The sequence below is a fragment of the Schistocerca piceifrons genome, chromosome 5 (genome assembly GCF_021461385.2).
Source record: "Schistocerca piceifrons isolate TAMUIC-IGC-003096 chromosome 5, iqSchPice1.1, whole genome shotgun sequence".
Lineage (NCBI taxonomy): Eukaryota > Metazoa > Arthropoda > Insecta > Orthoptera > Acrididae > Schistocerca > Schistocerca piceifrons.
This window is the reverse complement of record NC_060142.1, coordinates 504,612,241-504,673,487: the sequence shown is the minus strand read 5'-3', so window position 1 is coordinate 504,673,487 and position 61,247 is coordinate 504,612,241. Positions and strand designations below refer to the sequence as shown.

The following is a 61,247-nucleotide window of genomic DNA, read 5'->3' as shown; positions in this document are numbered from 1 at the left end:
AAGCAGTTACTACCATAATATATCTAGGATATACATACCGAGCAACTTGAAGTGGAACGACCACATAAAATTAGTAGCGTTAAGGCAGATACCAGGCTAAGATCCATTGGAAGACTCCCCAGGAAACGTACTCCATCAACAAAGGAAGTAGCTTACAAAAAACACGTTGAACCAATACTTAAATGTTGCTCGTCAGTCTGTGAAACGTACCAGATAGGCCTCATTGAGGAAACAGAAAAGACCCAAAGAACTGCTGCACGTTTCGTTACATGTTCATTTTGTAAGCGTGGAATCGTCATGGAGATGCTCAGCCAAATCCAGTGGCAGCCGCCGCAAGAGAGACCTTCTGCATCAAGGTACCGTCTACCGCTAAAATTCCGAGAGTGTGTGTTCCTAGGACGGTGAACCATATGGTTTCCTCCTAGGTATATCTCGCGAAAAGACCATGAAGATAAAATTAGAAAGATTTGAGCCCACACGGAGGCTTACCAGCAATCGTTCTTTCTCCGAACCATGCGCAACTGGATTGGTTCAAATGGCTCTGAGCACTATGGGACTTAACATCTGAGGTCATCAGTCCCCTAGACTTAGAACTATTTAAACCTAACTAACCTAAGGACATAATAAACATCCATGCCCGAGGCAGGATTCGAACCTGCTACTGTAGCAGTCGCGTGGTTCCGGACTGAAGCGCCTAGAACCGCTCGCCCACCGTGGCCGAATATGTAAAGATATAAACACTGCGACTAAATTTTTTTGGGGGGGAGGGGTCAAATCTCCCACGCCCCTCAACTAGAATCCTTACCCTTCTCCAGGATTGTTAGCACCCGTTCTAGTACTTTCAGGGCGAGGCAGGTAAGATAGGCCACCCCAGATATATACTTAACGAGTAAACATATGGAGGTGCAGTCTTCGCCAAGTTGTAGTGGACAATGTATCCACTTTCTTGACATGGGCTGATTTATAACACATTGTTTTTTAATGGAAGTGCACACCATTTCCTGTGGCAGGACTTCTACGATATAATATGAGTGGAACTGGGTTATCTTGATAACAGCGCCACAAACCACTGTACTGCATGCATCAGCTCTACTGTACCAAGTGAAAGCAGACACGCAACTCAGGTACAGTTTGCATATTTATTGTTATCACTGCCTCATCAAGTACTCGAAATGTTAGCCACGAGCACTGATACACTTTATAGAGTAATTCAGGACTGCACTTTCACCTCGACCTATCGCAGCACAGAGTCTGGGGTCGCCTGCGACCACTGGAACCACATCGAATCGATTGCTTCAGAAGAACACTAGGGTAGGTGGAAGTAAAGCCCCGTATGCAGTAATAACGTGCACAGAGTACTTTAATTGACTGCCATCGGCTTAGGAGATGACCACCAGGTGGTAGGTTTGTCTTATTGTAACTTATTGTCCCAAGAAAGTTCGTCGAGGCAGGGCGCTTCAGAGTTGAGATAATGAGGTAAACCCGTTTTTTACTACTTACATTTAACTTTTCTGGCGTTTTACTTGAATGTTGTGTAATGTAGAGTTTGAGAAGAAGAATAAAAGAATTACTCGTTGTTAATGCTATATTTAAACTTCACTTGCTCGTGGACATAATTGTTCCAGTTGGTCACTAAAATCATTGGTGTCACATTTGTCAGAAAGTGGTGGAAATCTCCGCAGGTATTTTGGAGTAAATCCCCGCAGCTCCTGGAATGTGTCTATAATTCTTCAGTGATAACCCAGCAAAAGACGACATTCAACACACACTGCGTGAGCTTATCTGATCTGAAGATATAACTTCGCTGTCTAAAATAAACTTTTAAGGGAAACTTTTTTGGCAGAGAATTGAATCTGTGCTTTTGATGTCGACACGCAATAAAGAACGAATGGAAGAATGATGAATGGGAGAAGAAAATGTTGCTACTGAGAATGAAATACATGCCAAAGAAAGAAGAGAGAATGCTTTAGAAACAAAACGATGTAATTTAGATTTCATTACATAAATGTCAAGAGAGATGAGAAAACGGATGAAGCAGGCAGCTGATTATTCTTCTCAGTGAGATTCAGACTTTTCACATTATGACAGTGGCTCAGATATAGATGCGGACCCACTATTTAGCGAAGGAGCATGTGAATAGGAAGGAGGAGAAGAAGAAGAAGAAGACTTCAAGGAAGAATCAAAGGACCTAACAAAGGGCACTATTTGCAAGGTACCTAGATAGCTTGAACTCTTCCAGGTTACGCTACTATTCTTCATTTCATTCAGAAAGAAGTACTATTTTTTAATCATTATGTTTAAATATACGAGATATTTCAGTTCAGTATTGTATTGAGTAACTTGGCTTCAACACAACAATATTATAAAGGGTTGCTTTAAGTGTTTTTATTGTACGGTCCCTAAGAGCAGCACTGAGGGGCTTTACCACATTTTGTGAGGTAAAACCCCGTAATTTTTGTTTTAGTTAAATTGTATATTTTTTGTAATTAATAATCAGATAAAGTTGGAATTTGGAAGGGTTATAGGTAACAACCCAACCTTTGATTTCAATTGAAGTTTAAAGTTTACTTCTCATTGAACACAATGTTAGAAAAATTGAAAATTGCGGGGCTTTATTTCCACCTACCCTACTTTGTACACTATAGCCTAAAAGTTTATGTAATAAAATTTGATTCTGATGCAAAGGTTACTGCAAATTAAAGTCAAAGTAGCACCCTATGTAGGGAATGTCCGGGGGGGAGGGGGGGGGGGGGCGGGGAGGAGGCGGAGTTGTAGATGCAGTAATGCTGCGTCACCATTCTAGGCAAAGTCGTAGTGGAGATGGTTTGCCACTGCCTTCCTCCGTCCTTTTATGAACTGTCAAGTGTGTATTTGTGTGGATGACTTTGATGAGCGCTTGTGCACTATAGTGTACTTGTCGACTACGACAATACTGCACTTGGCCTCTCGTGGCCGTTATGGGAAACACACGATGACCTTACAGTAAACACGTACAATGGTGAGTAAGGAAAACTAATCGCACTGTGAACCCTGACAGGACAGTTGTGGATATGCTATGAAATGGTTCACGATAAGCCGACCGATGCATCCTCACTCCCAAGTACAATAGTATTGTGGTCGACTAATATAGTGTTGAGTCTGTGTTGTTATGGATGAAGGGAAGGGAGAGACTGAAACCCAGTGCAGCCACACAGACTACTCCTCTGGAATTGCACAAAAGGGGTCGACGGGTTTAATTTCCCATCCGGACAGATCACCATCAGCAGTATCACATAACTTCACTTCGTGAGACAATGCGGGTAAGTTCTGAATTTAATCCATGACATTGGTGCAAACACTGACGATCAGGAAATTCACGTCACCACCTCTTCTCTTCTTTCCGCCCAAATACTGGCTGCTGCTGCAGAGCAAGTGTGTAACGAGACCAAGCAGAGAAAGTCATCAGTCTCTTCTTCACCACCCTCACTTCCCCCATACTCCTCCAGAACAGAAGCATTGTACCCAATCTGTCTGTATATAGAGTAAATTCTGTGTGCAAGCACGAGAGAGTGTTCTAAAGGTTTGCGTTGCGTGTATCTGAGGCGGAACATGGGAACCAGCCTAGTATACTCCTAGTGGGATTTGAGAAACCGCCTAACAACCACATCCACACTGACCAGTACGCCAACCCCTCGTCATTAACCTAGCGGGAGAATTCGATCCAGGACCGTATAACATTCTATGTCGTTGGCCAAAGAGAAGTTAGCAATGGTTTTATCGAAAAGTAAAGATTCAGCAGTACTGACAGTAGCAAATGTGTAGTAACACAAAGTATGGAAGTTATAGCAGAAAGTAAGAGTGGGGACTGAATAAAATTATCTACGTCTTTCTTTGATGCAGCCACCGGTAAACAATCTATGTCTAGACTGTTGAAACCAGTATAGCCACTATCAACACGTAGTCAGAAAGTCTGAAAACTTGTAAGGGCGTCGCAGGGTAGGTTGCGCTGAGAAATAATTGTTGAGAAAAAGATACGATGCGCTGCGCCGTTTCCGAGCTAATTAGCAATGAAGTTAACAAATTAGGCTGCTGCGTGCGCAGATCCAAGCGGCCACTCCAGATACGATTAGCGTCAGTTGTTTTGATAGCGTGGGTCAGGGCTAGTCAATCTTTTGTACCCACGGCTCACTTTTATATCTCTGTTAGTAGCAATTTTTAACTGCCCTCCGGTGCCACAGTAATGGTGATTTATGAAGTCAGGAAGTGAATTAACTTTATCAAAATTGTAAATCAGAGTTACAGCAAGTTAAAGCAAAAAACAATGATCACTTACCAAATACTTTGTGTCCAAATTGAAACATGGGACTTAGGGAATGCAGGAAAAAGTGTGGACAGAGCCTAATCAGTTACCGTTGGTTGCACAATAAACACGTACACTTTCTTTAAGGAAATAATTTTTTTAAAACAATCATTTAAAAAAATGACTATAACACAACCTTCACTGACGGCCTTATTCAGAAAGAATTCAAATTATTTGTCGGCTGAAGGCCACAAGCAATAGGAATAATTTAAACAAAATATTATTTTTAAACAATTGATACAATCAGACCAAATAAAGAATGGAGTGATCCACAGACTGTGCTCCAGGGATCAACCTGAGAAAAAGTCCCTACAGCTGCGTAAGTGGCGTGACAGGTAGCTAAGAGCTATGCTCGTTTAACAGGATGCCAACTCAAACTAGAGACAGCTTAAACGCCGACCAGCAGCCTCGCAAAATCCACCTAAGATGCGATAACCAATACCACGCCAGAATAACATTTAACATCGTCAAATGACAAGCATTTAATTACACAAGTTGCCTCCACCAAATCCTAGTACGCAGACAGGGTTAAGACGAAACTGTCTATTCAAATGGTTCAAATGGCTCTGAGCACTATGGTACTTAACATCTGAGGTCATCAGTCCCCTAGAACTTAGAACTACTTAAACCTAACTAACCTAAGGACATCACCAACATCCATGCCCGAGGCAGGATTCGAACCTGCGACCGTAACGGTCGCGCGGTTCCAGACTGTAGCGCCTAGAACCGCTCGGCTTGATTTTAGTGTCTTCTCTTTTTGAGATAAACTTTTCATTCTCCCTGAGTTCTTTTCGCAGCGGTTATCACTCTTACATCGCCAATTCTCTTACAATCACCAAACATGCATGTCAGTTCCAGTGATTTTTGTGTATTGCAGTCACTAACTACATGTGTTTGTGCCATGCCGTGCTGTTGGTAAAGTCAAAAGAAAGAGGACCTGCTAGACAGTTATTATATGAATCAAATGGCTTCAAGCACTATGGGACATAACATCCAAGGTCATCAGTCCCGTAGCAGTCGCGCGGTTCCAGACTGAAGCTCCTAGAACCGCTCGGCCACACCGGCCGGCTCGCTCCAAAGACAGTAGCACAGTACTCGCTATCGATAAACACCGCTGCTGCCACTCACGGACAGACAAAGCGAGCAGACCTAGTGGCGTCAGTGAACGGACTAAGAAGCGAAAGGTCACAATCCGAATACACGACGCCAGCCCGTCAACGGCACAAACACGAGCCGGAGCACGGCTCACAAATATTACGAAAACCTAGTGAAAATGTTATTAAAAATCCCCACGTCTTACCACTCATCATGTGAGTTAGAATGCCAGTTAGTGGGCTGTAGAGACCAGGTTGACTACCACCAGTGTAGATGATAGGGCATGAGACTGTTCAATCTTCGGCTCGATTTTGATCCTTACTAGCGTCCCATGTCCTATTTTTGTATCGCTCTCTCGTGTAGTTTAAGGAAATCAATCGAAGTACACGTTTGCCAACACCATCCTTGGCGGGCCACATGAATTTGCGCTCGCAACGGCCTGACTGACCAACTTCGATCCTAATTAACTCGGAAACGGCGCAACGTATTGATTTTTTCTTAACAATTATTTGTCAGCACAACCTATCCTGCAACACCCTTGCATGCTCTTCAGACTGTTTCTGTCCACCCAGATTATGTGAGCAATGACCAAAACAAACTTCAGGGTGAAAAATAATGTGATCACCGCTGCTCTTACCCAGTAACATGGGAAATGTAAGTATCGTAAGAATACGTCGATCACCATCAAACACAGGCTCAAATTTGAGAAGGAAATCACATCGCCTATGCGCCTTCTATTAATTCGGTTGCAGAATTTCCAGCTACATGTACCTAATTTAGAACCCTTACATTAGTGCCGTAATTACTTGTTACTTTCCTCTCCGACTAAGGGTTCATTCTGGTGGCGGGAGTGCCTGGGCTGACGTAATGGCATAGTCGGCCACAGCGACCAAGGTTGCTGACGAGACGGGTTGCCTTGTTGTGTATCTCCGTCTCTCTATTGCCGTCAGTGACTTGCGCTGTTTGAGGAACGTCCTCTTCAGCTGCTTTCCTCTTACAGCCGCGTCATCCACGCAGTATTGCATATATTGGACACAATATGTACCTATAGCGATTTTCTAGTATGTTTAAAAAAGTAGGTTAAGTTCAACCCATTTACTCAGAATGCATGTGTCCTATAAATGAAATTAGTTTCTCAGTACCAAAAGTAAACAGTTTCCATTATGTGTTCTCTTGTTGCAGTCTTCAGTCCGAAGAATGGTTTTCTGCAACTCTCTGCACCTCTTTACATCTGCATAACTAATACAACCTACATCCAACTGAACGTGCTTACTGTATTCAAGTTTTTTTTCTGCCTCTACAGCTGCCTCTCTACACTTCCTTCCTTTATCAAATTGACGATTCCTTGATGTTTGAAGATATGTCCTACCGACAAATCTCTTCTTTTAGTCAAGTTGCGCCACAGTTTTCCTTCGTCCCCAATTCGCTTTAGTACCTCTTCATTTGTTATTCCATCTACCTACCTATTTTTCAGCATTCTACGGTCGCACCACGTTTCAAACTCTTCTGCTCTCATTTTGTCTGAACTACTTGTCGTCCACGTCTCATTTTCGTACAAGGCAACACGTATTACAAATAACTTCAGAAAAGACTTCGCAACAATTAAATTTGTATTTGATTTTAGTTCAAAAATGGTTCACATGGCTCTGGCCACTATGGGACTTAACTTCTGAGGTCATCAGTCCCCTAGAACTTAGAACTACTCAAATCTAACTAACCTAAGGACATCACCAACATCCATGCCCGAGGCAGGATTCGAACCTGTGACCGTAACGGTCGCGCGATTCCAGACTGTAGCGCCTAGAACCGCTCGGCTTGATTTTAGTGTCTTCTCTTTTTGAGAAAAACTTTTCATTCTCCCTGAGTTCTGTTCGCAGCGGTTATCACTCTTACATCGCCAATTCTCTTACAATCACCAAACATGCATGTCAGTTCCAGTGATTTTTGTGTATTGCAGTCACTAACTACATGTGTTTGTGCCATGCCGTGCTGTTGGTAAAGTCAAACGAAAAAGGACCTGCTAGACAGTTATTATATGGATCAAATGGCTTCAAGCACTATGGGACATAACATCCAAGGTCATCAGTCCCCTAGATTTAGACCTACTTAAACCTAACTTAACCTAAGGACATCACACACATCCATGCCCGAGGCAGGATTCGAACCTGCGACAGTAGCAGCAGTGCAGTTCCCGACTGAAGCGCCTAGAACCGCTCGACCACAGCGGCCGACAGCTATTATATGTATATCCTTTGAATGATTTTCAGTGAAATCATGCGAAACGACACATTGTGAAAGTTAAGAACACAGTATATGATTTGTTGTAAATAGGGCTAGTCACTTGCCATTTACGGTTTATTAAAAAGCAATTTAAAAACGAATATAGTTAGTCTTTAACGTTACTCATATAGCTTACACAAATTTAGCATTTTTTTTTTTTTACTATCGATGTCACCAGTGTTTATACAAAAATAGAGCGAACTCAGCCATGCTTCGCAGTTGCTAAATATGAATGGAACTTGGATATACTCACAATCTCCCTCTCCCTCTGTCCATCACCCGCCCTGTGCCTATATTCTTCCCCCCCCCCCATCTCTCGCCATCTCCTCCTCCCCCCTCTCTCCGTTCATCTGCTCCTTCCCACTGTATAGTCAGTTTCCTCCCCTCACCCTCTCTGTCCATCTGATCTATCCCTCAGCTACTCCGTCCTTCAGCCTTGTTTATTATTTTTTCCAAAGAAACCCTCATGGAAGTTGCAGTCGCTTAACAACCGGTTTTTGTCATTGGTTATGGGAGACCTCACCCGCTGCTGGATGCGTGTGGACAGTAGCGTAAACGACACTATTTTACATAATTTTAATCTACCCTGCACTCGTAATCAAAACTTACTGTGAGAAATAAACGAAGCCACTCATTTTCACAATACAGACTTTTCTTTCTCGTAGTCGACTGAAATAGAAAATCTGAACATTATTGCTTAAAAAAGTAAAATGGCCCCTGTCAGTTTGAAAGCTGAATCGGTCAAGAACTTTTCGAGATTTTTGCTGACATAGTTCCCCCTTCATAGAGTACACACATATTTATGTGTCACTTGTGTTTTTAAAAAATGCTACATACGTCTGTACCAACGTTTATTAGAGTATCGTCTAAAATTATGAAATAAATAGCGTAAGTTCGTCTAAGTGTTTATTATGTGTTGTGCAAAAGTTTAAAGTAACCTGTTCAAGAATTTTTGAGACTGTTTATATATCAATGGACTAGCTCCAGTGGTAACATCGATACCCGTCAAATCACCGCACTTAAGCACTGTCCGGCTTGGCTAGCGCTTGGGTGGGTGACCGCCCGGGTATTCCTAGCGCTGTTGGCGAGCGGGCTGCACTCAGCCCGTGTGAGGCCAATTCAAGACCTACTGGGTGGCTATAATCAAACTTTCTCTAATTAACACGTTCTAACACGGAATCTAATTACCGTACCAGGACCAAACTTGGTAACATTAATGTCATGGACATGGGGAAGAGAAATATTGTAGCGTCAATTTTAATGAAACACTTTTACTGTGCTGGTACGGTACATCATCAAATTACATACCGGTACCATTACTGCTACGAGAGGGGCTCAATATGGCGCCAATCAGTGTCCAGAAGAGTCTGGAAGCGCAGTATTGCATTCTACACAGCAGAACGAAGCATGTCCGAAGGTATGCTGGCTACCTCTCTTGATGTGCTGCGATTCAGATGAGCACATGTGTGAATGCTCCCCTGGTAAATCCTGTCCTTCAGGTAGCCCCACAACCGGAAATCACAGGGAGTGAGATCAGATGAGCGTGACGGTCATCACTTGGAAACGACCGACTGACAACTCTGTCGTTTCCAAATGTGTTTAGAAGCAGGTGAACTTCACGAGTGATGTACGGTGAGATCCCGTCTTGCATGAGAATTGTTGGGTTCAATGCATCTCTCTCCTGTAGGGTGGGTATGGCATGCTGGCGAAGCATATAGCAGTAACGCGGGCCAATCACACTGCACATCTTTGGTCACTGAGTGCCAACCTGTTCAAAAAGGAATGGGCCAATGATGAACGTATCCGTGAAGCCATATCATACAGTGACACTTTCACCATGCACAGGCACTTCATGTGCAGAGACTGGAGGTGAAGATCCCCACACTCGGCTTGTGTTCACCTCACCTATCAGAGAAAAATGAGCTTCATCTGTCCATGGGATGATCGTCAACTTCAATCCTTGCGAAATAGTGGTGAGCGAAGTCAACATCTAGTCGAACGTCCTGCGGTGCAAGCTGCTGTACGATATGGTGCTTGTACGGATATCATATGAGAATGGTTCGAAACACCTTCCATACAGTGGACAAAGGGATGTTCAGTTGTTGTGACACAGCACGCGGACTGCCTGACGATCGGGAATTGCGAGCAGCGTTGTCTGCCACAGCAACAGCGACTTCATCAACCACCTGTTGTGCAACCATCTTCGGCCTCTTCCCGGAGTGACGCCCAGTTCTCCAGTTGACTCGAACTTCTTCATCATGCTCCGCACAGCAGACGGAGAAAGAGGACCCTTCCATAATCTTTTCAACCGGCGATATACTCGAAGTGCAGCTGCAGCATTACTGTTGTTTTGGTAATAGAGCTTCACCAACAATGTCCTGCTCCTTTTGTCCAAGCTCATGTTGACACGTCAACAACTGCACAGCGACTGTTCAGGTGTGTGAGACTATGAATCACGATGACTGGTCACGGCATCTAATGGCCACAGTTCGAACTAGTCAGTGGCGCTGTGACGCGTGGAAATCATGCACCCCATACTCTGAACATTAATGCTACCAATTTTGATACTCGTACAGTAATCAGCTTCCATGCTATAACGTGTTAAGTAGGGGAAGTTTAATTATAACCACCCGGTACTTGACTGAGAAGTGGCGGCTCCGTTCGCTAGAACTGCTTACTGCCGGGAGAGCAGTGTGCTGACCACATAACCCTCCACATCCGCATCCAAGTGACGTCTATCGGCTGTCGATACCATTGGACCCTCCAAGGTCGGTTCAGACGGAGTTTATGTAGGTTTATTTACCATATACATTTAAAAATATATAGTCTTTATCTGTCCTACGGTTTATTAGACAATCGTGTAAAATTTTGACGTAAGTAAGTCAAGAGCTTTCCGAGATTTTTGGTAACAACTTCAAACACCGACTTGTCTTTATATAGTAGTATAGATTTATATGGAAGGAGAGTTGTTAAAAAGGATGTCAGGACTGATTTAAAATTTTGTGTCATTGGGAAAATGATTAAAGATTATTGTGGTTCCCTTTGGAACTCCATTCTGAGCCACTGACAGCTTTAGGCAGGCTAATGTAGATAATTTCTCTTTCTGCTGTTGTAGCTATGAACATAACTGGTTTTCTCATAGTGAGGAATTTCGTAGGTAATGCACATACTGAGATTGACAAAATTCCTATCTGAAGACGTGGCTTAAAGAAGATCGTGAATGAACGCCAAATTATCCTAACTAATCGCTTTTGTGCAATCAGAACTATCTTTATAAATGATGAGTTACCCCAGAAACTATGGAAAAGATATTAATGAGTGGATACATAAAGAAGGTTTAGATATTGATTTGTTTGTTTCCACTATAATGGCATACAGCGATGACTCAGAACAATAATTCTTCTGAGAATGCAAATGTGAAATGAGTGGTTTCCATGGTATGTCGAAACGGAAACCTTCATCTCGGTTTAGCAGGTTGCTTGTTAATATTATTTCCACAGCTTGACCACTGAATCGCAATACAATGAGGCTATGACCAGTATCTTTACCGTAGTTCGTGGACTGTAGAGTGGAAATACAGTGTTCCGCTAGTGCAGATTAGTTGGACTAGAAGGCGGGTTTAGCGCTGGTGTGCGATGCACCGCTTTGTACGGTGCTTATTTTTTGTCCTGTGTAGCTTTTGTCACACTGACGACGATTTTAATCTGTATTGACCCTTCTTAAACGCAGGTAATCTTTCATATATCCAACTGGCTAAGACAGCAGTTTATCTGGGATCTGTGAACGATGATCTTCTTTTGCGAAAGGTGAGTATAGATGAAATTCTTTGTCAGTGCGGCAAAAGGTGCATAGGGCAAACAATATGCACTGTTTATTACATCAATTTTTTTAACGTCTAGAGCGCAATTTTCCTATTACAATTAAAGTACGATGACCAGGTGTATTTGCTACGTACAACCATCTGCAGATCGTTCAGAATGTGAAAAAGCGGTGGATGCATTGGAAAGCATCATTAGTTTTAATCATGCATTGACATGCATTAGTAAATACCAAGACTATCAAGACCAATGGATGTCATTGCATTGCTGCAGGTAATTATACTTTCCAAAGCATATTGACCCTTTTTTTGCTTTTTGAGTGACTGAAAATGATATTGATAGCAACAGAAACTAGTTACCGTACTTCAGTTGTAATAGGAAAGTTGCGGTGTAGCAATTAAAATTTTTGCTTAAAATTTTTTTATTTAATATACCATATACAGACCATCGTCCCCTCCCTGAGAATGTCAAGCTTCACTAATATCCGCTATACAAGAACGGTGCACCTAACATCGGCGACAAACTCGCCTTGTACAGCCCAACAGATCTGCGTTGGTTGAACTGTGTATTTCCACTCGCCATTCCTTGGATTACGGGACCATATCCTCATCGTACTGAATTACAAATAGTAGAAAACCTGTTCAATCGAAGCGAGGATTTCCACATCGACAATCATGGAAAACACACATTTCACCTCAGCACTCTCAGAGGAATTATTCTTCTGAGTCTTCGCTACCTGGCATTCCAACACATACCAGCCATTTGAATAAACAACCGAGTAATTCATAAGCACTGTGGATATGCTGACTTCGAACTTACTTTCCTTTACTCTTAGACACACAAAGTTTTCTGTATGGCTGAGACACTTGTTGTTATCTCTGGTGCTGTTTCTGTCCGCCGAGGAAAACTCGAGAAACACAGCCCTGTAGCGTTTGAAACGTCCCCTTTGAACAATTATACAAGACTGTGCTTAAACTGACAGATTTGAAAAAATTTTCATAATTACAGTAAGAAAGATATCAAATGCACACACTATACAATGTTGGTCAAAAGTTAAAATTTTCTCACAGTCCATAAAGACAGTCCTGATCATTCATCACAGTAAAACTGCCGTTTCTTTTCTCAAAGTCTGAGCAGTAAAAGACAATGCACAAGGAAGTAGTGGATTTCCATGCAGTCTTGAAGAATTAGTGTTGTCCTTCCAACGGAAAGACAGTGCTGACTCTCGACATGCAGACAGGTAATGGGCCACAACAGAGCAAACCCACAGCAGAGTCAGTCGAAGTTTTGAAGAATATTGGTAAGTAAGTCATCACAGAGCAGACCCACTGTAGTCCTGGTAGAGATTACGGTATTGGTGGGTCATCAAAGATGCAGACCCACTGTAGTCCTTGTAGAAATAATGGTACTGGTGGATCATCAAAGATGCAGACCCACTGTAGTCCTTGTAGAGATGGCCAGCAGCCATCTGTTGCAACTGTGCAGGTGCACAATCACCATCGAAGAGTCTTGCGGATAATATAGCAAGTCCATAACCACCACTTGTGCACTCACAAAGTTTTTTGAAATTGTCCTTAGAACCAGAAATGCTGTAATTCAGTCCCTTGCTGAATTATTAACACACGTGCAAACACTAACAGTCCCTACTTCTCACATATTGTGCATATACTATGACCAACACACACAATATTTTTAGCGCAACGCAGTCTGACTTTCAAAAATCCCTACAAATGAATGGCCCTGACTAACATTAACCTATACCTTTCACAAATCACTTACTTCACAAAAATCTTCGCTACTCGAACTACTGCAATACAGCGAGCGCCACTACTGCCAGCTAAATAAAAGATTCAAACTACGGAAGGCACTAACTACTGATAGGCATAGTTAGCAAATGAAAGATTTTAATAGAGAACAAACAATGTATTTACCTTAATAGTGTTGAAAAATCATAATATACATAGCAGTTCATGACATCCAGCCTTACAAATTTCAAAACTCCGCCATTTCTCTCCCCACATCTACCACTGCTGGCGGCTCACCTCCAACTGCGCAACGCTACGCGCTATTCACATCCAGCTGCCCAACACTACAATGGCAGACAACAATGCAAACTAGTCACAGACTGCACACAGCACAGCCAGTGATTTTCATACAGAGCGCTACGTAACGTTGCCAATAAAAAAACATCAACAGCCAACTTACATAGCCCCCATGCTCCCCACAAAAAATGTTACAAATTGTTTTGGGCACTGGCCAATACAGATTTGAAAAAATTTTTCATAATTACAGTAAGAAAGATATCAAATGCACACACTTATTAATACAATGTTGGTCAAAAGCTAAAATTTTCTCACAGTCCATAAAGACAGTCCTGATCATTCATCACAGTAAAACTGCCGTTTCTTTTCTCAAAGTCTGAGCAGAAGAAGACAATGCACAAGGAAGTAGTGGATTTCCATGCAGTCTTGAAGAAGTAGTGTTGTCCTTCCAACGGAAAGACAGTGCTGGCTCTCGACATGCAGACAGGTAATGGGCCACAACAGAGCAAACCCACAGCAGAGTCAGTCGAAGTTTTGAAGAATATTGGTAAGTAAGTCATCACAGAGCAGACCCACTGTAGTCCTGGTAGAGATTACGGTATTGGTGGGTCATCGAAGATGCAGACCCACTGTAGTCCTTGTAGAAATAATGGTATTGGTGGGTCATCAAAGATGCAGACCCACTGTAGTCCTTGTAGAGATGGCCAGCAGCCATCTGTTGCAACTGTGCAGGTGCACAATCACCATCGAAGAGTCTTGCGGACAATATAGCAAGTCCATAACCACCACTTGTGCACTCACAAAGTTTTTTGGAATTGTCCTTAGAACCAGCAATGCTGTTATCCAGTCCCTTGCTGAATTATTAACACACGTGCAAACACTAACAGTCCCTACTTCTCACATATTGTGCATATACTATGACCAACACACACAATATTTTTAGCGCAACGCAATCTGACTTTCAAAAATCCCTGCAAATGAATGGCCCTGACTAACATTAACCTATACCTTTCACAAATCACTTACAAAAATCTTCGTTACTCGAACTACTGCAATACAGTGAGCGCCACTACTGCCAGCTAAAGAAAAGATTCAAACTACGGAAGGCACTAACTACTGATAGGCATAGATAGCAAATGAAAGATTTTAATAGAGAACAAACAATGTATTTACCTTAATAGTGTTGAAAAATCATAATATACATAGCAGTTCATGACATCCAGTCTTACAAATTTCAAAACTCCGCCATTTCTCTCCCCACATCCACCACTGCTGGCGGCTCACCTCCAACTGCGCAACGCTACGCGCTGTTCACATCCAGCTGCCCAACACTACAATGGCAGACAACAATGCAAACTAGCCACAGACTGCACACAGCACAGCCAGTGATTTTCATACAGAGCGCTACGTAACGTTGCCAGTAAGAAAACATAAACAGCGTACTTACACGTTCAGTACAACGTTACTGGTGTTCTGCTTGACACAGACACATGGGTTAAATAGGCGTAGCGTTGTAAAGCGACATGAAATGGAACGAGCACGTAATGCGGGTTGAATAGAAGGCGAACGGTCGACTTCGGCTATTGGGAGAACTGTAGGAAACTGTAGCTTATCTGTAAAGGAAACTGCATGTAGATCACTAGTGCGAGCCGTTCTTGAGTGCTTCTCAAATATTTGTAGCCCCCATCTGGTCGGATCACGGGAAGACATCGAAGTAATTCAGACACGTGCTACAGGGTTTGTAACTAGTAGATTCGATGAATACATGAGTATTGCGGAAATGCTTTGTAAACTGAAATGGGAATCGCTAGAGAAGACCTTTCCGCGAAATACTAATGCGGAACGATTCTACTGCCACAAATGTAAGTCTCACGTAAGCACACTAACACAAGATAAGAAAATCGCGGCTCGAGCGGAAGCTTATAGTCGTTTTCCCTTCGCTCCATTTGCGGGTGGAACAGGAAAGGGAATGACTAGTATTGGTACAAGGTACCTTCCACCATGCACCATATAATAACACATAGACAATATATGTAGACGTAGATGTGGCGTAGAAGCAGGAACAAGCGCCCGTTGTTTTGCTTCCGCTGGAAAGCAGCAGTTGTCGGGTGGGAGTAAGCCAGGCCTTGCTTATCGCAGTACGAATGACGCAGTGATTTCTGGCCGGCTAGCAGCACGGGTGAAGAGCGCCGCGCGCAGCGTTCTCGCAGTGACTGGCCGACAGCAGCACTAGTGTTGGGTGACACAGCAGGGAGCGCGGCAGATATAAGCAGCGGCCGCAGCCTTCCCAAGCCAGTCTGCACACCACCGGCCACCAGAACAGAGGCACAGAGGCAGGCAGCATGAAGCTCGAGAGCATCGTACCCAACTTCAAGGCGCCCTCCACGCAGGGGCCCCTGGACTTCTACAAGTGGAAAGGCGACTCGTGAGTACCCCAGCTGCAATACTCACATTTCTGTTTGTTTCACCTTTCTACGGAATACCGCTATTTTTGTTTCCCACGACGTCATGCGTCTATAAAACAATTAGTTAATACACCAATATGTCACTGCCTTGTTGTACAGCAACTAGTCCACCTACCTGTGCGTTCCACTTCGTAAAAGTAAATGAGGTTGCAATCTAATTCCCTAATTTTAATTTCGTGGCCTTCGAAGCGGAAACTGGTTCATGTTCCTCTCCACACTAAGCTAATCTTTTTGTCTCTGTAAAACTACCTCTGTTACTAAATGAAAGATTTTGTTATGCCTGAGGCTTTCTTCTATCAACCAACGCGTTCTTTTAACCAAGTTGTGCCATGAATGTGTTTTTCCTCCTTGTTTCAGTATCTCTTCATTAGCATTCCGATCTAGTCATCCAAGCTTCAGCGTTCTTCCGTTCCACCAAAGCTTGTATTTACATCTTGTCTGTACAGTTAATTGTTCGTACTTCTCTTCCATATCTGGCTAAGCTCCGCTGAAATACTTTCAGAAACAATTTATATTAAATGTTCAAAATGGTTCAAATGGCCCTGAGCACTATGCGACTTAACTTCTGAGGTCATCAGTCACCTAGAACTTAAAACTAATTAAACCTAACTAACCTAAGGATATCACACACATCCATACCCGAGGCAGGATTCGAACCTGCGACCGTAGCGGTCGCTCGGCTCCAGACTGTAGCGCCTAGAACCGCACGGCTTCTCCGGACGGCTATTAAATGTTAACGTAGTTCTCTTTTTCATAACAGCTTTTTTTCCTAATGTCAACCAGCACCTGTATGATACATCCTCCTCAGTTCTGCCATTTCCAGTTATTGTGCTTGGCAAACAACAAAACTCTTCTACCTTCAAGCTCTCTTTACATAAGCTAATTTTCACGGAACCACTTGCTTTAATTATACTAAGATCCATTACCTATGCTATTCTTTTGTCGCTATACGCCATATTTTTTCGGAAATATGCCGACTACATTTTCCTTCAATTTTTTCTTTGTTCGTGTAAATGTCTACCTGCGAGTTCAATGCCACTTCCTAATGTGAAGTTTTCGTTTGTCGTCTGACTACCGAAATTTCTTTTTCAAAAAGCTATGCTCCCAAGAACTATCTTCCTCAACCAGTCACGACTCCCGAAGTGCAAACATTTTTAACCTCCGCTGTCTGGGTTTCCATCTGCCTTTTTCTCCATTTTCTGTTTGACACAGTCGTAACTTTCGTTTTCGCCTCCTCAGTTACATACCATGTAGAATCAAATATAATTTAATTTTGTTCACAGGGTCGCATTGCTATGGCTAATTATAATTTCACTATTAAAGCTCCTGAAATAAGTTTATGGAGCATTAGTAGTTACCGTATTTTGACTCTGGGAAATGGTATTTCTATCAGTAGTTCCTATAGAGAATCTACCAGAACCGCCACCATTTTATGAGAACATACTAGACCTTAGCGCAATAACTGATGTTTCTGTCTGTCGCATTAAATTTCGTGCACTCTACCTGCCGCGTCATAATTAGAGAGAAAAACGATAAAATCAATTTTTTTATTGACCACCCACTAGCAGTAACAGTGTCGTAATTTGATAACATGAATCGTACTGTTATTTTTACTGCCATTATACTTTTACACTGATTTCATTCGCAAATTACCAAACCCATTTCCTGTCCTCAGCCACACTGATTTTGCACAAATAAAAAACAAATCACATATTTTATTTCATTGTAATTCTGCGACGTTTTGCAGGTTGTTTCGGTAAATGTAAATCTTATCTGTTATAAAGTATAAAACTCCATCGCACCTGTGGATGATTTATAAACTTCAAACGTGGACTACCAGTCGCTCTCCAGTCATTAATAATGTGGTTAACAGAAGATTCCTAGTTTCAGCTAGTGTAATTAGTGCTAATAAATGGTTCAAATGGCTCTGAGCACTATGGGACTAAACTTCTGAGGTCATCAGTCAACTAGAACTCAGAACTACTTAAACCTAACTAACCTAAGGACACCACACACATCCATGCCCGTGGCAGGATTCGAACCTGCGACCTAGTGGTCGCGCGGTTCCAGACTGATGCGCCTAGAACCGCTTGGCCACACCGGCTGCTAAAAAATGGACAGTCTTCTAAGTTTAGTACTACGAAAGCAGTGAAATTCCTTCTTCCTTATAGAGTAGTTCATGGTTTGATCTTATGTCAGGAATACACATTTTTGTCCTGGATATCCAGTTTATGATAACGTGAAATATACTATTTAAGAGCTCTTTTTCTACACGTCAGACAGTGTGGCCACATTAACTTTTTTTCGCAGTTGTAACTTTCTGAAGCAGTCATGTTTATGGGAAAATCTATATCATTCACAAATATCCATTACCCATTTCTTGCGTCTGTTACTCTAAACCAACGCTGAATAATTCGCCTCATAAAAAATCATTCATGAATGCGCATTTTAACGAGAACTAATTGTTTTTAAGCGGTTAAAATGTTTATAATGGGTTTCTAGAGGATAAATACTTTTTCTTTTTTTTGTTTCCAAATGTTTTGTATTGGAGACGGGAATAAGATTTTAAAAAACCTGAAATGGAATATTATAAATATTTGATGCATTACCTAGTAACATCTGTAGAACATTTTCCTATGATTACGTTTAAAAAATAACGATTAATTGGCAATGGTGGCCATTTGTTTTTCAAACAAAATCTACAAAACTTCAGCGATCAAATTTCTGATCGTACAGTAGAAAAAAGAACACCCCAAAATATAAATTCTGTTTACGTTATCAAATAATAATTAGGAATTCAGCTCATAAGGACAATTTCAAACTGACAATAGAGCTGTGGATTAGAATGGTACTTAAGTTTAATCTGTGTATTTGTACCTTTGCTCCACAGGTGGTGTGTTCTGTTCTCACACCCGGCAGACTTCACGCCGGTGTGTACCACAGAGCTGGGCCGCATCGCCGTCCACAACCCGGAGTTCCAGAAGCGAGGAGTCAAGCTGCTGGCGCTCTCTTGTGACAAGCTCAAGGACCACGTCGACTGGGTCAACGTGAGTGTTCCACACTACTGGCTAACTCTGACTGAATTGAGAGCGAGATGAGATCCATAACACCTCCATATCACACTAGAGCTCATGGCTATCACCCCTGTGTTGTCTACAGGACATCAAGTCGTACTGTAAGGACATTCCCGGCGACTTCCCGTACCCCATCGTGTCCGACGAGACGCGCGAGCTGGCCGTCAAGCTGGACATGATCGACGAGCGCGACAAGGACAACGTGGAGAAGGCGATGACGGTGAGGGCCATGTACGTCATCGGGCCGGACAACCGGCTGCGCCTCTCCATGGTGTACCCAGCGTCCTGCGGCCGGAACGTCGAGTGAGTACCGCTGCCACACCCTCCACACACACACGCACACACACACACACACACACATGTACACTACACTCTGTGCATAGTTGATGAGACGCGTGTCTGCTGGTGTTGCAGTGAGCTGCTGCGCGTGATCGACTCCCTGCAGCTGACGGACCGGCTGAAGGTGGTGGCCACTCCCGCCAACTGGACGCCCGGCACCAAGGTGATGATCCTGCCGCACGTGCCCGACCAAGACCTGCCCAAACTCTTCCCTGGTGGAGTCGAGCGCGTCTCCATGCCCTCCGGCAACAACTACGTGCGCACCACCACCGACTACTGAGATATTAATGCTATCTCACAACTCATTTGTACATAACTTCATATCAGTTTTGTAAATCATTTATATTTTTTAAAGAAAATAAACTGTCTTGTGTCATGACCCTAATCATGAGTAATTTATCACTAAGTTCGTCTGACGAAATCTGAAATGAATTAACGCCTATCATTTGCATGTACCATAAAGGCAATAATCTCTTCAAAAGATGGAAGCAAAACAAATGTAAAGGAGGCTATAGGTAGACCAATACAACTGATGAGCAGTTACAAAAATTTACCATGATCGCTCCATTATTCGTGTGTTTTGTCGTGACAGTTTACAATATGAGATTCACAAATGTACACCCAGTAGCATCTGTTGAAGCAGCTGGCAATTTTAGCTACAGACTCATATTAAATTTATTCATTGACCAAATTTGTTTTTAAAAATCACTTACAATCCATCCTGTTAACACATCATAAATAAAATACGAGAAGTAAAAAACACATTTATTTTCCTCTTGTGAATCTAAATGTGGTAAGGAAAAGTAGAATAATATACAGCCATAAAACTCATAGAGTGTTTTCCCATGGAAATAAAATGTTTGATAGACACCATAAACAATATGAACTGTGGGTTAATGTTAGACTGCCTCTGCTTAACATTAGTCGGGCCTAGTAGTCGGTTGGTATAGCACATGCCTAGAAACTATATCGTAGGGCTGAATGCCTGTCGAACCACTGATTTTTTCAGTCTGCCCTTAAGCTAGGCTTCTTCTATCAATTATGTGAAGATTGCCTAGGAACAGCACGTGGTTCAAATTGCTTGATAAACTGTGGATCACCTTTTCCTAGTACTACTGCTTGGGTAAATTAGGGACACACAAGCAGCTGAAATTGCGACCAACTGAAAGACACAACACGTCGTTGAGCCACATGGGATTCTTCTTCTTCTTAATAATTCTTTTTACTCATAGTCTAACGTAATTATATTTTGCTGGAGATATACTGAGTCTCAGTTTTATCTTTGATAAGGGTAAAAGCTGAAGTAATGAATTAAAACTTGTGCCAAGGCCGGGATTTGAATCCGAGTCTTCTGCGTAGGAGGCACCTGTGTTACCCTTTACTCTACCCTGTCATTCTAGCTTACACAACTGCCTCGACTACTGTAGTCCAATGTTCTCCCTAACAAACTTCAATCGATACCTCAGCCCATCTTGATTTTCCCCTTTAAATCATCAGTACTGCTAAGGTACATTAAATACTAGGCCTGATTGATTTTAATTAGAAATAGCTTTAAACCCTAGACGAATAACGGGATAGATGCAAGTAGTCAGTTACAAACATGTAAATGCTGGCATTTGGATGTACAAATAGAAGTAAAGCCGTCCTCGGCTTGAAGGCTGGCCTGTGTTCGTTAAAGTGTCATTGAGTGACTGTGGGAGCGTACGAGATGACGTAGACAAATTTCTATAGTTGGTGTGATGAATGACAGCTGCCTCTAAATGTAGAAAAATGTAAGTTAATACAGATGAGTGGGAAAAACTATCGTCGGGTGTTCGAGTACAGTATTGATGCTGAGCTGTTGGATACAGTAACGTCTATTAAACATCTAGGCGTAACGCTGCAAAGCGACATGAAATGGAACGAACACATAAGGAAGGTGAATAGTTGGCTTCGGTTTGTTGGGAGAACTCTAAGAAAGGAGGACTCATCCATAAAGGAGTTCACCTGTAGAGCTCTTGCGCGACTCATTCTCGAGTACTTCTTGAGTGTCTGGGATCCCCATCAGGTAGGATTAAAGGAAGACATCGGAGCAATTCACAAGTAAGCCGCTAGATTTGCTACACGCAGTTTCGATCAACAGGCGGGTATTGCGGAAATGCTGCGTGAATTCGAATGGGAATCCTTCGAGGGAAGACGACGTTGTTTTCGCGAAACGCTATTGAGAAACCCCGAAGGCCCGGCATTTGCGGCAGACTACAGAACAATTCTACTGCCGCCATCGTACATCTCGCGTGAGAACCACGAAGATAAGAGAAATTAGGACTTGTAAAAAATCGTAGAAACTGTCGTTTTCCCGTCCTTCCGTTTGCGACTGGAACAGGAAAGGGAATGACTTGTAGTGCTACGCGTTACCCCCCACCACACCATATGTAGTATGTATGTATGTGTGTATGTAGATGTAGATGTAGACTGCGCGGTGCAATGCTTTGATATTGGAAGTGCTATGTACTTGTCTCTCTCCAACCTCTGCCGCCTCGAATGACCTCGTTTTCGGGACGTTAAATCCTAATCTTCCATCCTTCCTTCTTCGACCCTCTGAAATGACTTGGCTGATTGCGAATGGTTGTAGCAGGGTGTAGATATGAACTTTGGCCATGGTGCAATTTGGTATCTTTCACATTAACGCATAATTTCCAGAGATGAGAAAGGTGATGGGTGACAGCAAAGAAAGAGGCAGGACTTCATTAATGACGGGGCATCGAGCGCTGAACCTACAAACTGGTTCTTAGGTATTTGCCCACTTTCTCATTCAGGAACACCACACAGATAGACTGGGTGTCCCAAGGAGGAATAGACAATATTAAGGGTACTGACAGCAACGATCATTCGATGGAAAATGGTCTCTAAAATGCATACCTTAAGAGCTATGTGCCTTTCTCCGTCTTCGATCTGTGAAAAAAATCTCTCTTACTATAAGCTCTTTGCTTTCTATATTTTGCGAGTTGAGAGGTGGTAGTACAGCCCATAACAACAAAAAAATGCCTGGTAAACATGGGCTCGTAAGGGCATGCGTTGAGAGATGTGAGCACTTGTTCATCTTCACGCTTGTGAAACATATTTGCTATACTGAACAAATTCTCATAACTCCTAAGGTATGCATTGTGGAGCCCATGTTTGCTGCAAAATTTTTTCTTGTTTTTGTCCATACTACCTCCTCCCAAAATATGGAAAGCAAAAAGCTTTCAGCAGAGCAGATTTGTTCCACAGCTTCGACGATGAAGGGCTCGTTGCTCTCAATGTATGCACTTCAGAGTCTACAGTTACTAGACTCTTTTGCTTCGTATGACAATTCCTATCATATCTCTAAATATTAACCATTTCTCCCGGTACACACTATTGCTGTACGTGTGTGTGTGTGTGTGTGTGTGTGTGTGTGTGTGTGTGTGTGTGTGTCTGTTCGTGTATCTGTGTATGTTCCACCTCAGCTCCTAAACCATTGGACCGATTTCAACCTAGCTTGGTACGTATATCCCTTACTGTCAGGCAACATGCGCTGTTAGAATAAGAACCACCTACTTATGATAGTTTAGGAGATGGTTCAAATTGTTCAAATGGCTCTGAGCACTATGGGACTTAACATCTGAGGTCATCAGCCTCCTAGAACTTAGAACTACTTAAACCTAAATAACCTATGGACATCACACACATCCATGGCCGAGGCAGGATCCGAACCTCCGACCGTAGCGGTCGTGCGGTTCCAGACTGAAGCACCCAGAACCGCTCGGCAACAGCTGCCGGCCATAGTTCAGGAGATTTGACGTCATAACAATGAGACGCGTGGAGAATTGTCACATCATGCATGACGTTTAAACTTATTACTTCCCTGCTACTAGCTCTATTTGTAACATATTTCGCAGAGAGTAGCCACATATGCCGCTGAATGTACCTGTAAAAATACATCACTGTACGACAAATAGTTCAAGAAATGTGACTTCATACACCATGAGATGGCCGGCCGAAGTGGCCGTGCGGTTAAAGGCGCTGCAGTCTGGAACCGCAAGACCGCTACGGTCGCAGGTTCGAATCCTGCCTCGGGCATGGATGTTTGTGATGTGCTTAGGTTAGTTAGGTTTAACTAGTTCTAAGTTCTAGGGGACTAATGACCTCAGCAGTTGAGTCCCATAGTGCTCAGAGCCATTTTTTTTTGAACACCATGAGATGCGTGAAAAAATGTCGTACCAAGCTTGAAGTTGTAATACATTTTATTCTTTGCTACTAAGACACTCGTACAGTCGAGTCAATTCGAGGAAATCGCTGACACCTTCCAGCGCAAACGGCTGCAGGCGAAAACGATAGCCGTCTATAGAGGTATGAAGAGGCGTTTCACTATATACGTTTACAAAATCGTGTTACAGACACGCGAAGCAGCTGTAGTTATACATTTGCACATTAAGCACATTTCTTTGTACTAATGCTTCATAATTTCAAAGGTGTTTTCACGAATATATGGAAATGAAATTTTTTGGTATTACACTACAAACGCAGCTCATTCTTTAGTTTCCGTTTCTAATGAAAAATTGAGGAAATGAATATCCAGGCAATTCTGGGTTTGTCAGCTAGTATTTTTAGATTGTCAGTTCAATCATTTGTTCAATTGACATGTTACGCACCATAACATTGATCGAGAATATGATTTAAGAGACATTCAACTAATTAACTGAGATTATGACCGAGAGAGATAACTGGACTCCAGTTCTGTAGGAATGGATTTTAAATGTCTTTCTTTCTGCCTAAATATTGTGGATGTATAACCTCTTGATCAGGTGAAATTTGTGACTTACATGGTTTCTTGACAGCATTATATCTTGGAAAGAGAGTCATCGACAGATGTAGAAGTAATTACAGTTGTGCCTCAGGGAAATTTGTTTGGACCCTTGCTGTTCATGTTGTATATTAATGACCTTGCAGACAATGTTAAAAGTAACCTTTGAATTTTCGCAGAAGATGCGGTGATCTAAAATGAAGTAATGTCCAAAAAGACTGTAAAAATATTCGTACAGATCTTGGTTATATTTCAGAGTTCTGCAAACATTGAGAACTGTCTTTGAGGGTTCAGGTACGTACGATTTTGCACTTCACGAAGTGTAAAAACGTAATAACCTAGAACTGCAATACCAGAGAGTTACAACTGGAATCGGTCAACCCATACTAATACCTGAGTGTAGTACTATAAATGACTATGAAATGGAACGATCGCTTAGATTCATCGTAGTTGATGGATATAGATTCCTTAGTGTAATACTACCGGACTACAAAGGATATTGTTTACAATACACATGCGTGAGCCATTCTAGAATATTGCATAAGTATATGGAACTCGTACCAAATAGAACTAAAAAAAGATACTCAAGATTATAAATAACGGCAGCATGAAAGATCACAAGATTTGTTTGACCCATGGGAGATTGTCACGTTGATAATGAAGTTTGTAAACTAGCAAACGCTTGAAGATACACGCAAACTATACTGTGAAAGACTACTTACGATGTTGCACGAACTAGCATTAAATAATGAATCTAGAAACATACTGTAGCCACCTACGTATCGCTTTAGTAGGGTTCGCGAAGATAAGATTAGGCTAATTAAAGCATGTACAGAGGCGACTGAACAGTCATTCTACCCGCGTTCGATACCTCAATGGACGAGAAAAAGTCCTAATAACTGGTACAATTGAAAGTACCCTCTGCCATGCACTTCACAGTGATTTTCAGAATTTGGATGTAGATATAGAAGTAGATACAGGTGAAAGCCGGAGAAGATTTCATTTAGTACTTTACATGAGTACCAGACTTGGTGAAACAGCTCCAAGCATTCGAGAGTTATGCTTTAAGTGGCACACCTTACAACACTGAGGCGACAAAAGTCATGGTATACCTCCTAATATCGTGTCGGACCTCCTTTTGCCCAGAGTAATGGAGAAACTCAACGTGGCATTAAGTCAACGTGGTATTGACTCAACAAGTCGTTGGAAGCCCCTGCAGAAATATTGAGCCATGTTGCCTCTATAGTCGCCCGTAATTGCGAAGTTGTTGCCGGTGCAGGATTTTGTGCAAGAAGTGACCTCTCGATTAAGTCCCATAAACGTTCATTCCGATTTATATCGGGTGATGTGGGTGGCCAAATTATTTGCTCGGATTGTCCAGTATGTTCTTCGAACCATTTGTGAACAATTGTGGCCCAGTGACATGGCACAATGTCATGCATAAAAGTTCCATAGTAGTTTCGGAACATGAAGTGCATAAATGGCTGCAAATGTCTCTATGAGGCCGAACATAACTATTACCAGTCAATGATCAGTTCAGCTGGACCAGAGGACCCAGTCCATTAAATGTAAATACAGCCCACACCATTATGGATCCACCACCAGGTTGTACAATGCATTGTCGACAACTTCGTGGAGTCTGCGCCACACTCGAACCATGCCTTCAGCTCTTACCAACTTAAAATGGGATTCATCTGACAAGGTCACTGTTTTCCTGCCGCTTAGCGTCCAACTGACATGGTCACGAGCCCAGCAGAGGCGCGGCAGCCGGTGTCCTGCTTTTAGCAAAGGTACTCGCGTCGGTCGTCTGCTGCAATAGCCGATGAACGCCAAATTTCGGCGCACTGTCCAAACCAATACGTTCACCACACGTCCGACATTGATTTCTGCGGATATTTCACGCAATGTTGGTTGACTTTAGCACTGACAGTCTGCACAAACGCCGCTGGTCTCTAGCGTTAAATGAAGGCCGTCGGCCTCTGCGTTGTCCGTAATGAGAAGCAATGCATGGAATTTGGTATCCTCGGGCATTCTTCACCTATTAATCTCGGAATATTGAATTTACTAACGATTTACGAAGTGAAATGTCCCATACGTCTAGCTCCAATTATCATTCTGCGTTCCAAGCCGGCCACTGTGGCCGAGCGGTTCTAGGCGCTTCAGTCTAGAACCGCGCGACCGCTACGGTTTGCAGGTTCGATCCTGCCTCGGGCATGGATGTGTGTGATGTCCTTAGGTTAGTTAGGTTTAAGAAGTTCTAAGTTCTAGGAGCCTGATGACCTCAGATGTTAAGTCGCATAGTGCTCAGAGCCATTTGAACCATTTTTGAGCGTTCTAAGTCTGTTAATTCCGGTCGTGAGGCCTTAATAACGTCAGAAACCTTTTCACACGAATCACCTGTCACCTGAGTACAAATGAGAGACCCGCCAATGCATTTCCTTTTTATACATTGTGTACGCGATACTACCGCCATCTGTACAGGGTTATTACAAATGATTGAAGCGGTTTCACAGCTCTACAATAACTTTACTATTTGAGATATTTTCACAATGCTTTGCACACACATACAAAAACTCAAAAAGTTTTTTTAGGCATTCACAAATGTTCGATATGTGCCCCTTTAGTGGTTCGGCAGACATCAAGCCGATAATCAAGTTCCTCCCCCACTCGGCGCAGCATGTCCCCATCAATGAGTTCGAAAGCATCGTTGATGCGAGCTTGCAGTTCTAGCACGTTTCTTGGTAGAGGAGGTTTAAACACTGAATCTTTCACATAACCCCACAGAAAGAAATCGTATGGGGTTAAGTCGGGAGAGCGTGGAGGCCATGACATAAATTGCTGATCATGATCTCCACCACGACCGATCCATCGGTTTTCCAATCTCCTGTTTAAGAAATGCCAAACATCATGATGGAAGTGCGGTGGAGCACCATCCTGTTGAAAGATGAAGTCGGCGCTGTCGGTCTCCAGTTGTGGCGTGAGCCAATTTTCCAGCATGTCCAGATACACGTTTTTTTCGCAGAAGAAAAAGGGGCCGTAAACTTTAAACCGTGAGATTGCACAAAACACGTTAACTTTTGGTGAATTGCGAATTTGCTGCACGAATGCGTGAGGATTCTCTACCGCCCAGATTCGCACATTGTGTCTGTTCACTTCACCATTAAGAAAAAATGTTGCTTCATCACAGAAAACAAGTTTCGCACTGAACGCATCCTCTTCCATGAGCTGTTGCAACCGCGCCGAAAATTCAAAGCGTTTGACTTTGTCATCGGGTGTCAGGGCTTATAGCAATTGTAAACGGTAAGGCTTCTGCTTTAGCCTTTTCCGTAAGATTTTCCAAACCGTCGGCTGTGGTACGTTTAGCTCCCTGCTTGCTTTATTCGTCGACTTCCGCGGGCTACGCGTGAAACTTGTCCGCACGCGTTCAACCGTTTCTTCGCTCACTGCAGGCCGACCCGTTGATTTCCCCTTACAGAGGCATTCAGAAGCTTTAAACTGCGCATACCATCGCCGAATGGAGTTAGCAGTTGGTGGATCTTTATTGAACTTCGTCCTGAAGTGTCGTTGCACTGTTATGACTGACTGGTGTGAGTGCATTTCAAGCACGACATACGCTTTCTCGGCTCCTGTCGCCATTTTGTCTCACTGCGCTCTCGAGCGCTCTGGTGGCAGAAACCTGAAGTGCGGCTTCAACCGAACAAAACTTTATGAGTTTTTCTACATGTCTGTAGTGTGTCGTGACCATATGTCAATGAATGGAGCTACAGTGAATTTATGAAATCGCTTCAATCATTTGTAATAGCCGTGTATATGTGCATATTCCTACCCACTGACTTTTGTCGTCTCAGTGTACTCCTAACCCTACCCCTAGGTGTTAAATGCCATCGAAGTTGTTACCAGTCACCCTAGCGGCACATAAACCATGAGTTCGACATTAACGTAGTTCATAACGGCTGTCGTTTGCGACATTTATTTTATGCGCTTTACACCAAAATCCAATCTTTGCTAACGCTTCTTGTCTCAGTCTCTCAATAGCCTGTGATGATATCTTTAGCATTGACAGACGAAACGGTGGAGAAATAGGCCTTGGACCACACCCCGCAGCCATAGAACAGTTCATTTTCAATAATCTTTACATGTCATTCACTTCACTCGTCTAAAGCCTCTAGGAATGTTTAACCTCGATGGTGTACTATTCCAGAATTTATGTTCTACGTACGCATTAAATTAGGTTGAAATTGGTGTAGGCAGTCCACAATTAGTAGAAAGTAAAGCTTCGAAATTTTTTTCATCTTAATATTTGGTGTTGGGGGCTAGAATCTTGGGAAAATTTGTTTCTACAATCTAATTAAAGCAGTATTTTAAAAAATCATTTCGCAACTTTGGAGGTAATTTCTTTTTTACAAGACCAGCTTCTATCACCGTAATGCTAGTGAGGTGCATAAATACTAGGTCTTCCTAGACCTAGATTTTTTTCTCTGAATAATCGTACACTGTGGTAGATATAAGAAGTCATGCTTGCTTCGGATGGAGGATGAAGAGACATCGACATAACTCAATCAGGTTGAAGTAGACTAGAATGTAGCTGAGTTGGATAAGAATCAGTAATGTATTGAAATGTATGAGAGCGAGTAGATACTGGAAATTTCAATTGAAACAGAATAAAAACGTCGATAAAGTAACATGTGAAAATTTGAGAGGTTTAATAAATGGTCGAGTAAGTTGAGGGGTACGTTGAAGTTACCTCAGTCTGATTCGCCAGCTTAGCTCGTTTCCTTCTTTTCTTTTCTTTTTCTCTCGTTATTGCTAATGCATTGCCTCGCCCGTCAGGACGACTGCGTGTTAACAGCGGTATAGTGTTGCTCTTCAGTCGAGAGCATCATTAAAATATTCTCATACAAGCGTAGTTTCTAAGAAAGTATAAAATACGTAAATTTTTTTAAAAATTAATTTAAATATACTGTTTTGTATTGAAGAATTCAAGTAAAATATTATTCAGCTTAACGAGAAGCCAGTCCAAATTGCAAATTGTACTCTTTATTCATTCGATAACTATTTTTTGCCCGCATCTCGTGGTCGTGCGGTAGCGTTCTCGCTTCCCACGCCCGGGTTCCCGGGTTCGATTCCCGGCGGGGTCAGGGATTTTCTCTGCCTCGTGATGGCTGGGTGTTGTGTGCTGTCCTTAGGTTAGTTAGGTTTAAGTAGTTCTAAGTTCTAGGGGACTTATGACCACAGCAGTTGAGTCCCATAGTGCTCAGAGCCATTTGAACCATTTTGATAACTATTTTCGGGCCGAGACCCATTTTCAAATCATTGTAACAAAGTCGAAAATGGCATTTCCGAAGATGTCAAAAATGTGCAATGAACATTTATAGTGTATACAGATAACTCAACTTGGGCTGGTTTTTCGCTCTACTGATAAACAGAAGTTGCTGACCCAAGTTACTCCAGTATGCTGGAAGTTCGTAAAATATTATTGTCTTTTTAAAATACAGTCCGTTGACGACAGTCATTAAAGAAACTGAACATTGAGGGAATATTGGGGAGTAAGCAGTAGGTGAGGAGCCATGTTGGGGGAAGCGTGTTGTGGCTGGAATGTGAGACGGAAGAGGTGAGGAGGAGAACTTCAAACCAAACGTCTGTAAAGAGGGATGGCATATAGGGGGGGGGGGGGGGGGGGAGAGGTGAGAGGTGAGAAGAGGGCTGACATCGGGAGTAAGCAGAGTGTTCTTTTAAAGTTGGAAAAATGTGCAAATGTGTATAAATGTATGGAAGGACTTCGGTACCAGGTAGTGGGAAAAAGTTAAAGTTTCGGTGGGACAGGATGTGGAGAGCGTGAGAGTGGTGTGTTGGTACAACTGTGGCAGGGTGCAACTGCTAATAATCAAGGATATTATGTAGCGTGTTTGGTATCACGTTTGCAGGAGCTGTACGAAGTGGCGTTCATTGTGGGAGAGCTAAGAGGAGAAGTTAATGAGATCAAAAAGGGGAGGGTAGATAGATACGGAAGGTCAGGCGGAGGGTATGGTGTTGAACGATTTGGAGGCGCTCGTATAGTTTTGGTGGAGAGGAAAACCAGTTGACATTGGCATAATAGAGAATTGGTCGGATTAAGGCTTTGTACGTACGGAGTATAGGTGGAGGGACGCAATCCCTACGTCTTAGAAGACATCGCCATCTTTAATCCTAGTACAACCAACGTTCCAGCCGGCCGCGGTGGCCGAACGGTTCTAGGCGCTTCAGCCCTGAATCGCTGGACTGCTACAGTCGCAGGTTCGAATCCTGCCTCGGGCATGGATGTGTGTGATGTCCTTAGGTTAGTTAGGTTTAAGTAGTTCTAAGTTCTAGGGGACTGATGGCCTCAGATGTTAAGTCCCATAGTGCTCCGAGCCATTTGAGCCAACCAACGTTCCAGACAATCAAAACATGGGAACACAAGTAAAACATCGTCGACGAGCTTTGAGCAATATAGAGTGAGTCGAAATGGGCTTTCCAACTTTCGAATGATATAGAAATTTATTGAATCGATAGATGTTTCATTTTATTGCAAAAACCTTCAAGTTTCGTTCTCACTGTACGTCAGTACCCCATTCCGCCACCAGGAAGGATAGTGTAGTGCACAGTTAAAATGACTACTTTCACTGGTGCGGAGAGTGCTTGAACGCGTTCGGTAGAGCTTTGGCCACAGTCTCAAAAATCCATGCGACGTGCGTCTCGCGAGACTGGCATTCCACAAAAGACTGTCTTGTGAGTAGTGCGTAGACGTTTACACTTGAAACCATGCAGATTCACTACGTCACAGCACATTAGTGATGTAGATAAGGTTGCTCGTGAAGAGTTCTGTGCGGAAATGTTGCATTGGATAGAGGATGACGAGACATTCCTAAACACAATAATGTTCGGCCATGAGTCAATATTTCATATCAGTGGCGCGGTGAACACCCACAAGTGCAGAATATGGGGCAGCGAAGATCCACATGCAACCCTGGAACAAATTGAAAGTGTACCGTCCTTTCCTCTTCATGGAGAAAACTGTCACTGGTATTGTGTATCTGGATACACTTGAAAACTTTTTAATTCCACTGATCGATGAAGATGACCTAGATGGAATTGTTTACTATCAGCAAGACGGTGCACCACCTCATTTCCTCACCCGAAGTTCGAAGTTCCTCGATAATCGCTTTCCTCGTGGGTGGATCGGCCGTGAAAGGCCAATCGCATGGCCACCTCACTCTCCACTCTTGACACTGCTGAATTTCTTTCTCTGGGCTTTCATTAAAGACAGTGTGTATGTTCCTCCCCTACCAAACAATTAAGCCGACCTGAAAAATCGAATCTACGCTGCCGTTGCCCAAGTTACGCCCGACTTTCTGCAACGAATGTGGGAAGAAATTGGTTACCGGTTGGATGTTCTCCGCATCACAGATGGTAGTCACATCGAACTAGAATGACACTCGACACTTTTATGTGAAACTGGAGGCTATTTGCTATAAAATGACGCATCTGCCGATTCTGTAGGTTATCTCAATAAATTTCTATATCAATCCAAAGTTGGAAAGTCCTTTTGGACTCACCCGGTAATTCATGAATATCGCATGAAGAAATTAGACACTTATTCACCAAACGATTTTGCTTGCCAAGTAGAGTCAAAAACTTAAATATCATGGGCTCCAAAACTTTGCTTATTGCGCGTTATTCAAATGGGAAGATGATATATCTGTGCTTGGCATACGTAGTTGCCCTACATGTTTCTGATGCCAGCCATAACTGCTTTGCACGAGAAATATCACAAACTGATATTACTAGTTTGGTTGTAACACCTTAGACATAATTCTCCCGTTTGTATTAAAAAATCAATAGACACGAAAATAGTTTATGAAAGACACAGAATGTGGAGCTAAGATACACGTTAAACAAATAAATAAAGCTGGTAATGTACTGATGGCTGGAACGTTCCATACTTTGGTCAGCCACCGATGAACGTTTCTTCAATACACTGGCACGGCTAACGTCCTTGAAAGATTGACTACAGTGTTTGGAGAAAATTCTTACGACACTGTTCTTTCCAAAACGCCAGCCCTGTCATCTAGTTCGCAAGCACTTACGCGTGAGAACTGGTGCTCATATGCGCTTTTCCTACTTATATCTCTAATCTGTTTGACTGCTTCAGCAATAATTGGCACTTTAGATGGACATAGCTAATTTTATCATTTCATTTCAAGTTCCACCTACCTGTGCCAAGGAATTATCGTGAAAGTTTAATGTTTCGTTTGAACCTTTTTGACACCTCGTAATTATTGGTAATACTTATTCAATAACTGGAATAAAATTAACGCAACTCAGTAATAAGGAGGGTTCTATTGTGAACTTCACTTTAATTCCATAGCTGGATGACAACCCTCGTCATTTTATCTACGTAGGCTAAGGCACCTCGTATATCTGGTTTAATAGTAACACCCCTGTTAAAATTTAGATGTTCAATAGGTTCCGTTGACGACATTTTCTTAATGTTTCAGATGATCTTACAGGTATTGGTCTGTTCACTTTAAAGGTCACCAGGTTCAGATCTTCTCTGTATCACAGTGGTATGCTCAGAGCCGAATCCAGGATTTTGGTCTAGGAAATTTTGTATCATCGTGACGTCTCCAAATTCAAGTAGAGTAAACGAAGGCGTTTTCTTAATCAATTACAACACGAACTACAATAGCAAAAAATTTGCGATTCTGTTAAGACTGAAAACTATGTTGCAAAAAATTTCTGTCTCTCTCATTATGAGATTAAGAACAACCAAATTTACATCTTGGGGGGGGGAGGGGGGGGGGAAGGGGGACAGGTTACTAAATGTAAATGAACCAGTAACGAAACGTGCTGTTCTTCTTTGCATCTTCTCTATTTCCTCTATCAGTCCTATCTGTTAAGGATTTGACATTGATGGGCAATATTCTTTCCTCTATCATTGTCATCTGGTACGGTCCCACATTCATGAGCAATGTTATAGTATTGCTCGAACGAGTCATTTCGAGAGATTTGTAAGCTACCTCCTTTGCTGACATACTACATTTTCTGAGAATTCTTCCAATGTATCTCAATTGGCATATGTCTTACTTGTGATTAATTTTATGTGGCCTTTCCACTTTAAATCGCTCCTTACGCATACTCCCATGTATTTAATGGGTGTGGCTGCTTCCAGTGATTGTTCTGCAGTCGTGTAATCATACCGTAACGGGTCTTTATACATATTTATGCGCAGTACGAATGGTTCGAATGGCTCTGAGCACTATGGGACTTAATATCTGAGGTCATCAGTCCCCTAGAACTTAGAACTACTTAAACATACCTAACCTAAGGACATCACACACACCCATGCCCGAGGCAGGATTCGAACCTGCGACCGGAGCGGTCCCGCGGTTCCAGACTGAAGCGCCTAGAACCGCTCGGCCTACCCGGCCGGCTATGCGCAGTACATTACAATCGTTTATACTGAGTGCCAACTGTCAATCCCTGCACGAAGAGCTGTTCCTCTGTAGCTTTAATGATTCTTATCGGCGCGCTTTCTTTGGTTGGTGCCCGAATAGCTACGAGTGTATTCGGATTGCAAATGTTATCTCCACTTCTTGATGCCCAAGTTGCATGTAGTTTCAGTACTAGTGCTTGACCTACAAAAGAAGGCGCTGCAAAGAATTGCAAGACTTTGCTGACTGTCATTACAGTCAGGGTACTTCATTTGTTTTTCCATAAGACGTGCTGCCTTCTGTTGCGGACGCAGCGTATGTTTAGCAGCAGAACGTGTCATTGCGAGAGCGGGCGCGGAAGTAAGAGGGGACGTCACCGCGGTAAATTAGTGGAAATACGTTGCTCCATCAGTGGTCAAATTTACAAATTGAGAAGTGAGAAAAGGACTGGATGTAGTAAACTGAATGCAGCCGAATATAGTGAGTCCACTATTAGAGCAACGTAATTTTTGTAACTAATTCTGGTCTTTTGCCCCCTGCAGTATGGGTTGTCATTTTTTCCAGCAAGTGCGATAATGTGCTGTTTGTTGTCTTCTGGTTCAGATATGTGTGGATTGCAGCGCTCCCTTAGCTAGTATTGACCAGGCTGTTCCTGCTGCTGTTATCTCTGTGACTTACTCGCTGAATTTGTTAAGAGTGCGTGATACCCTTCACTGTATTATGTGAATACACCCCAAAGTATTATTACTGTTTTTAATCGACGAAATGGCTTGAATCAAGCAGAGTTGTTATTTATTTTTAAACAAGTGCTGCTTGGAAGCAAATTTCTTCCTCCCTTTCTAGCTCATACAGTGGCGCCTCTAAGTTCAGGCGATTGACACCACACAGCACGTACTCCATGTCGATGTACCTTTGTCACCTTGAGTCGCTCCAGTCCACAATTCATACTTTCAGTGTGCTATTCAGCCGACAGAGATGAGAATCACGTCAGCTTTCTTCATCCTTCCACGTACTTTACATTACGTTATTCTCTGTGCATAAAATTTAACACTACTGGCCATTAATATTGCTACACCACGAAGATGATGTGCTACAGACGCGAAATTTAACCGACAGTAAAAAGATGCTGTGATATGCAAATGATTAGCTTTTAAGAGCATTCACACAAAGTTGCCGCCGGTGGCGACACCTACAACGTGCTGACATGAGGAAAGTTTCCAACTGATTTCTCATACACAAACATCAGTTGACGGGCGTTGCCTGGTGAAACGTTGTTGTGATGTCTCGTGTAAGGAGAAGAAATGCGTACCATCACGTTTCCGACTTTGATAATGGTTGGATTGTAGCCTATCGCGATTGCGGTTTATCGTATCGCGACATTGCTGCCCGCGTTGGTCGAGATCCAATGACTGTTTGCAGAATATGGAATCGATGGGTTCATGAGGGTAATAAGGAACGCCGTGCTGGACCCAACGGCCTCGTATCGCTAGCAGTCGAGATGACAGGCATCTTATCCGCGTGGCTGTAACGGATCGTGCAGCCACGTCTCGACCCCTGAGTCAACAGATGCGGACGTTTGCAAGACAACAGTCATCTGCACGAACAGTTCGACGACGTTTGCAGCAGCTTGGACTATCAGACCGGAGACCGTGGCTGCGGTTACCCTTGACACTGCAACTGGAGCGCCTGGGTGCACGAATGGCAAAACGTCATTTTTTTGGATGAATCCAGGTTCTGTTTACAGCATCATGATGGTCGCATCCGTGTTTGGCGACATTGCGGTGAACGCACATTGGAAGCGTGTATTCGTCATCACCATACTGGCGTGATGGCATGGGGTGCCATTGGTTACACGTCTCGGTCACCTCTTGTTCGCATTGACGGCACTTTGAACAGTGGACGTTACGTTTCAGATGTGTTACGCCCCTTGGCTCTACCCTTGATTCGATCCCTGCGAAACCGTACATTTCAGCGGGATAATGCACGACCGCATGTTGCAGGTCATGTACGGGCCTTTCTGGATACAGAAAAGGTTCGACTGCTGCCCTGGCCAGCACATTCTCCAGATCTCTTACCAATTGAAAACTTCTGGTGAATGGTGGCCGAGCAACTGGCTCGTCACAATACGCCAGTCACTACTCTTGATGAACTGTGGTACCGTGTTAAAGCTGCATGGGCAGCTGTACCTGTACACGCCGTCCAAGCTCTGTTTGACTCAATGCCCATGCGTATCAAGGCCGTTATTACGGCCAGAGGTGGTTGTTCTGGGTACTGAATTCTCAGGATCTGTGCACCCAAATTGCGTGAAAATGTAATCAGATGTCAGTTCTAGTATAATATATTTGTCCAATAAATACCCGTTTATCATCTGCATTTCTTCTTGGTGTAGCAATTTTAATGGTCAGTAGTGTACAGTCCTATCGCACACACAGTATAAAAATTTACATGCGTTGTGTTTCCTTTTACAACAATATTAAGATAATTTTGTGTTACACAGATTTACATTCCTTCAAGAAAAATGGATCAGATTACTGTAACGGAAAATCCGCGTAGATTAATGAAATTTGTAAATAAACAGGGGATCTACATTTTCAAAAATGGCTCTGAGCACTATGTGACTTAACATCTATGGTCATCAGTCCCCTAGAATTTAGAACTACTTGAACCTAACTAACCTAAGGACATCACACAACACCCAGTCATCACGAGGCAGAGAAAATCCCTGACCCCGCCGGGAATCAAACCCGGGAACTCGGACGTGGGAAGCGAGAACGCTACCGCACGACCACGAGCTGCGGACGCTACATTTTCCAAAATAATTTATGAACTATTCTTCTACACATGGATGGGCGAGTCCGCGCTGGGACCGGACAGAACGCATGTCCTGATAGGAGTGGTCCTTACATAACGCTGCCCAGCTGCTGAGCGTCTCAACCACAAGGCCACTGACGCAGCGAGTGTTATCTCTCTCCGTCTTTCTCTAGCGGCGGCTATGACTTGCGCAACCGTGCAGTGTTCGCAATATCTGGCTACGGGAAGGTCGCTATTACACCGAAGAATTTGTGAAAATGCTGTTCATTGATGGTGGTTAAGCAACTGATCAACATTGGGAGATTAGCCGTCACTCGTAAGGGTTGAAAAGTAAAGAGCACCGTGTTAGCGCCTCACTGTGTTCAACCGCAATCGTTACGACATGCTTGAACGATACCCTACACTTAACCAACAAATCACGATAGTATCCACAGTTGAAAGATTCAACTACGTAAACTCAAGCACAACTTCACAATTTAAATTCCAAAACAAGAATGACAACCGATGAACAAACTCATAACAACTGCGGTACCAACTCGCAAAATGAAACTTTTCTCTGTAACCAGTTGTATCTCTGTAAGCAATACGAATTGGGCTCACCTTATATTTGAATTAATCTAGATTACTACCTATCAAAATATTTACTACTACTACTACTACTACTGAATCGTTGCCAGCGTTTTGTAAATGTTGAATAAGTTCTACCGACGCATATTAAGTGTGATCATGCAAAATCACGTTCAGTAGCTTTTGTAGTTTGTTCGTGATTAATAATCTGTGGACATATCCACAGACAGAACCAAATTCTAATTTGCCATGTAACAAATGCAAAAGCGAAACAGGTACTCAAATTTTTTTTACTCCAATGTTTTGTCCAACAAAAGTGACAAAATCTGTCGACGCCATCTCGATCACATAAGATTCAAAACCAGTGACAAAAAGGTAATCAGTGTCCCAATACATTTACTTTTAAGTTTTCTCAGTTACGAAATTTAAACGTCAAACGTCTCGTCCCTTCTATTTTGCATGTGTGTTTATCGATTACAGGTAAACAGTTCGCACTTACAGAAGAGACGCGGCGCTCTAGCGAAAAGAGATTAAATTACCTCCGCCTTCAATCACAAATCGTTGCTTTTAATAATACTTAGGATTCATTTCAAGCTCTGAAGGCCATTACACAAATTATTTAATTTGATGAAGAAATAATGGTAACTAATTCAAACATTCGTAGATAAGTTACCTACTGCTTCTCTTACCAGCTGTACAGGCTTGAAGAACAGATAACGTACGTTGTCAATTTTGTGCAGATTTTTAGATTGATGTTCTTACGGCCTCGTTACGCTATTTAGCCATAATGCAGCTTCTTCCTCGGTGAATCAGACAACTAATACAATTCTATACATAACACGACACGCACAAAAGCGATATTTCTGGGACTAATAGTATCTTTACACTCAAATGACCATAATTGTCATCCAGATGCCAATTAATGCCTCATTCTGCACCTAATAAGGCGGAAAGACTCATTCAGCTTATAGAAAAGTTAAAATAACCTTCGGTGAAATTAGAAGGAGAGAGGTCAATTTTAAGAGTATAAGATGATTTCAACTTTAAACGCAGATGAGAAAGAGGACTGATGGGAAGAGTACGTCGAAAGTCTTTGCAAACGAGAGGAACTCTGATGAGGAAATATAACAAGGAATAGCAGTCGACATGGAAGACAACGGGCATCCAGTATTAGACTTGCGATAATATAAGACGGAAGACATAAATATCATTCCTTCAGATTTTATAATACTATTGTGGGAAGTCGCAGCCAGAAATCTTTTCACGTTAGTTTGTAGAATTTATTTAGGCTGGATACCTACCATAAGACTTTCGGAAAAACATCAGCCATACAAAACCAGATAAAAACGAAAATTATAGCAAAATCAGCTTAACGGCTCATACGTCAAAGTTGTTGATAAGAGTAGTGTACAGAAAAATGGAAAAATGAATTAAGGACCTGCTAAGTGACTATCAGGTTGGATTTAGGAAAGGTAAAGGTATTAGAAAGATAGTTCTGACGTTGACTTGATAACGGAACCAAGACTTACGACAACTCAAGAAATGTTAATAGGATTTAACGGCATACAAAAAGGGTTCATCGGTATAAAATGTGCGAGATGTTCGAAATACTCAGTAAAATAGATTCATGCTATGAGGAAAGGCTCATAAGCAGCAAGTTCACTGAACGGTCTTTGGGAAGGCATTGTTGGTAGCCGCTTGATTCATCTGGACTCTCAGTTGCTCAACAGTTGCACGTCTATTCGCCCGTATACATCTCCCCAGTTGTTGTTCACCCCTGTCATGTATGGCCCGTGGAGCACCGCAGTTGATTCGGCGCCGGTTTTGGATAGTGCCTTTTTTCCATGCACAGTACAGTTTAACAACATCGGCACGCAAACAGTTTACAAACTTAGCCGCTTCGAAAACTTTTCCACCCATGGCTGTCAAAAAGCCAGTAACCATTGCCCTTTCAGACACCAGAAAATTCACTCCATTTTTACATTACGACAATGACTGCACTGCTTTCCGCGTCCCCACAACACGCCCAATACCCTCTACTGCTAGTGCTGCCGCCTGCCCTCTGTGGGTGGTTATTGCACGTTGACTCCGAACAAAGGCTGTGGTCGCGTTAATGTGACGGGATTGTGTATTTGCCTGGACTGGGATGTCGCTACCGATAATTTCGCCGTTCTGTATTCAGCGACGCCTGAAATCAGGTTTCTGCGCAGGCGAGCGCCGATGACGCAGTGTTTTCATTCAGGCAGCTCAGCGAGCTGACAGTTGTGCGATAATCACTGTGTGACGAAGCTCGTTCCGCAGCAGATATAAGCATCGGCAGCGAAGCCCAGAGTCAATCTGCACGCAGCCGGCGATTGGCATACCAGCTTCCAGGCAGCAACATGAAGCTCGAGAGCGTCGTGCCAAACTTCAAGGCGCCGTCCACGCAGGGGCCACTGGACTTCTACAAGTGGAAAGGAGACTCCTAAGTTGATTCTGTTACCAATCATCTGAATTTTAACTGACATCAGATTCTAAATTAAAAGACTGGAATGACAGTAGCTTAACTATCTCTATTTTTAGTTGTACAGATAAAGCTTTTTATCTTTTTGCGCATAGCTCTTTTTGAACGAGATTAATTTATGATCTAATCAGCGCACCTTCTGCATCTGTGCAGTAAAGCTGTACCGTTCCGAAATAACCATACCCTAATGAGAAATTTCTTTCACCAAATTTTTCTGTAAATCTAAGTGATTTAACTGCATTCTGTCATCTAGGAGGACAGTCACTTTTCTTGTGTATTTTGACACTACGAGTAATTTAAAATTTTTATATGCGCCAGCTTGTAACGTATCATTTCTGGCCTCTAGGGGAGAGGGTGTGGGGCAGCAATTACCTTACAGGGATTCAAATTGAAGGCGTAATTTAGCTTGTATCTTACTTTTATCCGATAGAAAGAAGCATCTTCCAAAGGTGATCTTGGCTGTTAGTAACCCAGGAGTCGACGCCCAGCTAAGTTCTCAACAATCCTCGTAGGCCTTCTTTTGAGGCCGATATCTGATGGTTTGGTTTTCCTTAATCCACCTGCATTGAGACTCACAATGCATATTGGGTAATGTGAACCACATCTGCTAGGCTCGCTTCCCGTGACACCACGTATTTTCCTAGGACACTCAAACTGAAAAATGAAATTGTGATACTTCCAGGGAAGCGTTGTTGGCGCCAGGAAGGGGTGACCAATGACACTGCTCGCTTCTGACAGCTACTTCAGGAAAGGAGACCCGGACTCTCGCCCTTTATTTCCACTGTCGCTGTAAATATAAAACTGAGTGCAATGTTGCAATGCCTTTGTTATTAAGAAGAACGATGCAATATTCCTCTGGACAGGCATGCATGTCCGAAGGAACAGGTACTGCAGCGTCTACAGCCGAAATGTGTTTAGTGGAAGATGAGAGAAAAATTCGTACCAGACCGGGACTCGAACCCGGATTTCCCACTTTATAAGGCTGATGGCCTTAACCGCTTTGGTTATTTGCTAGCTCGTGAATTCGAATACATGTTGAGACGCGGAACGGCGACGTATGGAAGTTTGGGTCTGGCTGTCAGCGTTGCAAGGGTGGCCAAAGCTGTTTACGGCGACCGCTCGCGTAAAACGGGAGATCCGGCTTCGAGTCCCGGTATGCACATTCATTATCGTCATTCCCTTATACAGCTGATGGTTGTCCGTATTCAAAACTGCGAACATTTCATATAAAATTAACTGCCAACCAGTTGCCTTCTAAACATCAAGTATGTCAGTGATTTGTCGAACGTAAAAAAAAAGAAAAAGAACCATTTGCTGCATCTATTTTTTACTTGCTGACTATCGTGGGGAGACAACTGCATATCACATCCATAGACAAAATGAGGTGCAAGATATTACTGATACAGATTCAAGGTGCATACAAAGAAATGTATTATATAAAAAAATTACGAAGGTCAATGGTACATTTTAAATATGATTCATAAAGTTCTATTGTACTGTGGTCCTGTCACATATACATGGCTGAATCTTAATTAGCAGAATGGGAAAAGGGAAATGGTTTTTGTTCATTTAAAAATAAGCTAAATTTCCATGTGATGTTCTTACAAAAAACAAACACAATTTCCTTTCCCTTCTGTTAAATAGTTTCATATTTCCTGATGGGAAAGAGACACTTTGTAACAGTAAAATCAACTATATTATTCATTTTTAAAATTTTATAACTTGCTACGTCATTTTTTTTCATTGAATGTTTGCCTTTGTAATAGCTCTATATCTGTATCACTAATACCCACCCCTAGGTCAATTGTTACAAGTATATAAATAATAACATGAAGATAATGTTTCCATTTTGTTATTTTCTCATAACAGCCTCCTGATAATCTACTTTACAGTGCACTTTCATTTTCTGGTAAATATGTGGTTGGCTAACATAAAACTGGAAAATATTAAGTTCTTATTTCGTCATGTAATTGATACTTACGAGGAGAGTTTCTTCAAGTAAATCTAGCTTGTACTGGAATGAGTATGAAACATTACACAAAGGGAAAGAAATGATGGCATAGTCGTAACATCTGCTGTTAATCAAATCTTTTGATTACATTATAAAGGCCCTCTAACGATTAACGTAGCTTTCTGTGAAACCTGGCAGCCGTGTCATCACTCATATTTGTACAGCAGTTTTGTCTTGGTGCAACTCTTAACAATTTTGGAGTTCTTAGATTATAAAGAGATTTAGCATTATATTGCCCAGATACCATCATTCCGTTAACGTAACAGAGATATACCAGACTGAAAGAGCCAATAGAAATTTTGAAGTAATTGCAAAAAGTGTAAAGCACTAATATATATATACACGGACTTAATAAAAAAAATTCCTTGTGGCTAGGTCCTCCCGTCGGGTAGACCGCTCGCCTGGTGCAAGTCTTTCGAGTTGACGCTACTTCGTCGACTTGCGTGTCGATGGGGATGAAATGATGATGATGAAAAGGACAACACAATACCCAGTCCCTGAGTGGAGAAAATCTCCAACCCAGCCGAGAATCGAATCCAGGCCGTTAGACATGACATTCCGTCGCGCTGACCACTCAGCTACCAGGGGCGGACACTGACTTAATAGATAAATTCATACGTAAATATAAAAAAATAAGTAACACTAGTGTCTGCAACAGCATGCACATAGTTACAAAATTATAAAAATAATTTCTAACAAATCTTCTGCAAAGGAAAATTGCAACTAAAAAACGAGCTGCTTAAACAGCTAGTGATTGAAATTTCGTGAGAAGATCCCGGCGCAATGAGAAACGCCTTTGTTTCGATGACGTCCGCTGCAAATCCTGTATCATATCTGTGACTCTCTGTCCCCTATTTCTCAATAATACAAAACGAGCTCTTCTTCTTTGAACTTTCTCGAAGTACTTGTTAATCCTATCTGGTAAGCATCCCACACCGCGCAGCAGTACTCCTAAAGAGGACAGACAAGCGTAGTGTAGGCAGTCTCTTAGTAGATGTGTTGCATCTTGTAAGTATTCTGCCAATAAAATGCAGTATTTGGCTAGCCTTCCCCATAACATTTTCTTTGTGTTCTTTCCAAATTAGGTTGTTCGTAATTGTAATTCCTAGGTATTTAGTTGAATTAATAGCCTTTAGATTTGATTGATTTATTGCGTAACCGAAGTTTAACGGATTCCTTTGGGAACTCATGTGGATGACCCCACACTTTACATTATTAAGGGTCAATAGCTGATTTCCGCACCATACAGATTCTTACCTAAATCGTTTTGCAATTGGTTTTGATCTTCTGATAACTTTACTAGACGATAAACAACAGCGTCATCATTACATTATTGTAGATTGTGAGTAGTGAAATCTAACAGAAACATTTCATAACAGAACAAGAAGCTTTAATGTTGAGAAACCGACTGGTCACAGTAAGAGCGAGAAATAATATGGTAAGATTAGCAAGTGAGATGGAAGGAAGAAAACAAACATAGAAGAGCATGAGAACAACAAACGTGGTTTATGATTCAGGAAAGAAACTGGTTCCATGTTAGAAAGAAACAAAACAGTGGAATATTACGAGAGAGAACCTACGTCAATGATAGGAGAGAGAAGCTTTTTCTCATCTTGAAAACAGACTGATTTAGGATAAGAAGAAGGTCACAGCTTAATGACTAGAAAATTTAACAGATACAGCCGTTAATGTAATAACAACTATCTCAGATACTGATAATATGGATTATGAATAACTTGGGGGTAAGAGTGAGATGGAACAGTTGCATCAAAAGTGAAGGAGTAGTCGATTTCAAAAACTCATGTAACTTTCTTAATCGGCTGAATACTGACGTAAATTCACAGACAGTATTTGTAATATCAGCTCTCTTCTTTCCTTGAAATCTTGCTTCAAACTCCTGTTATATTAAGAAATAAGAGCCGTTGTGTAAATGATGGAAAAGAAAAAGATACCGTAGAAATCGTCTATTTTTCTGAAAAATGGTAGTTTTGTATCAATGTTTATCTTATATCCGCAGGTGGTGTGTTCTGTTCTCACACCCAGCAGACTTCACGCCGGTGTGTACCACAGAGCTGGGACGCATCGCCGTCCACAACCCGGAGTTCCAGAAGCGAGGAGTCAAGCTGCTGGCGCTCTCTTGCGACAAGCTCAAGGACCACGTCGACTGGGTCAATGTGAGTCTTCCACATTTCTGGCTAACTCTGAATTGAGAGCGAGATGAGATTCGTAATATCTCCACATTACACCAGGGCTCACCAATATCACACCTGTTCTGTCTACAGGACATCAAGTCGTACTGCAAGGACATTCCCGGCGACTTCCCGTACCCCATCGTGTCCGACGAGACGCGCGAGCTGGCCGTCAAGCTGGACATGATTGACGAGCGCGACAAGGACAACGTGGAGAAGGCGATGACGGTGAGGGCCATGTACGTCATCGGGCCCGACAACCGGCTGCGCCTCTCCATGGTGTACCCCGCGTCCTGCGGCCGCAACGTCGAGTGAGTACCGCTGCCACACCCTCCACGCACACACACACACACACACACACACAGACACAGACACACACACACACACACACACACACACACACACACACACACACACATGTACACTGCACTCTGTGCATGGTTGATGAGACGCGTGTCTGCTGGTGTTGCAGTGAGCTGCTGCGCGTGATCGACTCCCTGCAGCTGACGGACCGGCTGAAGGTGGTGGCCACTCCCGCCAACTGGACGCCCGGCACCAAGGTGATGATCCTGCCGCACGTGCCCGACCAAGACCTGCCCAAGCTCTTCCCTGGAGGCGTTGAGCGCGTCTCCATGCCCTCCGGCAACAACTACGTGCGCACCACCACCGACTACTGAGACAACCCACTTCTACTTGTCCTAATATTACTGTTGTTAATGTACAAAATGTTCATGTTTTAAATATATCTTTAATAAAAGTACTATGTATACATCTTTTTCAAAAGTTTTGTTTTTTATTTCACTAAATTCTGGATTACTCTTCATTAGTATGTTTGTTACCTACTTCAAAGGAAATTTAAGATATACTGCTGTTACTCGTGTGGATGATTTTTTTTTTGTTGCCTTTTCTGTGGATCATATCCGTGAAGACACGCTGTGATGTGGAACATGTCAGTAACAAGTTATCAAATACTATACAGTTTATCTGTGAAAAAAAATGATTACATGCTGCTTATTTTCGTAACTGGATTTTATGTTTCAGTCTTTATCTACAACAAAATCTGCAAAATGTAACCTAACCTCACACACATTATCGACTCTGAAATTATCTATCATACAGAAGGAGTTTAGAAGTGGAAATGATTTCAGTTTTTTAAAGCTTTCAGTATCTGCCAGTGCCCTTGATTCACAAGGGGATCTGACAGGTATTTTCATACCTGTCATACTTAACTCCTTCATGTGCTAAGAGTAAGGCTAAATTATGAATAGTGGAAGTTATTTCTGCTCTTAGTGCTAGAGTGTCTCAAAAGTATCTGGACACCTATTATTAGACAATAAATGGGGAGTGTGTCCATCCTTCGACTGTATGAGGTCTTGAACTCCGCTGGGGACACTTTGAATGAGGTGTCTGAATCTCTGTTGTGGAATAGCATGCCATTATTTCTCTAGAGCCGACACCAGATGAGGCAAGTAGTGAAGCTGAACGCTCAGGCGTGGGGCGTAGTCGACCTTCCAAGTCACCCCAAAGGTGTTCCGTTGTGTTGAGGTCGGGACTCTGGGCAGGCCAGTCCATTTCAGGAAAACTATTGTCCAGAAACCATTGCCTCATAGATGTTGCATAGATGTTGCTTTATGACAGGATGAAATGCCATGCTGATATAAACAGTCATTGTCTCCATACTGTTCCTTTACTGTATGCAGTATGCAATGCTGTAGGATGCATTCGTATTCTTCCGAATTTAGAGTTTTTTTTTTTTACAGTGCAATACGTGGACCACTCCCTAACCTTCACTGTTGGGACTGGACGTGGTCGCAGGTAACGTTTGGCATACATCGCGAAACCCTGACATTTTCGTCGGATCGTCACAGAGTACAGCGTGACTCTTCACTCTAAATCAGTTGTTTCCGGTCATCCACTGCTCTTTACGCTACCCCAGGCATCGCTTAGCATTGGCTGCAGAAAAGCGTGCCTTACGAGGAGCAGAGTCGTTGTGTTGGTTGGACTGCTGGTAGCACACTGGAACGCAAGAGTGAATCGATCCGTTAATTTCGTGCGAGTTTTTACAACCACTATCGCCAGTGCTCTTCGGTACTTGACCTTCAGTACATGAAGTCTGCTTGGTCTTGATTTAACTGTGGTTGTTCCTTCCTATCTCCACTTCACGATCACGCCACCAACGGTCGGCATGGGCAGCTTTAGAAGGGTTGAAATATCCCCTTGAATTTGTTACGTAGGCGACGTCCAATGACTAGCCCACGTTCGAAGTCACTGAGCTCTTCTGAACCATCCAGTCCGTTGTCATTGCTTCACCAGTGACAATACTGTCCACGTCCTTTTATACTGGCCATGTGAAGAGAAAATTGAATTAACTTCCGATATAAAATGGCTTAAAGAAATAGAACAAGACATTATTAAGAACAACAGTGGAAAGGTTTACAGAAGGTTTAGAAAGGTATTTAACCCGGCATCAGCTATGTAATCTAGAAATCAGCACAGAAAATAAGTGATAAATTTGGGAAACTACTTTTACTCCCTTCACAGCTGCGAGCTCCCGGTTAGGAAATCTAGAGTCGAAAAACCTCCGTCCACTCTAGATGCAAAACGACCGTCTCTCGAGAAACACAAGGAAATAATCAAGTTTAAAAAGTAAGAAGTCTCTTGGGGAAAAAAGAATCATAGCAGAAATATGGAAATTAAACACAGTAATCTCAAACAAGCAACTCAATAGCTGTATCAGACATTTGGGAAAGAAAACGAATACATACAGAGTGGAAATATGCATTAATTCATCCTGTTCACAAAATAGAAGATAAAACCGATATGCTCACTTACAGAAAAATTTTGTTGCTCCCTGTTATGAAGAACAGTCAGACCAACTAATAGGACAAAATTTCTTATAGGGCGATCTTGTACAGAACGTATATGTAACCTAAAAACAATTTTGCAAATAAGAAGACGTAGAAATATCGTGGTAACTTTTGACTACCATATAACGATTTAAGATTCGATAGACACACAAAAATTAATTTGGTAGAATTCGAAATCGATAGGAAATCAAAGGCAATTATCCAACAGACATTTAAGGGTACAACCTCCAAGGTTAAATTCATAGAGGAAACTTCAGCAGCATATAAAATCCACACCGTCATTCGCCAAGGAGATGGACGCTCCCCCTCCTATTTCACATAATTCTGAAAAAAAAATGAAGACAAGGGAAAATAAAATAAAGTGAAACTAACCTGGGATTAATAAAGACCAGAGAATCAACACGAAGTCTCTGGCTTTCGCAGACGATCTCGCTATTCTTAAACACAGTAGAGACTAAGCCAAAAGTGTTCTGTAGAAAACGAAATCTCACGGAAAACTGGCCTACATTCAGGGGGTGGACAAAATACTATGAACATCTGAGATATACGCAATATATCTTTATTAATAAGAAGATGGGCAACCATTGGCCTTAAGAACAGCTGCAGTTCTTCGCGGAATATACTCGTAGAATGTCTGAATAGTTTCTAACGGAATGTTCTCCCAGTCTTGTACCGAAACATCAGCCAATTGCTTGAACGATGTTGGAGCTCGAAATCTGCTACTAACTCACTGCTCCAAAACTCCCCATAATGTCGAGACCTGGCGATTTCGTTGTCCAAGAAAGATCTTTGGTGATATTCTGAGGCTCCACATACCACGCCTGAACATATTTGGCAGTTTGTATGGACGCATTATCGTTTTGGAATACGGCAGTGTTCGACAGCCGTATGTTAGTCATAGTAAGCACTTCATTGTCGAGGATGACGAGATGTTCATTCGCAGTAATCCTGCCAGTGACGGTAATGAAAGGACCAGCTGAATACTACGACGATAAAGCCCACCCAAATCATAACGAAATCTCTCCCACGTTCTCATCATCGAAGAGTGTCGCATATGCCTTCAACCAGACAATCGTCGGAGATGTATTTGGAAGCAACCTGGTCAAGCTGAACGCATTACACGCACTGTCCAGCGAGTGCAGCAAGTTGGAAGTTCCCTGCTGTTTAGGGGTGGCATTATGTGGGGCCGACGTACGCCACTGGTGGTAATGGAAGACGACGTAACGGCTGTATGATACATGAATGCCATCCTCCGACCGATAGTGCAACCATATCGGCAGCATATTGGCGAGACATTCGTCTTCATGGGCGACAATTCGCGCCCCCATCGTGCACATGTTGTGAATGACTTCCTTCAGGATAACGACACCGCTCGACTTGAGTGGCCAGCATGTTCTCCAGACATGACCCCTATCGAACATGCCTGGGATAGATTGAAAAGATCTGTTTATGGACGACGTGACCCTCCAACCACTCTAAGAGATCTACGCCGAATCGCCGTTGAGGAGTGGGACAATCTGGACCAACAGTGCCTTGATGAACTTACGGATAGAACGCCACGACGAATACAGGCATGCATCAATGCAAGAGGACACTCTACTGGGTATTAGAGGTACCGATGTGTACAGCAATCTGGACCACTACCTCTGAAGGTCTCGCTGTATGGGGTACAAAATTCCATGTGTGTTTTTCATGAGCAATAAAAAGGGCGGAAATGATGTTTATGTTGATCTCTGTTCCAATTTTCTGTACAGGCTCCGGAACCAAGTTGATGCAAAAAATTTTTATGTTTGTATTTTTGCCCGGTGTGTTGTGTTGTATGCTTGTAGGTGCCTGAAAACGGTACATAGCCCGAAATTGCAATAGCACGATGGAAACTGTTGCAGACCCGCCAGGATAGCCTAGAGAGCTAAGGCGCCGCTTCCGGGATTCGGAGAAACGAGCCTGTCCCGTATCGAATCTGCCTCGCGTGTTTGCGACGAGGACTGTTGAGCTAGCCAGTCTGCAAGTGGTTTTTAGGCGGTTTTCCACATCCAGCCTAAGATACACGCAACACAAATATTTAGAAAACAGTCTCACCTTGAACATCAGATTTTCTGTAGACGCAGACAGACGGAGTATGGCAGATTCCGTCCTGTGGGTAGTGGCTGCGTCAAGAAGGGCGTACGGTCACAAACTGTCACCAATATTGCGACAAACTGCACGGTAATGTCGACCACGTACGGAAACAGGAGAAGGTAAAAAAGAAGAAGAAAAACTGTTAAAACGAAGAGCCGAAACTGACATCATTTAAAGTCTTGTGAAGTATTTTCTCGGAATACGTTACCAACTTCAGTAAGCAGTTCTCTAAAGATGAGAATTATTGTGGACTTAAATACTTCATCAGGGTAGTGGAGTATACAGAACTGAAAGAGGGATCAGATAACTAACTATACTTTCAGTAGCCCTATATGTAGTTTTCAGATTTCTAACTAGAAAAAAGTAGAAGTAACGCAAGTTAATGGGACACGTCAGAAATGCCTTACTTTTTGCCTCTAGCACAAATAAACTTGAAGAGCTAATGGAAAAATTTGATAGAGCTAGTTTGAAAGCTGGTCTGCAAATAATAAAGTATAAGAATAAGATTCTTAAGATAAGGGGTGGCTCGCATGTCTCTGCGATTCAGGAACTGTGCAGTAGTCGCAACCTCAATATAGGCATATCTGTGTAGGGGTCAGACTAAGATACAACATCTGAAGACGGGCAGCAGTATTTTCAATATTTACAGTCGCAATGATTGATCTGGCATTGTAAAATCAGCAAACATGTGCTTGCTATGTTGGCGTGGCGAACGGCTGAAAGCAAGGGGAAACTGCAGCTGTAATATTTCCTGAGTACAGCGCTAGAATACAACTCAATGAGGACGGCGTTCGCTTGAGTAAAATATTCTGGTTGCAAAAGGCCCCTCTCCCCAAGCGTATCTCTGGGAGGGAGGGGGTAGTAGAGGATTACTAATTGTTCTGGCTCAGATCGCTGACATTGGCTTCAGCATTCCTGAAACTGATAACTTAAGCGTCAGCCCATCGTGGAGTAACTCACGCCACTGTCCACTGCCTGTACAATGACATCATCACTTCCCCTCTCCCTGCAGCCAAGACCAGCATGCTGACGGGCCCCCGGAGCACCTGTGGTGTGCAACCTCAGCTCCCCAACATGTGAGCAACTGCACGTTCGCTGTCATTTATTGTTTGTATCTCCATCCTGTATGAACCGTTGCCAGCAGCAGCAGTGATCACTTGGGAAGAAGCAGACAACAGTAAGCATTCATTTATGTCTTGTTATTATTACTATTACTATGTAGGTGTGTTTTGCTATACTTAAGGCTTCGTTACTCTTACAGACTAGGACACACGTAGGTCCCTGCCTGAACCACAGCAGCAGCAGCAGTCACTGGCCACAGGATGGCTTCACATCTTTCGGACCTGATGTCGTTTGACTATGTTTTAGCACAGCTACGGTTGCAGCAGTCATTCTCCACAGGATTCCTCCCGACCTTTTGAGCCTGGTGTTGGTGTCGTTTGAATATGCTGTAGCACAGCCATGGCAGCAGTTACCAGAACTTGAGTATCAGCTAGGTGCTAGCAGAATACTCCTCTTCACCAATATCCAGAATCTGAGTTCAAGTGGATCCAGGTATGTGAATAAAGGCCTAGCACCTCACAGTGACTTCAGCATGGTGAGTGAGATGGAGAATATTCAACGTCTTGGTGCTAGAGTGTAGTATTCATGGCGTAAATCTGACTACCTGTATGATAAAGTTCATAGAGAGAAAGATAATGATGGAATACAACCCATCATAGACTTCTATTAACATTTTTACGTTAAAAGGAGAGTCATCAATTGTTGATACCTAAGGAGATGCAGTGCTTGTGCTGAAATTTGAAGCTGAGGTCATATGCATTAAAATTCAAGTATGATGAATTTAAATGACTTGTACAGTGCTCTACTGATTGTGAGAGACAGACTGTGCCGCTGCTGTCTACATTACAGCTGTATATTGCAGCTCTATTGAGTATTTTCATGTGCACTTCGTAAATATAAATCAGTTAGAACATTGTATAACCGACTACATTCATCCAACACATGGATATATATTTTAAAAAAACGCTACATGCATATGATCTGTGGTGGCAGAATTTATGGAAGGATTGCCTATGTATGTAACTGCACCTAAAGGTCTGTATACAATTCATGCCAAATTAAACGCATACACAAAATAATTATTCGGACTATATTGTAAATCTAAATGATTGTATGTGTACATATCTGTGTAAATTAAAATTTCCTGCAAAAATGGTTCTTATTTGGTTCCACCTTACAATAACTTTCATGGTGAAACAATTAGGGTCACTTATAAATAATATCACTGATATAACAAATTAATTTCTGGTTTATTATCATTAACAGCATTTTTTCAATTTTCAAGTGAGAGGCACCCACGTGCCTTGCTCATACTGTGGCATTCATTCATTTCACAGATCTCACCAAACTGGATGTAGGGATTTACTTTGTGGGAGTGCACATGTGATCAATTAAATAAATAAATTGTCATTCTTTCCCACACTGGTATCCGGCTTCGCTGTATTAATTGAAATTGAGTTATTTTACAAAAAAAATGTGTTGTTCTGACAAAAATAATGAAGTATGTTGTACCTATTTTTAATGTCGGGCGGTACTGTACCCTTTCACCACTGGCTACCCATACAGAAAAAAATGGCACGGTACTATCCTTGCAATGCGAGGGTAGTTCCGAACATTTTAGAACAAACATAGCAAGTCATCAACATAACCAGGAGGAGACCTTAGCCCCTGGTGACCTCAAATAGACGACCAAATGCTGTTACTTTACCAAATTACTGACACAGTTGTTGCATTATTGTACTCTCCACAATCCGGAGTAACGTACACATACAAATTTACATCAATCCAAATGACAAATAAAACATTACATCATACAAATAAAAAAAATAATGTTGAGATAAAAATTTGCTTAGTTACTGGGATCTTCGTTATTTTTATGATTAACCCAAACTTCACTAATTCTATGACAAATAAAAAAAAATACTAATTGTACTCATGAAATTTTAAATAGCTCACCGTCCAAACACAGAACAAGTAATCTGACATTCATAAATAGCGTTGTAATAATCTTTACATGGCAATGTCTAAATACAAAACAAAATCAACAAAAGAAAAAAATTGCGTACACTAGTTACACGTAGAAGTCAGGCTCCATATCAATACACGCAATAAATAGTTAGCAATAACTGCTTGAATCCACCAGTAGCTCTCGTATCTTACTCTACTGCTCATTTCTCTATTGTTACACATTTAGACGACAAGAACTTGCATTTCGACTAGCCTTCGTTACACTTTAATGTGAAATATCACCACTGTGATAATGAAAATAAGTGGCTTCAGTCAAACACACCAACAAGATCATTACTGCCCATGACATCAAAATGCATCAATTAATTCCGATATTTGTTGTGCAATGCAAACTCTTCTCCCCTGTGACAACCTTACTGATCAATGCTACAAGAGCTGCCACTGGCTAATAATTAAAGCATCATTGTACCAAATATTCTAATAAACATGCTACGTGAACTTGATAACCCAGAACAAACAAAAAACAAACACTAACTATTCTAAACACAAATGTTAATGAAATACAATTACACTTGCTGCCCCTTCAGGAATGAAACACATAAAAAAACATTTACACAATTACAAATACATTATTCCCTATCTTGCAAGTCACACGGAAACATTTCATTCTGTGATTTTCTTGGGGTCAAAAAGTTGCTGACAGGTTCCCTAGAAACACTGTCTCGGTGTCAAAGCTCTCCCATGGTTACCCGGACGAAAGTCTTTAAGTCACTCAAATCGGCATTTTGAACATGCACTGAACAGTAAACTGTATCTCACATTAAACACAAATGTCATAGTCACTCTCAGCGCACCATCCACACGAATCTGGTCGTCCAGAAATGGCCCTACAACTACTATTACCCACGGTTCTGTCCTTTCAGTTCATGGCCTAATTAAAAGTCGCAAGTTCCAACAAGCAGCACTTATTCCCGCACCAATTAAAGAAATGTCTCCTACTACAAATGCAAATGTCAATGTCCCACTTTAGTTTCTTGCGTTCATACAATAATTAGTCACCAAACGACAACTGTCCTCTTTAAGGATACCAAGCATCCCACATGCAATTCACAAAGCACACTTAACAAGTCACTGCCAAAAGTTTATGGATCCCACCGTTCAGTGGTCAAGACAAAACAAAACGATCGTCCTGTCTGCTAAAGACAAAATCTTTTCCACCACTCACAACGTGGAAACACCAGTCCTTCACTTTCCACCTTATGGAGACATACGAGCAGTCATCTTGTTCCACGGCTCCACAGTCCAGTACTAGTTAATAGTTGCTGGTAAAAAATGCCCGCCGGACTCTGCCGCGCGTCGTTCATTCTGCCGTGGCGCCGCTGCGCGCGCCGTTGAGCAGAAGAAACCACCCGCTGTTGCCTCCGCGGGATACTTTCCCCAGTCGTAAGGGTGGCGGAACTTATGAATGGCCAGTGGTACGTGCGTGTCGCCCCCGGCCGTTGACCTGCTGTAGCGGGCGCGTGGAGTGTACTCCGACCGGCAGTGGAGTGGGGAGCGCTGTGGCTCTGTCGCCCGTCGCCATGGCGACGTCAGCTCAGCCCCACTAGCGGTATGGGCGCGTTCTGCGTAGCATCTCAACACTACGACACCCAATCAGTCAGACCCTTCCGTGCATCTCGCAACATTACAGACAAAAGGATATTCTTACAGTATTTAAATACTCATTGATTACATGTATGATCTATTAGATACATTGGTAATAAAAGAATCTTTGTTCTAAAAAAAACATAAAATCATACACCCTAGTTTTCTACTAATACACCAACACTTATCCCTTTTCTATATATAGCCCACACTTGTGCTATTGACTGTACCTGTCGTCCCTCATACAAAACATGAAAGTATAAAAAAAAACCAAAAGGAATAATAATCAATCTATACAGCTCATAATTACAATATCAAATAGTAGGCTACTCTAACATCCTATCACAGTGAAAATGTTAGAAACTGTTTATTCTAAAACTACAATATACAGTGAACCTTTGTGCTTGTGACAGACTGAAATTAATATCTCTTTATACATTTTACATTTTATTATATATAACAACATTTCTAGGACATGTATGAACCATCCACATGATGTCAGATCCTGACCTGCCATCGAGGTTCATCCAAATCAAACAATACACAATGTGTTTTAGTTATGGATCGGTTGCATCCCCTTTACAGGAGTGTGCGCATTGATCACACTACTCTACGACTCTCACTCACCAGACATCACATTTTCCTTCTCATTCAATCCATTAATACACTAGCAGAATAGGTTTAGAAGTCACTCACGACAACATACCATACCTTTGCTCCCTTATACTCAACCACATAACACATGAAGCTGTTTCGGAGATAGCATTCCAGTCTCCGAATTCGTCCTTTCAATCTGGCATCTCTCTCCATCGGCATACCTCGGCACTCACTTTACCGATTATTCATCCTGCTAAATATCAACTTAGAATTGCGACATTTCATCTAAGAACAAAAAATACACAAATTATTTATCCTGCAAACTAACTGTACACATTCTTGGTACCATTTTGATTAGTTATACTGGTACCAGGCTTCAACAACAACAACAACAAAATTATTTTCGACAAATTGCAAATCTTATGGTAAGAATTAGATTTACACTTATATTACATCCTACGTCAGTATTCCACAACGTTCACCATCTGGATCTCATACTCCCTTTATGTCCTTTCACATTGTGCAGTTGTCCTCATCTCTTCATTCGTATTTCGGCTCTCCGTCCGTCCATTACTCCATCATTTCCTGGTCTTCCTTCGCCATTGCCATCAATCTCTATTGCAGCATACACAGGTTTCTCTGTAACATACATCTAAGACATCTCCACATTATTAATTCTACTCACCTTTATTTACCACTGTTTCACCACGTCGAATCTCTCTTTATTAATCACACTGCTCCACGTCGCTTCTCTCCTTATATATCACCTTTTTCCACTACTATTTATCACGTCGCTTCTCTATCTACCATATTTATCCACTCATTAATCATAACGTCGATTCTGCTTGATCCTTATTCATATGACAAAAAAATACGTACATACACCACTCTGTCGACTCCTGTTCGTGACTCATTCGACCAGTCTATTCCGTCATACTTCCTGACATCCCGCCTGAAAATTCTTATATTCGATTTGACCCCACACAACGTTACACACCACAAATAAATACACTGACTATCTACCATAAATTGCCTACTTTGAATCTCTCCTTAACTTTTCCATAATTTGATGTTAGAAATGTGATGAAGCCCACGAGATTGTTTTCCCTTGATTGTCTCAATCAGTACAGCATTTTCATGGACAATCCGCCTCACTCTGAATGGTCCACTATACACAGTAAAGAATTTGCTAGTTAGGAATCTAAGTTTACATGAAAATTAAATGTGTGCAGAAAATATACAAGCTGCGAGAGATGGGCAGCCCAAGGGTTAGAAACTTAGGTGCTAGTGGCCTTTTTCCGTAACACCAGATTCCGAACAACCATACACAGCACTTCATAACTGTCGCTATGACAATGACATACTACCGATCAGATGGCAGCTAATCTAAAAACTTCGATCACAATGTTGATCTTTTACATTACGTGTTAAGTACCTGCCATAGTCAAATCGCACTAATTAAACTGGACTCATTGGCATTATTACATAACATTTTTAGCAACTGGTCTTTGAGGAAACAGTCCTTTTACTTTAGTGTTCCAAATAAAAATTTTCAAGTTTTGCTCTGAGAGACCAGCCTAACAGATTCCATTACTGGTGTTTTATTCTGTGATCAGAAGTATAGTATTTGCACTCCTACATATCAGTAGAGTATGTCTGCTACATAGACAATTTTCAGTGACAGCTGCATGTGTTTTAAGGCAAGATGCTAAGGGCTGATATGTTGGATTAGTTTCTCCTATCCTTCAATCCATTATGACAAGAATGAAATGCCAGGATTCCATGCTCTCCTGTCATTCTGATAGTTTCTGCCGTTCCTATCCTCGACTCTGTCTGACCTATGAGTCGCGGTTCTGTTCACGATATTGCTCTCATTACCCAGTTCCTGTAACAAGTGCTGAAGTGACGCGGAATCATCTAAGCCTCTGCCTGCCATCACTATACCTCTGCGCAATCTCACTGGCAACTTCGTTATGCAGATCCTAATGTGCTCCCCAGTTTCGTATGGCACATCCAAATACCTATTTCGTCTCAGCATTTCCTGATAGCACGCCACTGGATCTCTTATACCACCTTCGTTACAATTTGACATCATCAATATGCTTTGCGTAACCTGGTCCTGCTTACTTTTCGACCAGAATTAATTTAAATAGCTACTACAGTCTTTAATAACTTCCTGCATTTTCGCTTTAGCCTCGTCCCTCAAATGGTTACACACAAACTTCATTTTGAGGGGCAGTCCCCACGATGAAGGTAATGAATCTTGAAATTGAGACAGCCTTGGACTATACCCAGTTGGGTCTGCCAACTGTTTTATCCGACACAACTGTTCTTCTGAGTCTGTGAATTCGTCTTCCTCTTTCTGCCTATTTTCGTTTTTTGAATTTATCTCACTCTCCCTCTGCAGTCTACCTGGTGGTATTTCACCTTCGCTTCTGCACACTTATTGCAACTGTGCTAGTTCTTCCCTATGTTTCCTATTGGTTTCTAACTGTGCCTCTTTAAACTGTAATAGTGATTGTATCTCCTCCTGGTCGGCATAAACCTCTCGCTGCGTACTGTCAGAACCTGTCTCGCCTCTTATACTGAGCATTTCTACATCTGCACTACTCGTATTCATTCTGACCACTACCTCTTTGATTCGCTCGTCCGGCAACATGTCCCTACGTTCAGTAGTATCACTCTCTATTGCAAATATTCGTACCTCCAAATTATTAGCTCTTTCTTTCACGGCGTCACATACTTGCTTCAACGCACCCAGATTCTTCTCCCCCTCATCTAACCGATTATTAACTGCAGGGAGACGCTCATCAATAACTGTGTGTAGCTTCCTCATTACCTCTTTATTTCCCTTATCCAATGCCTCCATACTTTCCTTACTATCTTTATCCATCACTTCCAATCTTTCCTTATTATCTTTATCCGTCGCTTCCAATGTTTTCTTAATCTCCCTATCTCTCTCCTTATTACCTCTATTCATCGCTTCCAATATTTTCTTAAACTCCCTATCTCTCTCCTTATTACCTCTATCCATCGCTTCCAATCTTTCCTTATTATCTCTATTCATTGCTTCCAATCTTTCCTTATTATCTCTATCCATCGCTTCCAATCTTTCCTTATTATCTCTATCCATCCTCTGTAAAAACTGCAGTAGCACATTGTCATTTGCTACTTTCGGTGCGCTCACCTCGTTCGCCTGAGAAACCTTAGCCTCGCTAAGGGTAGCTGCACTTTCACTGCATACCTGACCTAGTCCAGGCTCGCCCGCGTCGTCGGGAAAAGCCCCCGATTGTGAACAAAGCCCGCCGCTCAAGGGATCACCTTGCAGCGGTCCACTGAACAATTCAGCCCCTTCCGAGCGTTTGCCATCCCCGCTCATTAACACATGGTCAACAGCTACTTCCTGCTGCACTGCTACGTTCACCCCAGAATCGCTATTCTCCATGGTGGCTCCACTTTTCGACTGCGACCTAGTTACTACGGACATTACGCAAAAAAAATTATACCACGATCTTCCAGCCTTGGACGATATAGCAATTAATTACATAAAAAAAATAAAAGATCCTCACCAATCCAGAAAGAAATTGCAAACAGAAAAAATTTTACTTCTTAGCGCTACCACAATATATTCCATCAAAAAAAAATCTTAACAGCAATAAACCTAACAGCAAAATATCCTGGCAAAAACGGAATCCTGGCAGGGTTGAAATTATGAGAGGCACCCACGTGCCTTGCTCATACTGTGGCATCAAGCAGTCAGCCCTGCAAGATGAGTGGTCTGCCAAGCGAGTGGATTCATTCTTACTTATCGAGTAACATGAACTCTAGTACTCACACTTAAGTTACAAGTTATCCTCCTATATGATTAATACGCAACGGAAACACACCTCTGACTATCAGTAATTTACAGAACTCTGACTGTACCCTACGCACAGGCAATACCACATTTTCTTTTTGTCTTTTATTTAACGGCTTTTGTCAACACATGGCCACCGCACTGAATATGGATGGCGCACACATTATAAATTCTGGACATTATGACAACATACAATTCGAAGGAAAAGTCCACCAGTCTTTTTCTTTTCACTATCTTATTTATTCCGATAAATTCTCTAACCTAAACACACAAATTCTACAACCTACAACAATAACACATGAGAAATTCCGCCCAGTGGGCATGGCTTTACAATAGTGAATCGTACAATATGGTCTCGTAATTATTTTTAACGCTACAGTGCACTTTCTGGATAGGATGGTGGATCTTTTATTATACCTCACACTTCGATTCTCACACTCATCATCACTAAACTTTGCTCCAGACCGAGCGGTACCGAAGGAACAAGCATAACCCACTAATCTTTTGAAACTACCTCGCTACTCTCCCATGCAAACCACACATACCCAAATTACATTACATACACCACACTACAAGATGAAATACTACACAGAGAATAGTCACATCATTATCACTTTCAGCTTTCCCACTTCAATTATATTTATCCCAGTTTCACATGACACTGCCCCACTTCATAATTCCACTTTCCTACTATGAACTCTGGAGATATATGCACGTCTTCCTGTGCAATGCAAGCCAAGTGGCGTTGCTGGATAGACGGCCGACTCACCTTGCTTCTCTCTCAGAGTTTGAATCTAGCGTTACATGGAATCATATCACGCAAAGTAATATTAAGAACGTATTCATCACACACGCGAGTTCTCAACTGATACCATGGACGAGTACTTCTCTTTATCTTTTGTCTCATACACAGTTTGAGACTCACACAGTACTCACCACGTGGAAGTACTCGTCTCTAATTTCAAGTCCTGCACACGCCATTTCTTAAATATTTCAACTTATGGTACACACGCTATTTCTTAAATATTTCAACTTATTGTACACACGCTAGTAATTCAGCTTAACTTAAGCACACGGAAGTATTTCAACTTATTGCTACACGTGGTTTCATTGTGACCGTTGGTCACTTCCGAAGACTACTACAATCCCATTAATATTACCTGCCTGACATTTAATTCTCCCCACAAAAGTTCCTGAAATAGAGATATTATTATTTCAGACTACTCTTAAATATTCCACATGCATACCATGTCTCCACTCTTTCGTCATTACGGAGCACAACTAAAACAGGTCTTAACAGCACAAGATCCAGCGGCAGAGTGCTGAAACATGGCCGTTCTCTAGGTCATCTCGTACCTCTGTTGAGGTGGGGGAAGACCATGCTACCGTATTGGTCAGCCACATTTCGGGCGCTCAAAGCTCAGGTAAATTTCATCTCTTTGGTCCCACCAAAGGTGGCCAAAGGATCGACTCAAAGATGATCATATATTCACATTCACTATCTGTGGTTAGCAGACGACCATACATTCATTCATTTCACAGATCTCACCAAACTGGATGTAGGGATTTACTTTGTGGGAGTGCACATATGATCAATTAAATAAATAAATTGTCATTCTTTCCCACACTGGTATCCGGCTTCACTGTATTAATTGAAATTGAGTTATTTTACAAAAAAAATGTGCTGTTCTGACAAAAATAATGAAGTATGTTGTACCTATTTTCAATGTCGGGCGGTACTGTACCCTTTCACAAGAAAGAACTTGGTTATATGCAGAGGAGTTATCACACTAATACAATTCATTGTCATATACATGACTAGTACCATTTGATTGTTTATAAGCAAAGATACATCATACTGATACTAAGAGAGAGGAGGTAAATAATTTTTTGTATGTACAATTCATTGTTTTAAACATGAGTACCACCATATGATTGCTGGTACACATGGATACATCATACTGCGGCGGCGCGGTTCCTTTTCGTCCTTTACCTGCACCTACCTGTGAACTCGTCGCAGCAGATCGCCGGTAGGAAATCCGAGCAGAAACCTACCGTATTGCGACTCGCACCAGGCTGTATACAACGTAACTATTCTAAAAATCGGGAAAAGGTCTTAATTTTGAATGAAAGGTGGAAATACTGCAAAATTCGGTATATTCTGAAGTTGGGAACTACACATTCACTGCCAAGCCCGTGCTAATCCTAACACAGTCATGCACAAATCCTTTCATTCACGTTAGCAAGTCTATGGTAACATACTTGTATTTCCCGAAATCTGAACAGCTACTAAGCACGGACTACTCTTAAATGAAAATGCTCGCCACACTATTAAGTTTATGGGTGTCTAATGCACTCAAGTTTTTAGTCACCGATTTGCTCATTATGCCACGCGGAATTGCTGTCTTTTCTCATACACAAAATTACTTTAAAAATCCGTACTTTCTCAAAACAAAACACCGGAATAAATATGCCTTAACTTTAAAGCACTTTTAAGGCATGTAGCACAGCCAAAATCGGCAAATTATAACTTCCTTCGAAGCTCATACTACACACGACCGTACCATTGAAAAGCTGGACCCCAACTCGTTACACTTCTGTAAGCATTCTCTATCTCCAAGAGAAAAGACGCGCGAAGAATACTCTGTTCTTATTGGTCAGTTTAATTTGAGGCCAATAGAAAAACATTATTATCCCGCGTTAGTCCGCGCTTTTCATGACTAACCAATCAACAAATAACACACTTTTGAACTGTACTTTTTCCCGTAATTAAATATTTAACGTTTGGATATTTTGTTTATACTTCACGTTATTAACTATTTCCTTTTACCATAAACTAACTTAACGTATAATGGTACAAATTTCCCCTTCGCCTGCCGTCACACTGTGCGTCCGTGCGTGAATTCCTAAGGGACCAAACTGCTGAGGTCATAGGCCCCTAGACTTACACACTACTTATACTAGCTTACGCTAAGGACAACACTCACACCCATGCCCGACGGAGGACTAGAACCTCTGGCGGGAGGTTTTCTCACGCTAGTTCGTACAGCGTTTATCAGTTGGACAATGATCTAGATATTTACTTTAGATCACATTCACGCATCATTCACACTACTAAAAGCATATGCAAAACTGTACAAACATCTACATCTGCTCACGTGAATAACTTCACACTTTTCTTTATTCAGGGTCAATTGTCACTTTTCGCACCATAGAGATATCTTATCTAAAGCATTTTCCCGTTCTTTTTGGTCCTTTACAAGACGGTAAATGACAGCATCATCTGTAAAACAATCTAAGAGGTCTACTCAGATTGTCTATGTAGTTAATATAGATCAGAAACAAA

The 61,247-nt window shown here is 42.1% G+C and overlaps 1 protein-coding gene across 2 annotated transcripts; it reads left to right on the top strand.

Annotated features, from left to right (window-relative positions):
- Positions 1 to 15,884: 15,884 nt before the first annotated feature.
- On the top strand, positions 15,885 to 44,511 carry LOC124798330 (peroxiredoxin-6-like). 2 transcript variants are annotated; one of them, XM_047261680.1, is made up of 4 exons: positions 15,885 to 15,999; positions 43,618 to 43,774; positions 43,883 to 44,100; positions 44,262 to 44,511. In XM_047261680.1, exons 1-4 carry the CDS (start codon positions 15,917 to 15,919, stop codon positions 44,464 to 44,466), a joined length of 663 nt encoding a protein of 220 aa, XP_047117636.1. In that variant the 5' UTR covers positions 15,885 to 15,916; the 3' UTR covers positions 44,467 to 44,511. The 2 variants fall into 2 exon arrangements, with proteins under 2 accessions (XP_047117636.1, XP_047117635.1); XM_047261679.1 differs by lacking the exons at positions 43,618 to 43,774; positions 43,883 to 44,100; positions 44,262 to 44,511 and adding exons at positions 18,930 to 19,086; positions 19,199 to 19,416; positions 19,528 to 19,837 and having other exon boundaries at positions 15,888 to 15,999.
- The last annotated feature ends 16,736 nt before the right edge of the window (positions 44,512 to 61,247 follow it).

Coding starts and splice junctions, on each gene's coding strand:
- LOC124798330 (XM_047261680.1), top strand. CDS start 15,917: ATGAAGCTCGAGAGCATCGTACCCAACTTCAAGGCGCCCTCCACGCAG. Junction 16,000..43,617: donor TACAAGTGGAAAGGCGACTC/GTGAGTACCCCA, acceptor TTATATCCGCAG/GTGGTGTGTTCTGTTCTCAC. Junction 43,775..43,882: donor ACCACGTCGACTGGGTCAAT/GTGAGTCTTCCA, acceptor TTCTGTCTACAG/GACATCAAGTCGTACTGCAA.